The sequence below is a fragment of the Daphnia pulicaria genome, chromosome 10 (genome assembly GCF_021234035.1).
Source record: "Daphnia pulicaria isolate SC F1-1A chromosome 10, SC_F0-13Bv2, whole genome shotgun sequence".
In the NCBI taxonomy this organism is placed as follows: domain Eukaryota; kingdom Metazoa; phylum Arthropoda; class Branchiopoda; order Diplostraca; family Daphniidae; genus Daphnia; species Daphnia pulicaria.
The window spans coordinates 699,568-768,342 of NC_060922.1; the positions used below are offsets into that span (position 1 = coordinate 699,568).

A 68,775-nucleotide genomic window follows, 5' to 3' on the forward strand; every position below is an offset into this window, starting at 1 on the left:
AGGATATTCCCATCCACAAACATCCGCTCCCATGTGCAGCACACAGTATATAAATACACGATTGATATAAATATAAATAAATCCGGCCAAAGTCACTATAAAATGAAGAGAAAATCTGCCGAACTTTTTATGATGGCAGCATCAGAATATACACTGTTAAGAAATGGTCTCGTATTTGGGTACACGATATTAACGAAAAATGTTACTGGGTCTCTAAAATCGGTAGGTTCTCCGTTTCGGTAGTTATAACCTTCGATTTTCAATAGCACGTCTCGACCAAAAATGTACATTCTCAATTTTTGTTTCCTACTTTTTCCCTTCCTTTTGTCTAGTTAAAAAAACAGCCTAAAATATATCAAAAAGGTACTGTAATCTACAACATATAGTAATGGCACAGCGGATCAGCATCCGACTGTGATGCCGGAGACCCGAGTTCAATTCCTACAGAATTCTAATCTTTTATTTGAGAATGGACGATTATTACTCACGATTTACGAGACGGAAAACACGTCTCGATTTTCGTAGATTATAATATACGTTTCCAGGTGCCCGGTTTCCGAGGACTGTATGTCTCGAAAAATGTGAGGTATTATTAACAGTGTAATATAAGACAACCATATTTAGACGTGTGACTATATACACATATACACGCCAGCTGATATTATATCATATTAACACTTCAATATGCGTTCATTTTCTCTTTCGTTCAAATGAAAGAACAGCACCTGCCAATTTTTGGATAGGCCTACTAATTGCTATTAATTATATTCCTACTACTAATAATATCAAACATAGTAGGAAAGGCTTTGTTTGGTTTGAATGAAATATTTAGTCCATCAACTGCGCGTCTTTTGTTTGTTTTTTTCCCGAGGACAACCGAAGGACAACAACCCAACGACCTGCTCAGCTGAAAAAGAGAAAAAATTTAAAATTTCCGAAAAAATAAAATAAAAACAACCGAAAACAATTTGATACTAGAAAAGGTATGTGCAGCGCAGCAATCAGCTGAAAAGTCAAGGTCAAACTCACATCAGCCATATACGAAGACTATCTGCCCTATGCGTAATAGGACGTTCAAATTTATAGGTTTCCCAGCAGAAAACATTCCTTTTTTTAAATCTGCGTGTATAATATAACTGAGCGGTGCATATTATAATAGTCCAAAATGCGCATAGAAAGATATAGGATGAGGGAGCGTGAGTTATAATAAAACTTTGTAAAAAGGACACGCTCACACGAAAAATGCCTTGGGCACGAAATGCGCTTCTACATAGCGCGTACCTGGCGCTTGCATATAGCGCCGCTGTAGAAAGGTTTAAGCTATACGCATCAGAGCAAAAGATATAGGAAATGAGACACAGCAGCAGCACCTGATGTGCTGGCGCCGTATACAGACAAAAGTTTTTGGTGCTGCATGTTGTGACTGGGCGCGCGGGAGAGTAGGCGGTTTTCTCAACAGCTATAAACTATTTAAACAAATAACGAAAATCCAGCGAGAAATAAACTTCCTAAATCAGCAGTGGGCCATAAAATACATAGCGCAGCAGCAGCAGCAACTTTTTTCCAGCAGCTCAGATACCCTCGGGGCCAGTTTGAAATCTTTATAGCTGAAAAAAAGAGCATCATATAAGATTATAATATCTTTAAATATATGAATTATTTACATTTTTGCATCAATGAGAAAAATCAAACAAATTCAAATTATAGTTAAGTCTCCTATATTCCCGCTCTTTTTATTTCTCTTCCGTTCATTTTCCCGCTTTTATTTCAAATGCCAAAAAAAAAACAATAAACCCGGGGATTTTTTAAAACCCTTCAGCCGCTTTTGTCTATTCTAATAAGAAAAAAGAAATGGGTAATAACTATTTAAATATTTCCTTGTACGGAAAGCAACTTAATGTGATGTCCGCTTGCCCAGCACATTTGCATATACCGACTGTGCTGAGCTGAAGCCATCACGTATAATGGTATTCACCTGTTGTTATATGTATACACTGGAAGAAGAGAAAGAGAAGAATATAAACCTTCTGCCAATATGTTCTGTCTGCGCGGACGAACTGTGATGTGCGCAGACTCCCGGTGAATATCAACCAGCAGTGCTGCACAGACGGGCGTGATGAGTCTGGAAGTGGGCGAAAGCAGCCAGTCGAGCGCCAGCAGCCGCGAGACCTTGACATCGCTCTCTCGTGTTCCTCAATTGGTTAAATAATATTCGGGGAAATTCTTTTGGTTCCATCCCGCACGCACCGCTGGCTATTTGATATTATACCGCGTCAATGGAAGTGATTTCGTCATTGCCATTGATTCATCCGAGTCATGGAATTAGTTCACATCATCAGCATCGGATACTACTTGTCTCAACTGATTGTATATATACATTATAACATTTATGAATATTCTAATTGATGTTAAAGTATAATATGCAAATTTGATTCCATTTGAAAAATCAGGAATCTGAGGCGCTGCTGTTAATTGCCTATGGACTTGATGGTTGAACTGAAGAATATTTCCAGCAGGATGACCATGTTGTTGTTGTTGCTGCTGTTGTGTTGTTGTTGCGGTGGTTGTCGGGGTCAGTGGACTCAGCGTAAAACGGCCATTTTGGAGGGCGACATGACGATCGGCTACCTGTTCTCGATGCACGAGCAGCCGGACCAGAAGTCGGCCCACATGCGGACCTGCGGGCGCATCTGGGAGGAGTACGGCATCCAGCGGGCCGAGGCCACTTTCCAGACCATCGAGCGGATCAACAAGGACCCGGCCATCCTGCCGGGCATCCGGCTGGGCGTCGAAATCCGCGACGACTGCTGGTACGCCCCCGTAGCCCTGGAACAGACCCTGGAATTCATCCGAGACGCCGTGGCCGCCTCGCCTGTCGCACCATCTAGCGGCAACAACAAAACCTATCACAACCACACCCCACCGACCATCACAACGCCCACGGCGGCCAACCAAAACAAGCGCCGCAAAGTCCTGGTGGGCGTGATCGGTCCAGGGTCCAGCGCCGTCAGCATCCAGGTCCAGAATCTGCTCCAACTGTTCCACATTCCTCAGATCGGCTACAGCGCCACGTCCAGGGACCTGAGCGACAAGAACCGGTTCGGCTACTTCCTGCGGGTTGTGCCTCCGGACGAGCTGCAGGCCATGGCCATGCTGCAGATCGTCCAGCGCTACAACTGGACCTACGTCTCGGCCGTCAGCACTGAGGGCAGTTACGGCGAGAGCGGCCTGCAGGTCTTCCGGGAGTACGCCGACCGTGAGGGCATCTGCCTGGCCAAGGAGTACTCGATCCTGAGCAACGGTGTCGAGCACGAGTACGACCGACTCCTGACCAGGATCATGGAGGAGCCAAAGGCCAGGGTCATCGTCTGCTTCTGTGAAGGCGAAACCGTCAACGCCATCTTGAAAGCCATTCGCCGATTCAACCAGACCGGCCACTTTCTTCTAGTCGGCAGGTTGAAATTAATAAAATTTTTCAATTCAAAATTAGATGATAAATGAATGAAATTGATTAGTGATGGATGGGCGGATCGATTGGACGTGGTTCAAGGCTACGAAGCCGAGGCGGAGGGTGGCATTTCCATCCGGATCCACTCGCCACCGGTGGCCTCGTTTGACCGCGACTATTTCGCCCTCAAACCGGACGCGCCCACCAGGGCCAGGAACCCTTGGTTCCAGGAATTCTGGGAGCATCGATTCGATTGTCTTTTATCGGCCCCCGCAGAGTCTAGTAACGGGACTTTGACCTCCCGTCGAGGCCCGTCCTCACTGGCCAACGCCATCAGCAGCAGCAGCAGTCCCTTCATTTCTTCTCCCAGCAGCGGCAGCAGCAAGAAACTGTGCACAGGAGAGGAGAGTTTACGTGGCAGGTACAAGCAGGACACGAAAATGGGGTTCGTCATCAAGGCGACCATGGCCATGGCATGGGCCTTGCACCACCTCCAGCAGAGCCTCTGCGGGGCCAACAGCTCAGGCCTGTGTCCTGCCATGTTGCCGATAGATGGCTCTCTCTTACGGGTATATCATTATATCTAATCTGTGATGATGGCGTCATTTGATAGTATAATTATCGATTATGTTTTTATAAGGATCATTTGTTGAATGTGAGTTTCGCCTACGGGACGGAGACGGTCCAGTTCGACTCGAATGGCAACCCGCCCGGCTGGTACGACATCATGAACTACCAGCGCCATCAGCAGCAGCCAAATAATAATAATAATAAGGCCCAGCAACAGCAGTACGGCTACGTCCAGATCGGCAGCTGGAGGAACGGGACGCTGGACATGCCCGACTGGCCGGCTAAAATGGTCACCTCCGTCTGCTCGGAGCCCTGCCAAAGTGGACAGATCAAGGTAATTCTATAAATATAATATCCATCAACTATTTTTATTTATTTATATTATCTATTCTCTAGTTAGAAATTATATATTTAATAATTAAGATAGATGATGAAATAAAACATCTCCCGAATAATATTATGTAAGCAATGAACTCCACGACCGCGGGGCATCATGCGTCACATCCCAGGCGATTATAATTGGTCCCTTTGAACTCTGCGCATCATATAGGCCTCTCTCTAATTCATAAAGAAAACTAAACATTATTAAATATAGAGGAGCAGAATGGGCTATAGCAACAGCATATAGCTGCAAGTCGACTGTTGTATTCATCCAATTGTGCCTCCAGCAGTGATTCAGCGAACAGGATAGCTATCTATATATATCTATCCATAAATTAATTAGACATCCGAGAGGAAGCAGCTTCTCTTTGTTTCAAAGATATATACAGCAGCTAGCATCATAGTGCTGTTATACACACTTTCCAATTTCAACCCTCCTGCTGAACTAAGCTATATAATAATAATAGATAAACAAGACACCGCGACGACGTCAATCCATGGCATATTGACTTTCATCAATTGACGTGGGAGATCAACACATTTCCAACTTGATGAATATTAGCATTATTGCTATATAGAATTATATACAGCTTCTTATAGTTTTGGGGGAGAGAGGAGTGTATTATCAAAGAATGTCCCTGCCCCAGTATTAAATCTACTATATAGGCCTAGTCCATATCTATTACGTAATTGACAGCATAATGATGTTCTTTATTTGGTTTATAGACCTTTATTATATTAATATTTATAAACGTTTCGTATCTATAATATAATAAAAGGCGAGTCGTTAATTGATTTTGTCTCTGTAATCAGACATAGCCAAGCACAAGACGTGTGTATATATAATTGTATATATAAAGACAACAGGAGAAAGGCAGAAAAGTAAAACAAACAAACAGCCAACCGCGCCAACGCCATTTACACTGTTGCAGCCACCCCGTGACACCTGAGGGGATGTAATACAATAAGGGGAAACTTTGGAGGGCTCGTCGTATATAGAGGCGCACCATTAAATATTTGTCACATGACGTCACCTCTCTAACCATTAGCAATTCCCAACAACGGAAATACAGAGAATAACATCTGAAATATCTATACAATAATTGAATATAAGTTGAATAACTTAATTACAATTACAGTATATAGGTCTATATCATATCTCCTATTTTAACAGCACATCGAATTGTTTTTTTTTATTGTGTACAAATTGACATCGAAATGCTGTGCTGTGTACCCGTACAACAGCATCAACGGGCTTCAAAAAGTGGCGCGCCCTTTATCTTCTTCACAGACGATTTCACACATCAAATGTTTGCGATCGCGTATACAGTGCAGTATACATAGGCCTATAGACGTGCTGTTTTGACGTGTCAACTCGTTCTATATATAATATTTTCTTTTCATTCACTCGGATAATATCAACAGCTGCTGCTGTATAAATGTACTCGAGAATTTCACACAAGTGCTGCAGGCCATGTCTATAACAAGATGGCGCATGCTGTGTACAATTCGACCGCGTTTCTACTATTATTACACAGCAGCAGCAATACATTCCCGGAATCGTTTCCAATCAACTTTTATCGAGCCCATAGGGCGCGTCAGCGTCGTATAATACCTACGTTTGAAACGAGAAAGTCTCCAAGTCTCATATATATAATATATAATATAAGACATGTACATATATGCTGTAATATCAAACCTCTCTCGCCCATCATCAATTGCAGATCATTCAAAAGGAGTTGAGCTGTTGCTGGCAATGCGTTCCGTGCGAGCCTCACCAGCGAGTCCTCAACGAAACGGCCTGTCAGGATTGCCAGTGGGGATACTGGCCAGACTTGCACACCAACGGTATAGGCCTATTAATATTATATTATATTAAATATGCTGCTGCCATAAAGCTTTTCTCTAGCTGCTGCTCATTCAACACGCTTATACATGTAGGCTATATTCCATATAATCATATTTCATCGGATTTCCTTTTGCCAAAAAGCCGAGAGGCCATCAGCTAGTCAGTGACGCACATCATGCAACAATAGAGCTCTGTACATAGCGCAGCACAATAAAAGTTTGATGTGCTATTCCTGTAGCCCTACACACGTATATTTTTAAAAAGTTTTAGCTATTTCGCTATGCATAAAATTATCGAGCAAAATGTCATAGCCTCCGGTATATTCAAACTTATGGTGCATCATGCTTGCTTTATAGACAGCACAGCACATAGTCTACTGCCCTGTGGCGGAGATGGAATCAACCTTAACATCTATATAACTAAGAAAGAGAAGAGAATTTCTAATATATAAAAGAGTACGTGTTGAGAATATCGATAAAGATAATGGACTTAATACCTGTCGCGGGGCGTTGCTGCTGATGTGCCTCTTGGTTTGCATTTCATTTTCCAATCAACTGAACATCAGCATTTGATCGAATAGGAAAAGATAATCACGGCACGTCCACACCGAACCCACACACAACAAACAAACGCCCCTCTTACAGATAATCACATGCAAATGAGTCTCGCTCATCTAATATAAAACCCAAACATATAATCAATTCTATCATTTCTTATTTAATTCACGCGGCTATATAATGTAATAGAATGCAAAGAGATTGCGGCCGAGTTTGGCAAGTGGAGCGACGCCCAATCGATCGTGGCCGTGACTCTGTCGGTGGTGGGCCTGCTGGCCACGGTGGCGACGGCCGCCGTCTTCGCCTGGCACAACAACACGCCCGTCGTCAAGGCCTCCACCCGCGAATTGACTTACATCATCCTGGTCGGCATGGCCTTGTGCTACTTGACCACTTTCCCGCTCCTTGCCGTCCCCTCGCGTCTCAGCTGCACCCTGTCGCGCATCCTGCCCGGCTTCAGCTTCTCACTCATCTTCGCCGCCCTGCTGACCAAGACCAACCGGATCGCCCGCATCCTGGCCGGCAGCAAGAAGCGCATCTGCACGCGTAAGTCGCGCTGGCTCTCGCTCACCGCCCAGATCCTCATCACCATGGCCATGATCGGCGTCGAGGTGATGCTGATCGTCTCCATGCTGATCCTGGAGCCGGCCGACGCCGTCAAGTTCTTCCCGTCTCGCTCGCGGGTCCTCATCATCTGCGACACGACGACCAGGGGTCTGATCGCCCCGCTGGGCTTCGACTTCTTCCTGATCGGCATGTGCACCGTGTACGCGGTCAAGACGCGCAATTTGCCGGAGAATTTCAACGAGGCCAAATTCATCGGCTTCGCCATGTACACGACGTGCGTCATCTGGGTGGCCTTCGTGCCCATCTACTTCAGCGGCAACGAGTCCAAGACCATCACCCTGTGCATGTGCGTCTCGTTGAGCGCCGTCGTCACTCTGGTCCTCCTCTTCGGACCCAAATTGTACATCATCATCTTCAAGCCGGAGAAGAACAATCGATCGGCATTCACCACTTCGGCCGACCTGCGCATCCACATCGTCGGCGGAACGGTATTATTATTATTATATAATTGGCTTTATAAGATACAATAACATTATAGGCCATTATATAATTATGATGTGATGTTGATTGATTTAGATGAAGTATAATCCACACCAGTCGAGTGCGTTCAGCAGTTCCAGCAATCACGCCACTCAGTCGACCCATCGGAGCAGCTCAATCATCAATCACGACCAGACAAACTGGTAATATAAATATTAATTAATTATATATATAGGGGAGAGGGGGGCTAGTTGGCAGGGTCACTTTTTGTGAATTTATTTGAATTTTTGACCACACGTTTTGCAAATTCAATGAATGAATCAGATTCAGATTTCAATTCTCTATGAATTGATCGTATTTGTTTACAATGTTCATTTACACGAAGTTGTGAAAATGAGAAAAACTGAAAAAAAAGTCTGCCAACTAGCCCCACCTACGGGGTAAGTTGGCAGCTGACGATTCTCCATTGCTCCAAAATTTCTAGGTCGAATTTTGAAAACTTGCAACTCAGCATCTCGTGAGAAATCTGTATGCCACATGCCCCTCAAAATTTCTGCCAACTAACCCCACAGGGTGCTTTTCGAACAAATAAATTGATAACTAAATAACTTTTTAATGTAGAAATGTGGGGTTTCTTTTAAAAATAAGACAAACATTAATTCTTGTTTGCTTGGGTTTTCTGACACTCTTAGAGTTTTATACTATGAGAAAAATAAAAAGTGCTGAGAGGCCAAAAAAAAAACATTTTGCTGTTTTTTTTTTCTTTTTGCTATAACTCCTGTTGGGAAAGTCGTATACTTTTGAAATTTTGGATGAGCAATCTGGGTGTTGTCTTTCATATTTAGTGTACAAATGTTGATTTGTTTTGGTCTGTAAGGGGTCTAACAAAGCAAAATGCCAACTTACCCCACCTGCCAACTAGCCCCCCTCTCCCCCTACCAGTTGAATTGAAATTTTAACGATGTAAATGCAAATTGTGTATATTACAGGGGAGATGGGCACGGGATCGTCAGTCGGTTGACATCTTCCAATCGATTGCCACAGCAGCAGCCAGAGTAAAAATATACAGAAAAATGTATCTCGAATGTTAGAATTGAATTGATACAACATTTATGTTTCGTAACAATAGGGAGAGTAAAGGGCCCCATCACCAAGGTGGGATGTCGTCCCATCAGTTCAACAACGGCGACAAGAGTCGATCCAACATGACGTTTCTCCGTCGAGCCTTTGGAAGTCAACTCGATCTAGCTGCAGGTTATTTAATATCTATTCAAATTTCATTCATTCATTTTTTTGGAATGATTTGATTATTTCATTTCAGAGGCCAATTCCAATAGTTTGAGGGAGGTCAAGAGCCCCAGAAAAGTGCTGGATTTGAAACGTTCCGTCGAGGTCCAAACGGACGACATTGACCTGTATGTCATCAGCAACAACCATCATTCCAATTTGAGGTATAGACCTATATTAAAACATTTGAAATGAAAAAAACTTTCAATTATCGAATACATTTGAAAAAAAAAATCAATATAATAGGAAGAAATCGAGCGAAAGTAGCGAAAGTGTCGAAGATGATGAGGCCAGTCCTCCTAGTTGGCCTCATCGACGCTGGGCCAGCATCACAGAGAAGCGGGTGGCCGACGAGGAGGACGCGGCCGACATCATCATCAACCTCGGCGGGACCAATATTAACGGCAGCACTACTCTCCTCTCAGCAGCAGCATCGCCGTCGTCTTCACCGTCTGTCGGATTATTGGCCGACGACAGTCCGGCCGTCGGCCTGCGATTGAGTCAATCTGCCACCGCGCCCGGCAGCATCATCCGGCTGAGTAATAACGACGACCAACAGCAGCACGGGGACGACTTGGCTGCTGCTGCTTCTTTGGACAGCGTCAATAACGAAGCTTATTACAAACTCCAGTCACTCGGCATCATCGTCTCCAAGGCTCCCAATTCAGCCGACATCCTCTAGCTACATATATTACATGTGTATTGCAGCGCAGCACAAAATCATCATTTTGTAATATAATCACATATAAATCCAATAATGTCCGTATTATCAAAATAATACCCCAGTCATCATTTCATTACAGACGACACTGTCTATAGGCTATATTTATATATCCCCGCAGGCTCAATCTTAATCAACTTATTATATATATTAATTATATACATCACGCCGTATATTATTGTTCGCCACCTTTTGATACATATTCCATATTTATTTGAATTCCGCCACTGTATTTTGTTTTCAAATAATGTTTGAATTAAATGTTGATTCGAAAAAGAGATCCAATCACCATCGCAGCATTCCACAAATGATTGATGTTATATATTTGCGTCTGTCTGTCTGACCCATAAAATTTCAATCACGTCTATTACGTCATGTCCTTTGTGATCTTTATTCTCGTAATAATTCAAATTATTATTATTACATAGTACTCAATTCATGTTTATGTGCTGTACTGGTCATATTACAGGGAAAGTTTGAACCCCATTTAATGGTATACGTAAATTCTAACGATCCTGGTTGTTATATGTATATAGACGATTAATCACTATGAATATACAAGAGAAATGGTTTTGATGGAATGGGAATAAATCTGAACCAAATGAATGATGTATAATCCAAATCAAGTGTTAACATCACAATAAATTGTTTGACATGATATATTAAAATTCGTAAAGAATGCATTATTGCTATTGAATGTACTATATCTATTTATAGGGGAGAGGGGGGCTAGTTGGCAGGGTCACTTTTTGTGAATTTATTTGAATTTTTTGACCACACGTTTTGCAAATTGAATGAATGAATCAGATTCAGATTTCAATTCTCTATGAATTGATCGAATTTGTTTACAATGCTCATTTATACACGAATTTGTGAAATTGAGAAAAACTGCAAAAAAAGTCTGCCAACTTGCCCCACCTACGGGGTAAGTTGGCAGCTGACGATTCTTCATTGCTCCAAAATTTCTAGGTAGAATTTTGAAAACTTGCAACTCAGCATCTCGTGAGAAATCTGTATGCCAACATGCCCCACCAAATTTCTGCCAACTAACCAAACAGGGTGCTTTTCGAACAAATAAATTGATAACTAAATAACTTTTTTATGTAGAAATGTGGGGTTTCTTTTAAAAATAAGACAAACATTAATTCTTTTTTTCTTGGGTTTTCTGACACTCTTAGAGTTTTATACTATGAGAAAAAGGAAAAGTGCTGAGAGGCCCAAAAAAAAACTTTTTTTCGGTTTTTTCTTTTTGCTATAACTCCTGTTGGGGAAGTCGTATACTTTTTAAATTTTGTGTGAGCAATCTGGGTGTTGTCTTTCATATTTAGTGTAAAAGGCTTGATTTGTTTTGGTCTGTAAGGGGTCTAAATAGCAAAATGCCAACTTACCCCACCTGCCAACTAGCCCCCCTCTCCCCTTATGCTGATATATAATTATATAGGCGAGAGTAGGGCTAGAAGGCCCAGGGGCAAGTCGCTCTTTAATATTTATTTAAAAGTTATCCAAGGTTGAAGATGTAGGTACTTTCATCACTTTTGGTTGACATTTTCTGATTATTCCATGGTCAACCTTGTTCAAATTTCTATTCCTTCATGAATATTTTTATGAATTCATTGATTCAATTGACTTTAAACGGTGTATTTGACATTAAAAGACACATCCTGTAAGAAAAAAAGCCTTGGAATAAGCGAAACAATAAATATACAAATTCAAATTCATTGAAGTGGGGTTTCCCAGCTCGTAGAAGAGTTTCTATGAAACCTTGTTTCTTTTTCATTTCCTTCATGAATATTTTTATGAATTCATTGATTCAACCACCTTGAATATTCTACAATAAAACCACGAGATAATTCTTTATAAGTCATAGGTTGCTTTGGCGTTGTAGAAAAATCAAAAATACTATTAAAAAGTTCAACCTAAAATGTTTCAAATCGTGCTAGATTCCTTTCCTATCATAAAGTAATTGTCACTCAGAATCGGTGTAAAATACTCTATTCTAGAATAAAATCAAAAGATAACTCTTTATAAATCATTGGTTGCATTGGCGTTTAAGTAAAACAAAAATACTGCTCAAAAGTTTATCCTTAAACTTTTTTCAAATCGTGCTGGATACTTTCCTATCATTTATAAAGGTTTTTAATTATAATCCTGAATCGGTGTGGAATACCATATTCTACCACAAAACCACGAGATAATTCTTTAGTCATAGGTTGCTTTGGCGTTGTAGAAAAATCAAAAATACTATTCAAAAGTTTTACCTAAAATGTTTCAAATCGTGCTAGATACCTTTACTATCATTTATAAAAGAAATTTTCAATCTGAATCGGTGTAAAATACTTTATTCTAAAATAAATCATAAGATAAATCTTTATAAATCATAGGTTGCATTGCCGATGAAGTAAAACAAAAAATACTGCTCAAACGTTTACCCTAAAATGTTTAAGTTGTGCTGGATTCCTTTCCTATCATTTATGAAAGTAATTATCACTCTGAATCGGTGAAAAATACTCTATTCTACAATAAAGTTGAATTTTTGTTTGAGTAACGCGGATTTCGACCGTGGCACACTATGAAAATCTTGAAATCGTAACACGAAAATGTCAACAAAAAACAATGAAAGTAGATTTTCAAACATGAATAACTTTTGAAATCCTATAGGGTAATGAAATATTTGCCTCTCTACGTGTTATGAACACTCCTCTGAAGGTTTTAAAGTTGAATTTTCGTTTAGAAAACGCGGATTTCGACCGTGGCACACTATAAAAATCTTGAAATCGTAACACGAAAATATCAACAAAAAATGATGAAAGTATATTTTCAAACATGAATAACTTTTGAAATCCAATGGGGTAATGAAATATTTGCCCCTCTACGTATTATGTACATTCCCTTGAAAATTTTAAAGTTGAATTATCGTTTGGGTAATGCGGATTTCGACCGTGGCACACTATGAAAATCTTGAAATCGTAACTGTCAACAAAAAATGATGAAAGTAGATTTTCAAACATGAATAACTTTTGAAATCCTATAGGGTAATGGAATATTTGCCCCTCTACGAATTATGGACACTCCTCTGAAGGTGTTAAAGTTGAATTTCCGTTTGGGTAACGCGGATTTCGACCGTGGCACACTATGAAAATCTTGAAATCGTAACACGAAAATGTCAACAAAAAACGATGAAAGTAGATTTTCAAACATGAATAACTTTTTAAATCCTATGGGGTAATGGAATATTTGCCCCTCTACGTATAATGGACAATCCCTTGAAGGTTTTAAAGTTGAATTTTCGATTGGGTAACGCGGATTTCGACCGTGGCACACTATGAAAATCTTGAAATCGTAACACGAAAATGTCAACAAAAAATGATGAAAATAGATTTTCAAACAGAAATAACTTTTGAAATCCGTATTACGTAGTCTCCATATTACATAGAGTAGCCAATATTCAATTACCCAATATGATTTCAAAAGGTATTCATATTTGAAAATCTACTTTCATCATTTTTGTTGACGTTTTCGTGTTACGATTTCAAGATTTTCCGAGTGTGCCGAGGTAAAAAATCGCGTTACCCAGACGAAAATTTCACGTTAAAACCTTCAGGGGATAATCAATTGGGTAAAAGGGACATAAAGAACATAAAAATACAAATGAGCTTTGTTACTTCTTCCACCAGCTATCCTTTGAGCCGAAAGATTTGAATAAAGAAGATACCGTTCATGTTTTTTTTTACAAGGAAAAAATCAGAAAATTTTAACCAAAAATGATGAAATTAGATTTTCAAACATGACTAACTTTTGAAATAATTTATGTAATTGAATATTTGCCACTCTATGTATTAAGGGCCATTCCCTGAAGGTTTTAACGTTTAGTTCCTTCAGGGGATGTTCCTTAATATGGGAGAGTAGTACTAGTTGACGTTTTTTTTGTTTTTGAGCCCCCACTTCTTTGTTTTTCAATATTTTTTATCCCCGTCAGGCTTAAAAAGAGAGGAAAAAAATGGCTATAAAAAGCGTATTTTTAATGTATGACAATTTGCTTTATGTAAAACAAAAAGCGCTTTGAAAATGAAGGAGGATGCAGGAAGGTGGGTCGAGTCGAGGGGCAAAATGCTCATGAACGCGGTGTAGGATGGCCCATGTTTCTTACGGGCTAAAAGAATACCTGGCGATGGCGTCATCAACTAAATTTTCAGAAAAATTTACCCTCCCATCTCTAACCAAGCAACACAAGTTGCCCCGAGAAAAGGTGTTTTTGTTATTATTGCGTTTTCAAGCAACAATTTTGTCAATAAAAATAAATAAAAATTGATTTTAGAAACATATTTTTGGTAAATTTTTAGCTATTTAGGGAAGTCCACAAAAGAAAAAAGAAAACGAAATGGACGACACGATTTAAGGACCAAAAAAACTATTTTATTTGTTGTTTCCATACTACATGTACTATTTCCGTATTTTTTTTTAAAGATGCGCATTATTAAAAACTATAACTGGTAATTTTTAAAATGCAATCTCTCGATCGCAAGAGGAAAAAACGGTCGGTGCCATACACTATCTCAATTTCCCCGTTCTCCCCTTCGTGGAGTGGCAAATATCCAATTAACAAAATGGATAAATGGATATATAATTTATATAGGCCTATAGTGAATTTTGAAGTAGGCCTATATTTTGAATTTATTACTTTAGCCAATTTTCCCACTTCTATCTCATCCCGCGGTATTGTCGCTTGTTCTCATTTTTTATTATCGTAGGAGTGGTAAACATGCCCTATTAGAACAAATGCGTTAAGTTATTAATTAAGAATTTAAGAATAAATTACGGGAATAATTAATAAAGAGTAAAAATTATTTTTTCTTTGTATTATATTCAAGATGTCTTGCATATAGAGACGGATAAACAGATCGCAGAAGTTTATATGGTGCTTCTTTATTTTATATTAACATACGTCTATGAAAAACCGTAAGCATTGCCATAAAATACCAAGACGTTGGCCTAATCCACTTGATGTTTGATACTTGATATACGGATGTTCTTCATTTGTTCTTACTCTATATAATTTATATGATAGTAGCCTCATCAGTTGGACGTCAACAGCACATCCGTTGCCTCGTCAGTTGATCTTCGGCCGTGGACCCTCAAAGTGCCTTCCTAAAAGTGCGGGATTATTTAATACCACCAAAGTAAAGTATTTGGACTGTAATAAAACATTTTCTCTATTTCTTGAAATATCCTAATTATATTATTAAGTAGATAGCTCCTGCTTGCGGAAATTTGGCGAAAATAATTAAGATTTTTTTCCAATTTTATTTGATAAAAAATTTCCCCAACGTTCTAGAAGGTCAATAGCAGTTGAGTGCTGCTGTCCTGTCCGGTCAATCATCGCTACAGAAATATTTTAACTGCTGTGTTCTGGTTTTCGGACTAGAGATATCATGTTACCATCTCGCTGCTGCGTTTGGATGCTCATGGTGATAGTGCTGCTGATCTGGGTGCGCCATGGCGATAGTAAGATTAGACTCTCTAAATAAATTAATCCAAATTCATATTCTTAACATTTTAATACAAATAATAAGGCTGGTCGGTGAGCAACATAGACAAGTCGGCCGAAGAGCTTTACAATCAGTTTTCTCGCTTGCGGAGTGAGAACCGAACGGACACCAACGACGCCCTGACGATGGCCTTCCACGTCAAACAGGTGCTGGATGCCCCCCCGACGAGCAGTGGACGTCTCAGCAAGGTGTGGCGGGCCAAGATGGAGCAGGTGCGCGACAAATGGCTGCCAGCCCGCCTCAAAGTCCTCCTCTGGAAGGAAACCGTCATCATCGAAAACGCCAAGAGCCCCAAATATTATCTGTTCGGATCGCCGACGGCCGTCTACTACACGTCATGGATCTACCGCTACTCGTTTCCCTGGACGCTGGAACCCGTCGACGAAGCGAGACGCTTCCGCATAAAAGATGGCCGGACCAATCACTACATGAGCGCCGTGACGGACGAGGAATCTTATTCCTGGCGACGACCCATCGCCATGAGACCGGACCCGTCCGGTTCGGCCGAAGAGTGGAGGATCGAGCCGTACGGGGCCGACGGTTTCACCATTCAAAGCGTCGCCTACGAGGAATACCTTTACGCCTCGAAATTCCTGGGACGCTATAAAGGTTCGCTCTGGGACGTGTACACTTGGCGAGACAAGCGAGATGGAAAATTCACCGAAAGTGTATGGACTTTCAGGTGACAATCGGGCCAGTTATCAGCAGTGGGATACATCAATTGAGCCAGCACTTGATTTTGTTATAACCCCCAAAAAATTTAAAGTAAGTTTCTCTACTGTTTATAGCGGAATGTATCTTTGGAAGTGAGAAAAACATTTTGAGAAAAGTATCAAAGTCAACTGCTGTTGCTGCCAGATTTCCGCTGCGAGGGCCATTTTTTAGTAAATATCCTCTTTGTTGACGATGTTATTATATATATACAGTATATACATAAACTGCTATAGTATCTGTAAAAAGAAGCACCGTGCGAGCTTTCATATTACTATTTACCAAACGCCATAAATCTATCCTTCGTTATTCAAATACAGCAAGGTTATTTCATAACGACTTCTTTTTTCTCTCTCTTGACTTATTTGTTTACATTATACTATTTTTCTGTACATGGAACTGCATATACTGTCTAACTGCGCAATAGCAGCAGTCAAAACGGAAGACGTTCCTCGTGTCGAGTCTCAAATTTCAAAAGAATGCTTTAAATGAACGCGCCGGTTATTGAAGTGATGAAGGATGTGCACATTGAACCAATTTATCTCTAAGTGGGCGACACTAGCTGAGCACGACCTCATCCTACTTATATATGTAGGCTGAGACCAGGCTGAGACTTTATATAGCTGCCGGAACAATTTTTAGTTGTCACTTTCGTGATAATCACTCACACTAACATTCTTATCACTTATGGCTGAGGCCAAAAGCAGTCAGACATCCATTCACTATTTCCCAAGAATGATTCAATGGGATTTTTATTTAAGACATTTCTCAATGTCAAACGGGATGGACCAATAGGCGGCGCGGCTGATACCAAGGATACATATGGTGTAAGACAATATATATACGCATAAAATTACACATAAATTTTCCTCACGTGAACTACAGATCGATTTTGAGAGCGATTGCATAATTTTAAAAGCACAAAATAAATATAAATCCAGAAATCAGAAAGAAAACCCTGAAAAAGAACCTGTTATTCAATCTCTATGTGTATATTTTCTTGTACTGAAGTGAAACCATACACGTTTCCATAGTGTAGTGGTTATCACGTCGGCCTAACACGCTGAAGGTCCTCAGTTCGATCCTGGGTGGAAACATGTTTTTTTTAAATCATCTGATTTCTTAAGTTCTTATAAATTTTATTTAAACTAAATTTTTCTAAAAATGTTTCATAATATTTATTTATGAGCTATTGGTTCACTTTAAGCAACCTCAAATTCTCGATAACGTTCATGTTTGCTTGATTTGTTGGGTATAGGCCTATGTATTATCAATATATTATAGAATAAGTATTCACGGTAAGTAGCACTTTCGTCGGGGGGGATGTCGATGCCGGATGGATACTTCCGACAAACTTAAAAAACCTATTTAAAAATAATTCTAACAGGTTTTAATAATTGATGCGCCTACTACAGCAAGATGTTATTATATTTAAGCCTGCTGAAACATACTGTCAAAATGGGACTGTAAGCGCCATATCATATTAAATGTAGCGTAGGCCTAAGTATTAAATGTGCGTAAGGAAAATGCTCGTTGATGCGCAACTTCATTATTCCTGTTTCCTATTAATATTTGAAAACTCAAGACGGCGCATTTCTTATAAAGAAAGTTATACCTATATTATTAGTTATATGCTTTTAGCCCTATTAGCCTACTAATCGAAACTATGATTCAAGAAAAACATTTACCTTTTACAAATAGCGTCGTGATTAAAGATAAAGCCAAAATGGAGGTAAAAACAACTGAAATATTAATTTGTCAATAAAATCGTTTGATAGCCTAACTTAGTTAATTTTAAATTGTCATTGCGTATATATAAGAACTTTGAAAAATCATAAAACCATTCTAATATCAAGAGGAAGTAAAACAGAAAATCTGGGTGTTTTAAAAAACTGCTGCTTTCTTGAGAGTGTCTGTAAATCCAGGGCAAAAATGAAGACAGTCTAGTGAAGACATATAGGGATATTTCGCGCCTGCACAGTGGGTCGCTGACAGGATTTCAGTAGGACTAATCTGAGTTCCGCCACAAAAGAACTGACCGTCAATCCTCAATAACACCTGTGATTTCAACAATTATAATCAAATGAGCGAACATAATAGGCCTATATAGAGCTGCACACAATTTAGAAAAACTCACGTCACTAGGCCAGGCGAGCAATTCTAAGCAGCTTCTGTTCCACCGACGATTCGTCAATCCTCATCGAAGCGCAACGTTTTGTTGGAAGGACCAATTCCGCAAGTTGTGATTGCCTGTTCGTTATTACACTGGCATCCTTCTCCTTATCTGGTGATTTCAAGTGCTGCAACTGTGGAAAATTTAATGTTAATGGAGTTTCCAGCAATAAACCAGATTTATTTATTCCACTTTCGTCGGGGGAAATGTCGATGCCCGCTGGATACTTCCGACAACCTATTTAAAAATAATTCAAACAGGTTTTAATAATTTATAGGCCCACTACAGCCGGATGTTTCACCAAAATTCGATCATCATCATTTCACAAAAATTGAACTATTATAAACATATCTCCGGATATGGGCCTACTCCTGAAGAAAAAGTGCATACAACAGTCGGACTGAAAAACAAAAATGTTTTCCAAGGCTTTCCATTGTTATTACAACGTCATTTTTTATATACACACCATCTTGAGGTGTGGAATAAATGAAATACGTAACCAGCATCCCTATACTGGTTAATACGAGAGCTCTGAAAGTCCCTCCAGACAGGTAATAGGTAATAGGCCTATTAGATTTTCACGTTCGTTTTTTCACGAAACTTGTTCGGTGCGCTACCTGTCGATCTGCATCACCCGGCCAGATAAAAACCGGTTCAGAAGAATGTTTTAAAATAAATTGTTAAAATACCCATTCATTTGTAGGCTATACCATTGATGCTAAACTTGCAACTAGCCTATAGTCAATATATATGTATGGTGCAGTCACATTACAACACACTTCCAGCAGCCGACTTTCACTTTCGCGCATCCATTCCAACTTTCCGAGCGCTATATAATTTCAAGTTTCTTCTTTTTTAAAATAATCGTGAAAAGCAACGGAATAAAACTAAAGTGATTATTGGAATTATACTTATACTATAACTAAATTGTTTCAATGAAGAAAAGTATTCCATAAAATTGATATTCCAATTGCTTTTATTAATAGATCCTATAGGCCTACAACAAATCGTTAAACGGAGTAGTCAAGCATTTTCATAACGGAGCTACAGACGTTGGTAATGGCGCGGCCACCTCTGTGATGTTGGACAACTTCCACTCAGCCACAGATTTTGATTGACGGCTCGTGGAAAATGGGTCGATTTTGCGCCGGACCGCATGTTTGTTGATCAAAACCGACGGGCTCGATCCTGCTGTGTGCGTGCTGATGAGAAATATTTTGACGGGCACTGTGACGGCCAGCCCGCGAGAAAGCGGAACAGATTTTCCGTCTCGGTCATGCGGCCGATAGACGCTAACGTTATAGTTTTGACGTTCATCGGTTCGGAAGACTCGAAACTTACTGACGCCTGCTTCAGTGCATTTTTCTACCGAGCTGTGTGACCCTGCGCATGTCGGTAAGTACGGGTAAGTATAGGTCGTCAACGACGACGAGCCTCTGTGTCCTTATTATCGCTTCCTTTCTTCTCCCACCATCACAAACAACCGCTCCTCTCACTTTCCCGGGCTCTTCGGAATGGCCCTATATCAGACGTGCCATCTATATATAAAAAGAGATACAGGACGATAGAGACTTAGAGAGAGTTTGATTTGATATGGTAGAAAGCATAGATGTTTCCTAGACGTTATAGTCGTGATTGAACACTTACACATTCAAAAGGTAGCCTAATATAAAGCAAAACGCAAAAATATAATTTTATGTGTATAGGTCTATTGTAATAATATGAATAAAAAATAAGTTCACGTGTGGTTTATAAGCGCATTCTGTGCGTCAATTCTCTAGAGTCAAATCAACCGATTCAAATGATCGATTCTATTTTAAAAAGTTAAAAAAGAAACAATTTTATGTGATTTTGAGTGTTCCATCTAGTTGACTTTCTTCATAGGCTACTGCGTGCCTTAAAATAGGATGTAATATGACGTCTACGTCTACTTCTAGCGGTTTCTGAATTCAAAGGCTGACACCTTATTCATCTGGTAATACAGAAATATGAATTTGAAGACTCCCAAATGTGCATTGCTACGAAGGTTCCAAGGCGTCTCTAGAATTATTGATTGGATTAATTTATCACTGCTGAGGTGGCGCGTGCAGCCTTATTAGCGTAATGTTTAGAGCACACACTGTACCCCACTAAAGTGTCGTTTGTGTTCGTTTTCAATATCAATCCAATAATGAAATTAAAGCTCAGTAGGTCTTCAGCAACAGCGTAATGCAGTACGGACGAGTATTTAGTTGACACTCCCTAAACATTATAATTTTTCAATAAAATAAAATAGGGTATTAATGATTTTTTATACAGTTTTCTCTTTTTGCATTTTGCAATAATTACAGTCCGTCCAAGAAAGAACAAAATAAAGATGCGGAAAACTATAGAATTGTTTGACGGATCGTCAAGAACCACAAAATAATGCTGCCATTAGATGAATTAACTAAATGTCGCACAATATTTTCGTGAACATTTTGAAATTATATAAATTAACGAGTTTATAACCTAAAGAATACCTTTTCGTCCTTTGAGCGTCTTTGGGCCCTAAAGAATTCAGAAATAGACCTTTTTTACATCGACAACTCCGTATTGAAAATTATTCATTATTTCGCGTTATTTGGCGATGTCGGGGCCGTTAAACTTCCACGAATAAGTAAAGATATGACATCTGGTGTTAACTGTAGGGGAGAGTGGGGCGACTGGCTCACTTTTTTTTCTCTTAGCTTCCATTCCATTATTTTCTAACGGATTTAGATCCATCAAATCTTAAAAGGATGAGAATTCTTCCTGCTCTTAATGGTGATTTTTTCAATCCCATCTAAATAAATTAAGACTAGGTTATTGCCGATTTAAAAAAAAAAAAAAAAAAGAGAGCAAACCCGCCCCAGATACGGGGTCAGTTTCTCACACCGCCAGGGTGTCTCGGCTCTTGTATTTCTTACGCAAAAACCGTTGGCTGACAGTAGAAACTTAAAATTTAAAAAAATAACCCAATAATGCAACCCACCGACTGAATATCAATGAAAAAGCTTAAATAAGTATGGTAGTTGACTAAAAACACGAAAAAAGTCGAACACAAATAATTTTACTGCTATCATATGCAATTTTATGTAAGCCAAAAAGCCCTGACACTGTGTGGCCGATGCGCCCCCAACAAAGGGGTCTTAGTATATTATTGAATATCTCTTATTTAAACTACTGTAAATATAAAACAAACTGAACAGGCTTAAAGAGGAGATAACGTAGAGTATTTTCCATATTTTTTATAAAGCCCCTTGGGCGCTTTCGGAATTTAGAGTTAGTTAAATTTTAGATGTAAGTTTGTAATTTAAGATGTGGGTGGGATTGACCTAACGTTAAAAAAGGCCACTCTATTTTAACCGATTCTTATTATTACTATGGCTTTTTGAGGAGTTTGATATTTACTTAATGTAGCGCCATCTGTTATCAGATCTGGGAAAATCACAGCCGTCAAAAAGTAAATGGCCGCTACTTCACTTTTTAAATGCATCGAAAAGGTTAAAAGAATCACATAGTTTCTTTTTTTTAAGGCTCTGGAACGTCTAATAAGCTCTATACCTAACTTTGTCATGGGTTTTAAATAAAAACTTTACCTTAAAAATACCCTAAATCGTGTTTTTCGGATTTCCTCGATCCTGATTGGTCGAGAAAATTCCCAATAAAGACTTTCGGGGTGCGGTGCCTCTCTCAGCAGACTACTGTAACTTGTGCTGCATTAAAGGCCCCTAAACCTTCGTTAATTTAGTAAACTAAATTCCTCAGGGATAATTTTAAAGTAATCGGGAAAGCTGATACTTGATTCGAAAGTCAAAGTAGGACGACCCAATTTTAAGACGAAAAATTTATTTTACTTTTCATTCCTCAACCGTTCGTCGTACTACCATGAAATTTGGTTTTAAGATGCGCATTACTAACATCTACATCTCCTAATTTTTTCAATATTTTATTGCAATTCTAACCGATCAAGAAATCAATTGAGCCTACCGACCCGAAGGCCAGATCGCCCCACTCTCCCCTACTTTCTTGTTCCCCTGTTGTTTACATAGTCTACTAACGTGAAATTTACTTATGCATTTGTTAGTTGTTACTTGGATTCTTAATTTGGAGCTGAGAAGTAAAATATATTTAATGGGGGGCGGGAAAAAGGAGACCCTCTGTTGAGGTCCCTACTTATTACATTAGAACTTAGTTGATCGCTGTTGGGATTCAGTAATTCATTAGGGTAGAGCGGGTCAAGTAAGGTAGTGTGTAAGTTGGCATCCACCGTTTTTCGTCCTCTTGTATGTATGTATGTATGTATGTATCAATTTATATAGCGCACTATCGCTGGGAACTTAATCCCGATCTAATGACGCTGTTTCGTTTCCAATTTGGAAGATGTGTTTTAAACACATCACCGTATGTTTAACGTCATATCCTTGAAAGCAATCAAGGATCCCTGTGTTATGCGTGCTGCCTTTCTCCACGGCGCGACTGCTACAGGTTTTTGACGGGTTCAGCTGGGTTTCGAAACCAGAGCCTCATTGCCTTTTTCCAAAGCGTTGACGCTCTAATCCATTACACCACCACATCCCCCGAGGGGTGACCGAGGGATTGCATTTTAAAAATTACCTGTTATGGTATTTACTATAATGCGCATCTAAAAAAAACTGAAATATTCCATGTATTATGGGAACAACAAATAAATTAGTTTTTTAACCCTTAAATCATGTCGTCCATTCCGTTTTCTTTTTTGGAATTCCCTAAATAACATAATATTTAGAAAAAAAGTTCCTAAAAGGAAATTCTTTCCTCTTTCAGAAAACAATTTTTATTTATTTTTATTTACCAAATTATTGCTTGAAAACACAATAATAACAAAGACACCTTTCTTCAGGCCAATTGTCTTGCCGGGTTAGATATAGGAGGAAAAAAGTTTCAGAAAATTTCGTTGATGACGCCGTTGCTAGGTGTTCTTTTAGCCCAATAAAAATAACTTGGGCCATTCTACACCGCTTACAAGAGAAATTCGCCCCCCCTACTAAGACGCGCTATCCAAGCGATATCCCAGGTATGTACAACGGGATGGTGGCGTCCCTCATCCCATGTGGGATGTTCAGGGTACGCTACCAGTATGTACATAAATGGATAAAAAATAAAGAAATTCTTTGATCCCAACAGTATATGAAAAACATATACAATGGACATACATCAAGTACATTCACTGAATGTACTGGAAGTATGTTTGGTGTACGTACAGTTCTCATCCAAAAATATTTAAGCTTGTGTATTAATATCTATCTAATGCTGCGTCTACAATTTACTTATTCCTAAGTTTATTTATTAGTAAACACGCTACGCACTTCTGTACGTAAATAAAAAAAAATGTTAAGTAAAAATCAAGTCTAAATGTTAAATAGGAGAGCAAAGAATAGAAAGAATAATAGTTGGTATAACCCTAAATTATTTATTTCAATTGGAATGATCATCCTAATTACAGAAAATTGTTGACGTACTTTGGATATACTCCACAGTACGTCGAGGGGAAGATAATTAGGATATTCCCCGTACATCCATTGTATGTAAAATGGGATGTACCAGATCCCAAAATTTACATCCCATGGATATACCATGGACGTCCATGTCTTAGTAGGGCCGCGACTCAACCAACCCCCCCTTTATTTTCAAAGCAATTTTTGTTTTAAACATAGAAATTTGTCATAAAATAAAAATACACTTTTGATAACTAATTTTTCTATGTTTTTTAAACCTAGCGGGGATAAAAAAATATTGAGAAATAAAGAATTAGGGGCTCAAATACTAAAAAAGCGTCAACTATGCCGACTCTCTTACAACTTTTTTTAAATACATTAAAATTAAGTAAGATAAGTTCAGTTTGACATTGCAATGTCACAGGGTGTGTTGTAGGGCTCTTCTACACCTTTTTTAAACTTTGTAAACTTAAATGATGAAACCCAGCAGCCCAAGTCACTTTTTGTCCGCAACCAGCCATTGGAACCATTACGGTTCTTTAAGTCTTGGGGAATCAACGAAGTCGGACCAAGCGAGCTTCAATGCTTGTGGCCCTCTTAACAGACGAAAATGGATTCGGGCTGTAGCAGCTTCGCGATTTAAACACCCCGTATATTAGGCTATTTGTTTCCTATTTTGATGCATAAGAATAACACCCCGTAAAAATTCAAATTCAAAAATTTTTTCGACATAGGGAAAATTCCACTCACCATTATTTGATTTGTAAAAATGTTTACATTTTTGCACTGCTTATTTCCAATTATTATACAACGAAGAATTAAAGAAAATTCACAGCATTAGATGTTTTATTCTTTAAAAACTTCTTCGAAAAACTTGCCTTGTTTTACTGGATTGCAACACAAGTCAGAGTTAATTTATAACTGAAAACAAGATTCCTTCGGTAATGTCCTTCGGGAATTTTTAAAACGTTTAAGAGACAGAAAATCAAGGTTAAATAGTAGATTAATACATAATATAATGTTTTGAAAATTCTGTTTCTCTTTATTCTCTTTAATTAATTGATTCTTATGAACTAATTGACTAATAATCTGTTAATATTATGAGTGGTGCGACTTAGGGGTGGTGGAGGCTTCGCCCCGCCACCCCACGTCGCACTTCATGTTTAGATTAAGTTAAAGTAACACTTATTACTATAGTAACAATATAATTATATCATGCGGTCACATGTTGCATTACACGAGTCTTGGCTAATAGATAGCGAGCTACCATCATACCCATTTTTTACCTTCCAATAATATCATTATTATTAATAATGATGGTCTAATGATCATCAACCCGGGCTGCCACTCGTACGGTTTGAAGTTCGAATCTCGATCAAATAGGAAAGGTTTGTAATTTAGCATAATTACTCTTAAAAAGCTTTCGGAGTTAAATGGAAGTGGAAGATCGGTGGTAACTCTTCACGACCGCAAGAAGATCTTATTGACCGAAGAGAGGACAGGGGAAGGAGGGAGAGATGACCCAGAGCTTCAAAATGAGTATAATCTAAACATTTTTAAATGTTCCTCAACTTCTTGGTTCATGACTTACTGTTAAAAAAGGAGGCATAGAAATTTTACTTGGACAACCAAATTTATTAAAATCAAGATAAAAAACAGTAAACAAAAAGAGGTATTAATAAAACAAAAGAGTTAAAAAAGTAATAGTGGGAAAATACATAGTAAAAAGAAGAAAAGAGACGAAATCGAACAAGAACATAAAAACCAAATCAAATAGAATGAGAAATATTCTCCACTCCCATAGCAGAAAACTGGTCTTGCTAGGGAAGATCCAAACTTTTTTTTCTTTTTGTTTACACTGCTGAGCACTCACTGCACTGACAGTTGGAAGGTTACGCAAAAAAGTTAATTCACTGCCTTGGATTCGGCAACCAGCTAAGTAACAAGTACGCAAATTCATTTTTTAAAACAGTAATAAAAACAAATGAAAACCCCACTACATGGTGTATCAAATTTTGACAGAATTATGTACAAAATTTGATGACGATCGGTCACTCAGGGAAGAAACGTATAAGGAAAAACATAATGGACATTAAACCCTCTGAATTCCACTATTATCTACTACTACCGTACCCCCTATACCCCACACCCTAATATTGTTAAGGACCTTCGAATATAAATATACCTCAGGGATAGTTATTGGTCCTTTATGAACCCTTACAGTAACTCGTTTGTGATTTTCACCTCCTATTTTTTCGAAGCTTTTTGCTTTAAAATATACTGTTGGTACAGTTTATAAAGAATTGGTAGTTCTATGATTTCTTTTTGTATATGTTGATTTTGCCTTTGTACCAATTTTATCTCAGCTTGCTTTTCAAAATTAACTGGTTGTTTCTGTGGTTGGAGGAGAGGCCGTATAATTATTTTTTCATTAAGATTTGGTTGGTCGTCTTTTCGTAAATCATTTTCCTGGTGTTGGAAAATAAGTTGGCCAATTGTTGGCTTATTTTTGTTTGTTTTCTTTTCTACAGTATTTGTTAATGTCAGTTTAGGAAACATCGTAGTTTTCATTTTCACTGAAAAAAAGGTAGAAGAAATGGTAGGTTGTTTAGTTGAAATAGTTGATTTTTTTGTTGTTTTCGGTGTGATTCTTGTGACTCCTGATTTTTTGGAAGTTATTGTGTTTGTCTTTTTGGTTGACAAAACCTTAGAAGTCGTAGGTTGCTTAGCTAAAATAGTGGATGATTTTGTAGTTTTTGGTTTGCTTGTTGTAAAACCTGTTTTTTTGGAAGATATCGTGGTTGCCTTTTTGGTTGACGAAACCTTAGTAGCAGTCGTCGGTTTTTTAACTGAAATAGTTGATATTTTTGTGGTTTTTGGTTTGCTTGTTGTAAAACCTGGTTTTTTGGAAGATATTGTGGTTGCCTTTTTGGTTGACGAAACCTTAGTAGGAGTCGTAGGTTTTTTAACTAAAATAGTTGATATTTTTGTGGATTTTGGTTTGCTTGTTGTAAAACCTGGTTTTTTGGAAGATATCGTGGTTGCCTTTTTGGTTGACGAAACCTTAGTAGGAGTTGTAGGTTTTTTAACTAAAATAGTTGATATTTTTGTGGTTTTTGGTTTGCTTGTTGTAAAACCTGTTTTTTTGGAAGATATCGTGGTTGCCTTTTTGGTTGACGAAACCTTAGTAGGAGTCGTAGGTTTTTTAACTAAAATAGTTGATATTTTTGTGGTTTTTGGTTTACTTGTTGTAAAACCTGGTTTTTTGGAAGATATTGTGGTTGCCTTTTTGGTTGACAAAACTTTAGTAGGAGTCGTAGGTTTTTTAACTGAAATAGTTGATATTTTTGTGGTTTTTGGTTTGCTTGTTGTAAAACCTGGTTTTTTGGAAGATATCGTGGTTGCCTTTTTGGTTGACGAAACCTTAGTGGGAGTCGTAGGTTTTTTAACTGAAATAGTTGATATTTTTGTGGTTTTTGGTTTGCTTGTTGTAAAAACTGGTTTTCTGGAAGATATCGTGGTTGTCTTTTTGGTTGTCAAAACCTTAGTAGAAGTTATAGGTTTTTTAGTTGTAATAGTTGATATTTTTGTTGTTCTTGGTGTGCTTGTTGAAAAAACTGGTTTTCTGGAAGATATCGTGGTTGTCTTTTTGGTTGTCGAAATCTTAGCAGAAATTGGAGGTTTTTTAGTTGATACAGTTGGTTTTTTTGTGGATATTGGTTTGCTTGTTGTAGAAACTGGTTTTCTGGAAGATATCGTGGTTATCTTTTTGGTTGTCGAAACCTTAGTAGAAGTTGTTGGTTTTTTAGTTGTAATAGTTGATATTTTTGTGGTTCTTGGTGTGCTTGTTGTAAAAACTGGTTTTCTGGAAGATATCGTGGTTGTCTTTTTGGTTGTCGAAATCTTAGTAGAAGTTGTAGGTTTTTTAGTTGTAATAGTTGATATTTTTGTGGTTCTTGGTGTGCTTGTTGAAAAAACTGGTTTTCTGGAAGATATCGTGGTTGTCTTTTTGGTTGTCGAAATCTTAGCAGAAATTGTAGGTTTTTTAGTTGATACAGTTGATATTTTTGTGGATATTGGTTTGCTTGTTGTAGAAACTGGTTTTCTGGAAGATATCGTGGTTATCTTTTTGGTTGTCGAAACCTTAGTAGAAGTTGTTGGTTTTTTAGTTGTAATAGTTGATATTTTTGGGGTTCTTGGTGTGCTTGTTGTAAAAACTGGTTTTCTGGAAGATATCGTGGTTGTCTTTTTGGTTGTCGAAATCTTAGTAGAAGTTGTAGGTTTTTTAGTTGTAATAGTTGATATTTTTGTGGTTCTTGGTGTGCTTGTTGAAAAAACTGGTTTTCTGGAAGATATCGTGGTTGCCTTTTTGGTTGTCGAAACCTTTGTAGAAGTTGTAGGTTTTTTAGTTGTAATAGTTGATATTTTTGTTGTTCTTGGTGTGCTTGTTGTAAAAACTGGTTTTCTGGAAGACATCGTGGTTGTCTTTTTGGTTGTCGAAACCTTAGTAGAAGTTGTTGGTTTTTTAGTTGTAATAGTTGATATTTTTGTGGTTCTTGGTGTGCTTGTTGAAAAAACTGGTTTTCTGGAAGACATCGTGGTTGTCTTTTTGGTTGTCGAAACCTTAGTAGAAGTTGTAGGTTTTTTAGTTGTAATAGTTGATATTTTTGTTGTTCTTGGTGTGCTTGTTGAAAAAACTGGTTTTCTGGAAGATATCGTGGTTGTCTTTTTGGTTGTCGAAACCTTAGTAGAAGTTGTAGGTTTTTTAGTTGTAATAGTTGATATTTTTGTGGTTCTTGGTGTGCTTGTTGAAAAAACTGGTTTTCTGGAAGATATGGTGGTTGTCTTTTTGGTTGTCGAAACCTTAGTAGAAGTTGTTGGTTTTTTAGTTGTAATAGTTGATATTTTTGTGGTTCTTGGTGTGCTTGTTGTAAAAACTGGTTTTCTGGAAGATATCGTGGTTGTCTTTTTGGTTGTCGAAACCTTAGTAGAAGTTGTAGGTTTTTTAGTTGTAATAGTTGATATTTTTGTGGTTCTTGGTGTGCTTGTTGAAAAAACTGGTTTTCTGGAAGATATCGTGGTTGTCTTTTTGGTTGTCGAAACCTTAGTAGAAGTTGTTGGTTTTTTAGTTGTAATAGTTGATATTTTTGTGGTTCTTGGTGTGCTTGTTGAAAAAACTGGTTTTCTGGAAGATATCGTGGTTGTCTTTTTGGTTGTCGAAAGCTTAGTAGAAGTCGTAGGTTTTTTAGTTGTTGTAGTTGATATTTTTGTGGTTATGGGTTTGGTTGTTGTCATAACTGGTTTTTTGGACGTAGTTTGTGGTTTTGTGGTCATTTTTTTTGTAGTAGTGTCTGAGAATGTTGAAGAAGTCGAGGTTGGTCCTTCAGTGCTTGAAGTTGACTCAGTCATTGTAGAAGTTTCCTCTGACGTTGTGGATGCTTCTGTACTTGAAGTTGGCTCAGCAGTGGTCGAAGTTTCCTCTAAAGTTGTAGATGTAGGCTCAACAGTCGATGTAGTTGGTTCAAAAGTGGTTGAAGAGGGTTCAGCCGTCGTCGACGTGCTCTCTGAAGTCGAGGTTGGTTCTTCAGTACTTGAAGTTGACTCAGTCATTGTAGAAGTTTCCTCTGACGTTGTGGATGCTTCTGTACTTGAACTTGGCTCAGCAGTGGTCGAAGTTTCATCTAAAGTTGTAGATGTTGGCTCAACAGTAGATGTAGTTGGTTCCAAAGTGGTTGAAGAGGGTTCAGCCGTCGTCGACGCGCTCTCTGAAGTCGAGGTTGGTTCTTCAGTACTTGAAGTTGACTCAGTCATTGTAGAAGTTTCCTCTGACGTTGTGGATGCTTCTGTACTTGAAGTTGGCTCAGCAGTGGTCGAAGTTTCCTCTAAAGTTGTAGATGTTGGCTCAACAGTAGATGTAGTTGGTTCCAAAGTGGTTGAAGAGGATTCAGCCGTCGTCAACGTGCTCTCTGAAGTCGAGGTTGGTCCTTCAGTGCTTGAAGTTGACTCAGTCATTGTAGAAGTTTCCTCTGACGTTGTGGATGCTTCTGTACTTGAAGTTGGCTCAGCAGTGGTCGAAGTTTCCTCTAAAGTTGTAGATGTTGGCTCAACAGTCGATGTAGTTGGTTCAAAAGTGGTTGAAGAGGGTTCAGCCGTCGTCGACGTGCTCTCTGAAGTCGAGGTTGGTTCTTCAGTACTTGAAGTTGACTTAGTCATTGTAGAAGTTTCCTCTGACGTTGTGGATGCTTCTGTACTTGAAGTTGGCTCAGCAGTGGTCGAAGTTTCCTCTAAAGTTGTAGATGTTGGCTCAACAGTAGATGTAGTTGGTTCCAAAGTGGTTGAAGAGGATTCAGCCGTCGTCAACGTGCTCTCTGAAGTCGAGGTTGGTTCTTCAGTACTTGAAGTTGACTCAGTCATTGTAGAAGTTTCCTCTGACGTTGTGGATGCTTCTGTACTTGAAGTTGGCTCAGCAGTGGTCGAAGTTTCATCTAAAGTTGTAGATGTTGGCTCAACAGTAGATGTAGTTGGTTCCAAAGTGGTTGAAGAGGATTCAGCCGTCGTCAACGTGCTCTCTGAAGTCGAGGTTGGTCCTTCAGTGCTTGAAGTTGACTCAGTCATTGTAGAAGTTTCCTCTGACGTTGTGGATGCTTCTGTACTTGAAGTTGGCTCAGCAGTGGTCGAAGTTTCCTCTAAAGTTGTAGATGTTGGCTCAACAGTCAATGTAGTTGGTTCAAAAGTGGTTGAAGAGGGTTCAGCCGTCGTCGACGTGCTCTCTGAAGTCGAGGTTGGTTCTTCAGTACTTGAAGTTGACTCAGTCATTGTAGAAGTTTCCTCTGACGTTGTGGATGCTTCTGTACTTGAACTTGGCTCAGCAGTGGTCGAAGTTTCATATAAAGTTGTAGATGTTGGCTCAACAGTAGATGTAGTTGGTTCCAAAGTGGTTGAAGAGGGTTCAGCCGTCGTCGACGCGCTCTCTGAAGTCGTGGTTGGTTCTTCAGTACTTGAAGTTGACTCAGTCATTGTAGAAGTTTCCTCTGACGTTGTGGATGCTTCTGTACTTGAAGTTGGCTCAGCAGTGGTCGAAGTTTCCTCTAAAGTTGTAGATGTTGGCTCAACAGTAGATGTAGTTGGTTCCAAAATGGTTGAAGAGGATTCAGCCGTCGTCAACGTGCTCTCTGAAGTCGAGGTTGGTCCTTCAGTGCTTGAAGTTGACTCAGTCATTGTAGAAGTTTCCTCTGACGTTGTGGATGCTTCTGTACTTGAAGTTGGCTCAGCAGTGGTCGAAGTTTCCTCTAAAGTTGTAGATGTTGGCTCATCAGTCGATGTAGTTGGTTCAAAAGTGGTTGAAGAGGGTTCAGCCGTCGTCGACGTGCTCTCTGAAGTCGAGGTTGGTTCTTCAGTACTTGAAGTTGACTTAGTCATTGTAGAAGTTTCCTCTGACGTTGTGGATGCTTCTGTACTTGAAGTTGGCTCAGCAGTGGTCGAAGTTTCCTCTAAAGTTGTAGATGTAGGCTCAACAGTCGATGTAGTTGGTTCAAAAGTGGTTGAAGAGGGTTCAGCCGTCGTCGACGTGCTGTCTGAAGTCGAGGTTGGTTCTTCAGTACTTGAAGTTGACTCAGTCATTGTAGAAGTTTCCTCTGACGTTGTGGATGCTTCTGTACTTGAACTTGGTTCAGCAGTGGTCGAAGTTTCATCTAAAGTTGTAGATGTTGGCTCAACAGTCGATGTAGTTGGTTCAAAAGTGGTTGAAGAGGGTTCAGCCGTCGTCGACGTGCTCTCTGAAGTCGAGGTTGGTTCTTCAGTACTTGAAGTTGACTTAGTCATTGTAGAAGTTTCCTCTGACGTTGTGGATGCTTCTGTACTTGAAGTTGGCTCAGCAGTGGTCGAAGTTTCCTCTAAAGTTGTAGATGTTGGCTCAACAGTAGATGTAGTTGGTTCCAAAGTGGTTGAAGAGGATTCAGCCGTCGTCAACGTGCTCTCTGAAGTCGAGGTTGGTTCTTCAGTACTTGAAGTTGACTCAGTCATTGTAGAAGTTTCCTCTGACGTTGTGGATGCTTCTGTACTTGAAGTTGGCTCAGCAGTGGTCGAAGTTTCATCTAAAGTTGTAGATGTTGGCTCAACAGTAGATGTAGTTGGTTCCAAAGTGGTTGAAGAGGATTCAGCCGTCGTCAACGTGCTCTGAAGTCGAGGTTGGTCCTTCAGTGCTTGAAGTTGACTCAGTCATTGTAGAAGTTTCCTCTGACGTTGTGGATGCTTCTGTACTTGAAGTTGGCTCAGCAGTGGTCGAAGTTTCCTCTAAAGTTGTAGATGTTGGCTCAACAGTCAATGTAGTTGGTTCAAAAGTGGTTGAAGAGGGTTCAGCCGTCGTCGACGTGCTCTCTGAAGTCGAGGTTGGTTCTTCAGTACTTGAAGTTGACTCAGTCATTGTAGAAGTTTCCTCTGACGTTGTGGATGCTTCTGTACTTGAACTTGGCTCAGCAGTGGTCGAAGTTTCCTCTAAAGTTGTAGATGTTGGCTCAACAGTAGATGTAGTTGGTTCCAAAGTGGTTGAAGAGGGTTCAGCCGTCGTCGACGCGCTCTCTGAAGTCGTGGTTGGTTCTTCAGTACTTGAAGTTGACTCAGTCATTGTAGAAGTTTCCTCTGACGTTGTGGATGCTTCTGTACTTGAAGTTGGCTCAGCAGTGGTCGAAGTTTCCTCTAAAGTTGTAGATGTTGGCTCAACAGTAGATGTAGTTGGTTCCAAAATGGTTGAAGAGGATTCAGCCGTCGTCAACGTGCTCTCTGAAGTCGAGGTTGGTCCATCAGTGCTTGAAGTTGACTCAGTCATTGTAGAAGTTTCCTCTGACGTTGTGGATGCTTCTGTACTTGAAGTTGGCTCAGCAGTGGTCGAAGTTTCCTCTAAAGTTGTAGATGTTGGCTCAACAGTCGATGTAGTTGGTTCAAAAGTGGTTGAAGAGGGTTCAGCCGTCGTCGACGTGCTCTCTGAAGTCGAGGTTGGTTCTTCAGTACTTGAAGTTGACTTAGTCATTGTAGAAGTTTCCTCTGACGTTGTGGATGCTTCTGTACTTGAAGTTGGCTCAGCAGTGGTCGAAGTTTCCTCTAAAGTTGTAGATGTTGGCTCAACAGTAGATGTAGTTGGTTCCAAAGTGGTTGAAGAGGGTTCAGCCGTCGTCGATGCGCTCTCTGAAGTCGAGGTTGGTTCTTCAGTACTTGAAGTTGACTCAGTCATTGTAGAAGTTTCCTCTGACGTTGTGGATGCTTCTGTACTTGAAGTTGGCTCAGCAGTGGTCGAAGTTTCCTCTAAAGTTGTAGATGTTGGCTCAACAGTAGATGTAGTTGGTTCCAAAGTGGTTGAAGAGGATTCAGCCGTCGTCAACGTGCTCTCTGAAGTCGAGGTTGGTCCTTCAGTGCTTGAAGTTGACTCAGTCATTGTAGAAGTTTTCTCTGACGTTGTGGATGCTTCTGTACTTGAAGTTGGCTCAGCAGTGGTCGAAGTTTCCTCTAAAGTTGTAGATGTAGGCTCAACAGTCGATGTAGTTTGTTCAAAAGTGGTTGAAGAGGGTTCAGCCGTCGTCGACGTGCTGTCTGAAGTCGAGGTTGGTTCTTCAGTACTTGAAGTTGACTCAGTCATTGTAGAAGTTTCCTCTGACGTTGTGGATGCTTCTGTACTTGAACTTGGCTCAGCAGTGGTCGAAGTTTCATCTAAAGTTGTAGATGTTGGCTCAACAGTAGATGTAGTTGGTTCCAAAGTGGTTGAAGAGGGTTCAGCCGTCGTCGACGCGCTCTCTGAAGTCGAGGTTGGTTCTTCAGTACTTGAAGTTGACTCAGTCATTGTAGAAGTTTCCTCTGACGTTGTGGATGCTTCTGTACTTGAAGTTGGCTCAGCAGTGGTCGAAGTTTCCTCTAAAGTTGTAGATGTTGGCTCAACAGTAGATGTAGTTGGTTCCAAAGTGGTTGAAGAGGATTCAGCCGTCGTCAACGTGCTCTCTGAAGTCGAGGTTGGTCCTTCAGTGCTTGAAGTTGACTCGGTCATTATAGAAGTTTCCTCTAACGTTGTGGATGCTTCTGTACTTGAAGTTGGCTCAGCAGTGGTCGAAGTTTCCTCTAAAGTTGTAGATGTTGGCTCAACAGTCGATGTAGTTGGTTCCAAAGTGGTTGAAGAGGATTCAGCCGTCGTCAACGTGCTCTCTGAAATCGAGGTTGGTCCTTCAGTACTTGAAGTTGACTCAGTGATTGTAGAAGTTTCCTCTGACGTTGTGGATGCTTCTGTACTTGAAGTTGGCTCAGCAGTGGTCGAAGTTTCCTCTAAAGTTGTAGATGTTGGCTCAACAGTAGATGTAGTTGGTTCCAAAGTGGTTGAAGAGGGTTCAGCCGTCGTCGACGCGCTCTCTGAAGTCGAGGTTGGTTCTCCAGTACTTGAAGTTGACTCAGTCATTGTAGAAGTTTCCTCTGACGTTGTGGATGCTTCTGTACTTGAAGTTGGCTCAGCAGTGGTCGAAGTTTCCTCTAAAGTTGTAGATGTTGGCTCAACAGTAGATGTAGTTGGTTCCAAAGTGGTTGAAGAGGATTCAGCCGTCGTCAACGTGCTCTCTGAAGTCGAGGTTGGTCCTTCAGTACTTGAAGTTGACTCAGTCATTGTAGAAGTTTCCTCTGACGTTGTGGATGCTTCTGTACTTGAAGTTGGCTCAGCAGTGGTCGAAGTTTCCTCTAAAGTTGTAGATGTTGGCTCAACAGTCGATGTAGTTGGTTCAAAAGTGGTTGAAGAGGGTTCAGCCGTCGTCGACGTGCTCTCTGAAGTCGAGGTTGGTTCTTCAGTACTTGAAGTTGACTCAGTCATTGTAGAAGTTTCCTCTGACGTTGTGGATGCTTCTGTACTTGAAGTTGGCTCAGCAGTGGTCGAAGTTTCCTCTAAAGTTGTAGATGTTGGCTCAACAGTAGATGTAGTTGGTTCCAAAGTGGTTGAAGAGGGTTCAGCCGTCGTCGACGCGCTCTCTGAAGTCGAGGTTGGTTCTTCAGTACTTGAAGTTGACTCAGTCATTGTAGAAGTTTCCTCTGACGTTGTGGATGCTTCTGTACTTGAAGTTGGCTCAGCAGTGGTCGAAGTTTCCTCTAAAGTTGTAGATGTTGGCTCAACAGTAGATGTAGTTGGTTCCAAAGTGGTTGAAGAGGATTCAGCCGTCGTCAACGTGCTCTCTGAAGTCGAGGTTGGTCCTTCAGTGCTTGAAGTTGACTCAGTCATTGTAGAAGTTTCCTCTGACGTTGTGGATGCTTCTGTACTTGAAGTTGGCTCAGCAGTGGTCGAAGTTTCCTCTAAAGTTGTAGATGTTGGCTCAACAGTCGATGTAGTTGGTTCAAAAGTGGTTGAAGAGGGTTCAGCCGTCGTCGACGTGCTCTCTGAAGTCGAGGTTGGTTCTTCAGTACTTGAAGTTGACTTAGTCATTGTAGAAGTTTCCTCTGACGTTGTGGATGCTTCTGTACTTGAAGTTGGCTCAGCAGTGGTCGAAGTTTCCTCTAAAGTTGTAGATGTTGGCTCAACAGTAGATGTAGTTGGTTCCAAAGTGGTTGAAGAGGATTCAGCCGTCGTCAACGTGCTCTCTGAAGTCGAGGTTGGTCCTTCAGTGCTTGAAGTTGACTCAGTCATTGTAGAAGTTTCCTCTGACGTTGTGGATGCTTCTGTACTTGAACTTGGCTCAGCAGTAGTCGAAGTTTCATCTAAAGTTGTAGATGTTGGCTCAACAGTCGATGTAGTTGGTTCCAAAGTGGTTGAAGAGGATTCAGCCGTCGTCAACGTGCTCTCTGAAATCGAGGTTGGTCCTTCAGTACTTGAAGTTGACTCAGTGATTGTAGAAGTTTCCTCTGACGTTGTGGATGCTTCTGTACTTGAAGTTGGCTCAGCAGTGGTCGAAGTTTCCTCTAAAGTTGTAGATGTTGGCTCAACAGTAGATGTAGTTGGTTCCAAAGTGGTTGAAGAGGGTTCAGCCGTCGTCGACGCGCTCTCTGAAGTCGAGGTTGGTTCTTCAGTACTTGAAGTTGACTCAGTCATTGTAGAAGTTTCCTCTGACGTTGTGGATGCTTCTGTACTTGAAGTTGGCTCAGCAGTGGTCGAAGTTTCCTCTAAAGTTGTAGATGTTGGCTCAACAGTAGATGTAGTTGGTTCCAAAGTGGTTGAAGAGGATTCAGCCGTCGTCAACGCGCTCTCTGAAGTCGAGGTTGGTTCTTCAGTACTTGAAGTTGACTCAGTCATTGTAGAAGTTTCCTCTGACGTTGTGGATGCTTCTGTACTTGAAGTTGGCTCAGCAGTGGTCGAAGTTTCCTCTAAAGTTGTAGATGTTGGCTCAACAGTAGATGTAGTTGGTTCCAAAGTGGTTGAAGAGGATTCAGCCGTCGTCAACGTGCTCTCTGAAGTCGAGGTTGGTCCTTCAGTGCTTGAAGTTGACTCGGTCATTGTAGAAGTTTCCTCTAACGTTGTGGATGCTTCTGTACTTGAAGTTGGCTCAGCAGTGGTCGAAGTTTCCTCTAAAGTTGTAGATGTTGGCTCAACAGTCGATGTAGTTGGTTCCAAAGTGGTTGAAGAGGATTCAGCCGTCGTCAACGTGCTCTCTGAAATCGAGGTTGGTCCTTCAGTACTTGAAGTTGACTCAGTGATTGTAGAAGTTTCCTCTGACGTTGTGGATGCTTCTGTACTTGAAGTTGGCTCAGCAGTGGTCGAAGTTTCCTCTAAAGTTGTAGATGTTGGCTCAACAGTAGATGTAGTTGGTTCCAAAGTGGTTGAAGAGGGTTCAGCCGTCGTCGACGTGCTCTCTGAAGTCGAGGTTGGTTCTTCAGTACTTGAAGTTGACTCAGTCATTGTAGAAGTTTCCTCTGACGTTGTGGATGCTTCTGTACTTGAAGTTGGCTCAGCAGTGGTCGAAGTTTCCTCTAAAGTTGTAGATGTTGGCTCAACAGTAGATGTAGTTGGTTCCAAAGTGGTTGAAGAGGATTCAGCCGTCGTCAACGTGCTCTCTGAAGTCGAGGTTGGTCCTTCAGTGCTTGAAGTTGACTCAGTCATTGTAGAAGTTTCCTCTGACGTTGTGGATGCTTCTGTACTTGAAGTTGGCTCAGCAGTGGTCGAAGTTTCCTCTAAAGTTGTAGATGTTGGCTCAACAGTCGATGTAGTTGGTTCAAAAGTGGTTGAAGAGGGTTCAGCCGTCGTCGACGTGCTCTCTGAAGTCGAGGTTGGTTCTTCAGTACTTGAAGTTGACTCAGTCATAGTAGAAGTTTCCTCTGACGTTGTGGATGCTTCTGTACTTGAACTTGGCTCAGCAGTGGTCGAAGTTTCATATAAAGTTGTAGATGTTGGCTCAACAGTAGATGTAGTTGGTTCCAAAGTGGTTGAAGAGGGTTCAGCCGTCGTCGACGCGCTCTCTGAAGTCGTGGTTGGTTCTTCAGTACTTGAAGTTGACTCAGTCATTGTAGAAGTTTCCTCTGACGTTGTGGATGCTTCTGTACTTGAAGTTGGCTCAGCAGTGGTCGAAGTTTCCTCTAAAGTTGTAGATGTTGGTTCAACAGTAGATGTAGTTGGTTCCAAAATGGTTGAAGAGGATTCAGCCGTCGTCAACGTGCTCTCTGAAGTCGAGGTTGGTCCTTCAGTGCTTGAAGTTGACTCAGTCATTGTAGAAGTTTCCTCTGACGTTGTGGATGCTTCTGTACTTGAAGTTGGCTCAGCAGTGGTCGAAGTTTCCTCTAAAGTTGTAGATGTTGGCTCAACAGTCGATGTAGTAGGTTCAAAAGTGGTTGAAGAGGGTTCAGCCGTCGTCGACGTGCTCTCTGAAGTCGAGGTTGGTTCTTCAGTACTTGAAGTTGACTTAGTCATTGTAGAAGTTTCCTCTGACGTTGTGGATGCTTCTGTACTTGAAGTTGGCTCAGCAGTGGTCGAAGTTTCCTCTAAAGTTGTAGATGTTGGCTCAACAGTAGATGTAGTTGGTTCCAAAGTGGTTGAAGAGGGTTCAGCCGTCGTCGATGCGCTCGCTGAAGTCGAGGTTGGTTCTTCAGTACTTGAAGTTGAATCAGTCATTGTAGAAGTTTCCTCTGACGTTGTGGATGCTTCTGTACTTGAAGTTGGCTCAGCAGTGGTCGAAGTTTCCTCTAAAGTTGTAGATGTTGGCTCAACAGTAGATGTAGTTGGTTCCAAAGTGGTTGAAAAGGATTCAGCCGTCGTCAACGTGCTCTGTGAAGTCGAGGTTGGTCCTTCAGTGCTTGAAGTTGACTCAGTCATTGTAGAAGTTTCCTCTGACGTTGTGGATGCTTCTGTACTTGAAGTTGGCTCAGCAGTGGTCGAAGTTTCCTCTAAAGTTGTAGATGTAGGCTCAACAGTCGATGTAGTTGGTTCAAAAGTGGTTGAAGAGGGTTCAGCCGTCGTCGACGTGCTGTCTGAAGTCGAGGTTGGTTCTTCAGTACTTGAAGTTGACTCAGTCATTGTAGAAGTTTCCTCTGACGTTGTGGATGCTTCTGTACTTGAACTTGGCTCAGCAGTGGTCGAAGTTTCATCTAAAGTTGTAGATGTTGGCTCAACAGTAGATGTAGTTGGTTCCAAAGTGGTTGAAGAGGGTTCAGCCGTCGTCGACGCGCTCTCTGAAGTCGAGGTTGGTTCTTCAGTACTTGAAGTTGACTCAGTCATTGTAGAAGTTTCCTCTGACGTTGTGGATGCTTCTGTACTTGAAGTTGGCTCAGCAGTGGTCGAAGTTTCCTCTAAAGTTGTAGATGTTGGCTCAACAGTAGATGTAGTTGGTTCCAAAGTGGTTGAAGAGGATTCAGCCGTCGTCAACGTGCTCTCTGAAGTCGAGGTTGGTCCTTCAGTGCTTGAAGTTGACTCGGTCATTGTAGAAGTTTCCTGTAACGTTGTGGATGCTTCTGTACTTGAAGTTGGCTCAGCAGTGGTCGAAGTTTCCTCTAAAGTTGTAGATGTTGGCTCAACAGTCGATGTAGTTGGTTCCAAAGTGGTTGAAGAGGATTCAGCCGTCGTCAACGTGCTCTCTGAAATCGAGGTTGGTCCTTCAGTACTTGAAGTTGACTCAGTGATTGTAGAAGTTTCCTCTGACGTTGTGGATGCTTCTGTATTTGAAGTTGGCTCAGCAGTGGTCGAAGTTTCCTCTAAAGTTGTAGATGTTGGCTCAACAGTAGATGTAGTTGGTTCCAAAGTGGTTGAAGAGGGTTCAGCCGTCGTCGACGTGCTCTCTGAAGTCGAGGTTGGTTCTTCAGTACTTGAAGTTGACTCAGTCATTGTAGAAGTTTCCTCTGACGTTGTGGATGCTTCTGTGCTTGAAGTTGGCTCAGCAGTGGTCGAAGTTTCCTCTAAAGTTGTAGATGTTGGCTCAACAGTCGATGTAGTTGGTTCAAAAGTGGTTGAAGAGGGTTCAGCCGTCGTCGACGTGCTCTCTGAAGTCGAGGTTGGTTCTTCAGTACTTGAAGTTGACTCAGTCATTGTAGAAGTTTCCTCTGACGTTGTGGATGCTTCTGTACTTGAAGTTGGCTCAGCAGTGGTCGAAGTTTCCTCTAAAGTTGTAGATGTTGGCTCAACAGTAGATGTAGTTGGTTCCAAAGTGGTTGAAGAGGGTTCTGCCGTCGTCGACGTGCTCTCTGAAGTCGAGGTTGGTTCTTCAGTACTTGAAGTTGACTCAGTCATTGTAGAAGTTTCCTCTGACGTTGTGGATGCTTCTGTACTTGAACTTGGCTCAGCAGTGGTCGAAGTTTCCTCTAAAGTTGTAGATGTTGGCTCAACAGTCGATGTAGTTGGTTCAAAAGTGGTTGAAGAGGGTTCAGCCGTCGTCGACGTGCTCTCTGAAGTCGAGGTTGGTTCTTCAGTACTTGAAGTTGACTCAGTCATTGTAGAAGTTTCCTCTGACGTTGTGGATGCTTCTGTACTTGAAGTTGGCTCAGCAGTGGTCGAAGTTTCATCTAAAGTTGTAGATGTTGGCTCAACAGTAGATGTAGTTGGTTCCAAAGTGGTTGAAGAGGGTTCAGCCGTCGTCGACGTGCTCTCTGAAGTCGAGGTTGGTTCTTCAGTACTTGAAGTTGACTCAGTCATTGTAGAAGTTTCCTCTGACGATGTGGATGCTTCTGTACTTGAAGTTGACTCAGCAGTGGTCGACTTTTCCTCTAAAGTTGTAGATGTTGGCTCAAAAATAGATGTAGTTGGTTCCAAAGTGGTTGAAGAGGGTTCATCCGTCGTCGACGTGCTCTCTGAAGTCGTGGTTGGTTCTTCAGTACTTGAAGTTGACTCAGTCATTGTAGAAGTTTCCTCTGACGTTGTGGATGCTTCTGTACTTGAACTTGGCTCAGCAGTGGTCGAAGTTTCCTCTAAAGTTGTAGATGTCGGCTCAACAGTAGATGTAGTTGGTTCCAAAGTGGTTGAAGAGGGTTCAGCCGTCGTCGACGTGCTCTCTGAAGTCGAGGTTGGTTCTTCAGTACTTGAAGTTGACTCTGTCATTGTAGAAGTTTCCTCTGACGTTGTGGATGCTTCTGTACTTGAAGTTGGCTCAGCAGTGGTCGAAGTTTCCTCTAAAGTTGTAGATGTTGGTTCAACAGTAGATGTAGTTGGTTCCAAAGTGGTTGAAGAGGATTCAGCCGTCGTCAACGTGCTCTCTGAAGTCGAGGTTGGTCCTTCAGTGCTTGAAGTTGACTCAGTGATTGTAGAAGTTTCCTCTGACGTTGTGGATGCTTCTGTACTTGAAGTTGGCTCAACAGTGGTCGAAGTTTCCTCTAAAAGTGTAGATGTTGGCTCAACAGTCGATGTAGTTGGTTCAAAAGTGGTTGAAGAGGGTTCAGCCGTCGTCGACGTGCTCTCTGAAGTCGAGGTTGGTTCTTCAGTACTTGAAGTTGACTCAGTCATTGTAGAAGTTTCCTCTGACGTTGTGGATGCTTCTGTACTTGAACTTGGCTCAGCAGTGGTCGAAGTTTCATCTAAAGTTGTAGATGTTGGCTCAACAGTAGATGTAGTTGGTTCCAAAGTGGTTGAAGAGGATTCAGCCGTCGTCGACGTGCTCTCTGAAGTCGAGGTTGGTTCTTCAGTACTTGAAGTTGACTCAGTCATTGTAGAAGTTTCCTCTGACGCTGTGGATGCTTCTGTACTTGAAGTTGGCTCAGCATTGGTCGAAGTTTCCTCTAAAGTTGTAGATGTTGGCTCAACAGTCGATGTAGTTGGTTCCAAAGTGGTTGAAGAGGGTTCAGCCGTCGTCGACGTGCTCTCTGAAGTCGAGGTTGGTTCTTCAGTACTTGAAGTTGACTCAGTCATTGTAGAAGTTTCCTCTGACGATGTGGATGCTTCTGTACTTGAAGTTGACTCAGCAGTGGTCGACGTTTCCTCTAAAGTTGTAGATGTTGGCTCAACAGTAGATGTAGTTGGTTCCAAAGTGGTTGAAGAGGGTTCATCCGTCGTCGACGTGCTCTCTGAAGTCGTGCTTGGTTCTTCAGTACTTGAAGTTGACTCAGTCATTGTAGAAGTTTCCTCTGACGTTCTGGATGCTTCTGTACTTGAAGTTGGCTCAGCAGTGGTCGAAGTTTCCTCTAAAGTTGTAGATGTCGGCTCAACAGTAGATGTAGTTGGTTCCAAAGTGGTTGAAGAGGGTTCAGCCGTCGTCGACGTGCTCTCTGAAGTCGAGGTTGGTTCTTCAGTACTTGAAGTTGACTCAGTCATTGTAGAAGTTTCCTCTGACGCTGTGGATGCTTCTGTACTTGTAGTTGGCTCAGCAGTGGTCGAAGTTTCCTCTAAAGTTGTAGATGTTGGCTCAACAGTCGATGTAGTTGGTTCAAAAGTGGTTGAAGAGGGTTCAGCCGTCGTCGACGTGCTCTCTGAAGTAGAGGTTGGTTCTTCAGTACTTGAAGTTGACTCAGTCATTGTAGAAGTTTCCTCTGACGTTGTGGATGCTTCTGTACTTGAAGTTGGCTCAGCAGTGGTCGACGTTTCCTCTAAAGTTGTAGATGTTGGCTCAACAGTAGATGTAGTTGGTTCCAAAGTGGTTGAAGAGGGTTCAGCCGTCGTCGACGTGCTCTCTGAAGTCGAGGTTGGTTCTTCAGTACTTGAAGTTGACTCAGTCATTGTAGAAGTTTCCTCTGACGATGTGGATGCTTCTGTACTTGAAGTTAACTCAGCAGTGGTCGACGTTTCCTATAAAGTTGTAGATGTTGGCTCAAAAGTAGATGTAGTTGGTTCCAAAGTGGTTGAAGAGGGTTCATCCGTCGTCGACATGCTCTCTGAAGTCGTGGTTGGTTCTTCAGTACTTGAAGTTGACTCAGTCATTGTAGAAGTTTCCTCTGACGTTGTGGATGCTTCTGTACTTGAAGTTGGCTCAGCAGTGGTCGAAGTTTCCTCTAAAGTTGTAGATGTCGGCTCAACAGTAGATGTAGTTGGTTCCAAAGTGGTTGAAGAGGGTTCAGCCGTCGTCGACGTGCTCTCTGAAGTCGAGGTTGGTTCTTCAGTACTTGAAGTTGACTCAGTCATTGTAGAAGTTTCCTCTGACGTTGTGGATGCTTCTGTACTTGAAGTTGGCTCAGCAGTGGTCGAAGTTTCCTCTAAAGTTGTAGATGTTGGTTCAACAGTAGATGTAGTTGGTTCCAAAGTGGTTGAAGAGGATTCAGCCGTCGTCGACGTGCTCTCTGAAGTCGAGGTTGGTTCTTCAGTACTTGAAGTTGACTCAGTCATTGTAGAAGTTTCCTCTGACGCTGTGGATGCTTCTGTACTTGAAGTTGGCTCAGCATTGGTCGAAGTTTCCTCTAAAGTTGTAGATGTTGGCTCAACAGTCGATGTAGTTGGTTCCAAAGTGGTTGAAGAGGGTTCAGCCGTCGTCGACGTGCTCTCTGAAGTCGAGGTTGGTTCTTCAGTACTTGAAGTTGACTCAGTCATTGTAGAAGTTTCCTCTGACGATGTGGATGCTTCTGTACTTGAAGTTGACTCAGCAGTGGTCGACGTTTCCTCTAAAGTTGTAGATGTTGGCTCAACAGTAGATGTAGTTGGTTCCAAAGTGGTTGAAGAGGGTTCATCCGTCGTCGACGTGCTCTCTGAAGTCGTGCTTGGTTCTTCAGTACTTGAAGTTGACTCAGTCATTGTAGAAGTTTCCTCTGACGTTGTGGATGCTTCTGTACTTGAAGTTGGCTCAGCAGTGGTCGAAGTTTCCTCTAAAGTTGTAGATGTCGGCTCAACAGTAGATGTAGTTGGTTCCAAAGTGGTTGAAGAGGGTTCAGCCGTCGTCGACGTGCTCTCTGAAGTCGAGGTTGGTTCTTCAGTACTTGAAGTTGACTCAGTCATTGTAGAAGTTTCCTCTGACGCTGTGGATGCTTCTGTACTTGTAGTTGGCTCAGCAGTGGTCGAAGTTTCCTCTAAAGTTGTAGATGTTGGCTCAACAGTCGATGTAGTTGGTTCAAAAATGGTTGAAGAGGGTTCAGCCGTCGTCGACGTGCTCTCTGAAGTCGAGGTTGGTTCTTCAGTACTTGAAGTTGACTCAGTCATTGTAGAAGTTTCCTCTGACGTTGTGGATGCTTCTGTACTTGAAGTTGGCTCAGCAGTGGTCGAAGTTTCCTCTAAAGTTGTAGATGTTGGCTCAACAGTAGATGTAGTTGGTTCCAAAGTGGTTGAAGAGGGTTCAGCCGTCGTCGACGTGCTCTCTGAAGTCGAGGTTGGTTCTTCAGTACTTGAAGTTGACTCAGTCATTGTAGAAGTTTCCTCTGACGATGTGGATGCTTCTGTACTTGAAGTTGACTCAGCAGTGGTCGACGTTTCCTCTAAAGTTGTAGATGTTGGCTCAACAGTAGATGTAGTTGGTTCCAAAGTGGTTGAAGAGGGTTCAGCCGTCGTCGACGTGCTCTCTGAAGTCGTGCTTGGTTCTTCAGTACTTGAAGTTGACTCAGTCATTGTAGAAGTTTCCTCTGACGTTGTGGATGCTTCTGTACTTGAAGTTGGCTCAGTAGTGGTCGAAGTTTCCTCTAAAGTTGTAGATGTCGGCTCAACAGTAGATGTAGTTGGTTCCAAAGTGGTTGAAGAGGGTTCAGCCGTCGTCGACGTGCTCTCTGAAGTCGAGGTTGGTTCTTCAGTACTTGAAGTTGACTCAGTCATTTTTGAAGTTTCCTCTGACGCTGTGGATGCTTCTGTACTTGTAGTTGGCTCAGCAGTGGTCGAAGTTTCCTCTAAAGTTGTAGATGTTGGCTCAACAGTCGATGTAGTTGGTTCAAAATTGGTTGAAGAGGGTTCAGCCGTCGTCGACGTGCTCTCTGAAGTAGAGGTTGGTTCTTCAGTACTTGAAGTTGACTCAGTCATTGTAGAAGTTTCCTCTGACGCTGTGGATGCTTCTGTACTTGTAGTTGGCTCAGCAGTGGTCGAAGTTTCCTCTAAAGTTGTAGATGTTGGCTCAACAGTCGATGTAGTTGGTTCAAAAGTGGTTGAAGAGGGTTCAGCCGTCGTCGACGTGCTCTCTGAAGTCGAGGTTGGTTCTTCAGTACTTGAAGTTGACTCAGTCATTGTAGAAGTTTCCTCTGACGATGTGGATGCTTCTGTACTTGAAGTTGACTCAGCAGTGGTCGACGTTTCCTCTAAAGTTGTAGATGTTGGCTCAACAGTAGATGTAGTTGGTTCCAAAGTGGTTGAAGAGGGTTCAGCCGTCGTCGACGTGCTCTCTGAAGTCGTGCTTGGTTCTTCAGTACTTGAAGTTGACTCAGTCATTGTAGAAGTTTCCTCTGACGCTGTGGATGCTTCTGTACTTGTAGTTGGCTCAGCAGTGGTCGAAGTTTCCTCTAAAGTTGTAGATGTTGGCTCAACAGTAGATGTAGTTGGTTCCAAAGTGGTTGAAGAGGGTTCAGCCGTCGTCGACGTGCTCTCTGAAGTAGAGGTTGGTTCTTCAGTACTTGAAGTTGACTCAGTCATTGTAGAAGTTTCCTCTGACGTTGTGGATGCTTCTGTACTTGAAGTTGGCTCAGCAGTGGTCGAAGTTTCCTCTAAAGTTGTAGATGTTGGCTCAACAGTAGATGTAGTTGGTTCCAAAGTGGTTGAAGAGGGTTCAGCCGTCGTCGACGTGCTCTCTGAAGTCGAGGTTGGTTCTTCAGTACTTGAAGTTGACTCAGTCATTGTAGAAGTTTCCTCTGACGCTGTGGATGCTTCTGTACTTGTAGTTGGCTCAGCAGTGGTCGAAGTTTCCTCTAAAGTTGTAGATGTTGGCTCAACAGTCGATGTAGTTGGTTCAAAAGTGGTTGAAGAGGGTTCAGCCGTCGTCGACGTGCTCTCTGAAGTCGAGGTTGGTTCTTCAGTACTTGAAGTTGACTCAGTCATTGTAGAAGTTTCCTCTGACGTTGTGGATGCTTCTGTACTTGAAGTTGGCTCAGCAGTGGTCGAAGTTTCCTCTAAAGTTGTAGATGTTGGTTCAACAGTAGATGTAGTTGGTTCCAAAGTGGTTGAAGAGGATTCAGTCGTCGTCAACGTGCTCTCTGAAGTCGAGGTTGGTCCTTCAGTGCTTGAAGTTGACTCAGTGATTGTAGAAGTTTCCTCTGACGTTGTGGATGCTTCTGTACTTGAAGTTGGCTCAACAGTGGTCGAAGTTTCCTCTAAAAGTGTAGATGTTGGCTCAACAGTCGATGTAGTTGGTTCAAAAGTGGTTGAAGAGGATTCAGCCGTCGTCGACGTGCTCTCTGAAGTCGAGGTTGGTTCTTCAGTACTTGAAGTTGACTCAGTCATTGTAGAAGTTTCCTCTGACGCTGTGGATGCTTCTGTACTTGAAGTTGGCTCAGCATTGGTCGACGTTTCCTCTAAAGTTGTAGATGTTGGCTCAACAGTCGATGTAGTTGGTTCAAAAGTGGTTGAAGAGGGTTCAGCCGTCGTCGACGTGCTCTCTGAAGTCGAGGTTGGTTCTTCAGTACTTGAAGTTGACTCAGTCATTGTAGAAGTTTCCTCTGACGTTGTGGATGCTTCTGTACTTGAAGTTGGCTCAGCAGTGGTCGAAGTTTCTTCTAAAGTTGTAGATGTTGGCTCAACAGTAGATGTAGTTGGTTCCAAAGTGGTTGAAGAGGATTCATCCGTCGTCGACGTGCTCTCTGAAGTCGAGGTTGGTCCTTCAGTGCTTGAAGTTGACTCAGTCATTGTAGAAGTTTCCTCTGACGTTGTGGATGCTTCTGTACTTGAACTTGGCTCAGCAGTGGTCGAAGTTTCATCTAAAGTTGTAGATGTTGGCTCAACAGTAGATGTAGTTGGTTCCAAAGTGGTTGAAGAGGGTTCATCCGTCGTCGACGTGCTCTCTGAAGTCGAAGTTGGTTCTTTAGTACTTGAAGTTGACTCAGTCATTGTAGAAGTTTCCTCTGACGTTGTGGATGCTTCTGTACTTGAAGTTGGCTCAGCAGTGGTCGAAGTTTCCTCTAAAGTTGTAGATGTTGGCTCAACAGTCGATGTAGTTGGTTCAAAAGTGGTTGAAGAGGGTTCAGCCGTCGTCGACGTGCTCTCTGAAGTCGAGGTTGGTTCTTCAGTACTTGAAGTTGACTCAGTCATTGTAGAAGTTTCCTCTGACGTTGTGGATGCTTCTGTACTTGAACTTGGCTCAGCAGTGGTCGAAGTTTCATCTAAAGTTGTAGATGTTGGCTTAACAGTAGATGTAGTTGGTTCCAAAGTGGTTGAAGAGGATTCAGCCGTCGTCGACGTGCTCTCTGAAGTCGAGGTTGGTTCTTCAGTACTTGAAGTTGACTCAGTCATTGTAGAAGTTTCCTCTGACGATGTGGATGCTTCTGTACTTGAACTTGGCTCAGCAGTGGTCTTAGTTTCCTCTAAAGTTGTAGATGTTGGCTCAACAGTCGATGTAGTTGGTTCAAAAGTTGTTGAAGAGGGTTCAGCCGTCGTCGACGTGCTCTCGGAAGTCGAGGTTGGTTCTTCAGTACTTGAAGTTGACTCAGTCATTGTAGAAGTTTCCTCTGACGTTGTGGATGCTTCTGTACTTGAAGTTGGCTCAGCAGTGGTCGAAGTTTCCTCTAAAGTTGTAGATGTCGGCTCAACAGTAGATGTAGTTGGTTCCAAAGTGGTTGAAGAGGGTTCAGCCGTCGTCGACGTGCTCTCTGAAGTCGATGTTGGTTCTTCAGTACTTGAAGTTGACTCAGTCATTGTAGAAGTTTCCTCTGACGCTGTGGATGCTTCTGTACTTGTAGTTGGCTCAGCAGTGGTCGAAGTTTCCTCTAAAGTTGTAGATGTTGGCTCAACAGTCGATGTAGTTGGTTCAAAAGTGGTTGAAGAGGGTTCAGCCGTCGTCGACGTGCTCTCTGAAGTAGAGGTTGGTTCTTCAGTACTTGAAGTTGACTCAGTCATTGTAGAAGTTTCCTCTGACGTTGTGGATGCTTCTGTACTTGAAGTTGGCTCAACAGTGGTCGAAGTTTCCTCTAAAGTTGTAGATGTTGGCTCAACAGTCGATGTAGTTGGTTCAAAAGTGGTTAAAGAGGGTTCAGCCGTCGTCGACGTGCTCTCTGAAGTCGAGGTTGGTCCTTCAGTGCTTGAAGTTGACTCAGTCATTGTAGAAGTTTCCTCTGACGTTGTGGATGCTTCTGTACTTGAAGTTGGCTCAGCAGTGGTCGAAGTTTCCTCTAAAGTTGTAGATGTTGGCTCAACAGTAGATGTAGTTGTTTCCAAAGTGGTTGAAGAGGATTCATCCGTCGTCGACGTGTTCTCTGAAGTAGAGGTTGGTCCTTCAGTGCTTGAAGTTGACTCAGTCATTGTAGAAGTTTCCTCTGACGTTGTGGATGCTTCTGTACTTGAAGTTGGCTCAGCAGTGGTCGAAGTTTCCTCTAAAGTTGTAGATGTTGGCTCAACAGTAGATGTAGTTGGTTCCAAAGTGGTTGAAGAGGATTCATCCGTCGTCGACGTGCTCTCTGAAGTCGAGGTTGGTCCTTCAGTGCTTGAAGTTGACTCAGTCATTGTAGAAGTTTCCTCTGACGTTGTGGATGCTTCTGTACTTGAAGTTGGCTCAACAGTGGTCTTAGTTTCCTCTAAAGTTGTAGATGTTGGCTCAACAGTCGATGTAGTTGGTTCAAAAGTTGTTGAAGAGGGTTCAGCCGTCGTCGACGTGCTCTCGGAAGTCGAGGTTGGTTCTTCAGTACTTGAAGTTGACTCAGTCATTGTAGAAGTTTCCTCTGACGTTGTGGATGCTTCTGTACTTGAAGTTGGCTCAGCAGTGGTCGAAGTTTCCTCTAAAGTTGTAGATGTTGGTTCAACAGTAGATGTAGTTGGTTCCAAAGTGGTTGAAGAGGATTCAGCCGTCGGCAACGTGCTCTCTGAAGTCGAGGTTGGTCCTTCAGTGCTTGAAGTTGACTCAGTCATTGTAGAAGTTTCCTCTGACGTTGTGGATGCTTCTGTACTTGAAGTTTGCTCAACAGTGGTCGAAGTTTCCTCTAAAGTTGTAGATGTTGGCTCAACAGTCGATGTAGTTGGTTCAAAAGTGGTTGAAGAGGGTTCAGCCGTCGTCGACGTGCTCTCTGAAGTCGAAGTTGGTTCTTCAGTACTTGATGTTGACTCAGTCATTGTAGAAGTTTCCTCTGACGTTGTGGATGCTTCTGTACTTGAACTTGGCTCAGCAGTGGTCGAAGTTTCATCTAAAGTTGTAGATGTTGGCTCAACAGTAGATGTAGTTGGTTCCAAAGTGGTTGAAGAGGATTCAGCCGTCGTCGACGTGCTCTCTGAAGTCGAGGTTGGTTCTTCAGGACTTGAAGTTGACTCAGTCATTGTAGAAGTTTCCTTTGACGCTGTGGATGCTTCTGTACTTGAAGTTGGCTCAGCATTGGTCGAAGTTTCCTCTAATGTTGTAGATGTTGGCTCAACAGTAGATGTAGTTGGTTCCAAAGTGGTTGAAGAGGGTTCAGCCGTCGTCGACGTGCTCTCTGAAGTCGAGGTTGGTTCTTCAGTACTTGAAGTTGACTCAGTCATTGTAGAAGTTTCCTGTGACGATGTGGATGCTTCTGTACTTGAAGTTGACTCAGCAGTGGTAGACGTTTCCTCTAAAGTTGTAGATGTTGGCTCAACAGTAGATGTAGTTGGTTCCAAAGTGGTTGAAGAGGGTTCATCCGTCGTTGACGTGCTCTCTGAAGTCGTGGTTGGTTCTTCAGTACTTGAAGTTGACTCAGTCATTGTAGAAGTTTCCTCTGACGTTGTGGATGCTTCTGTACTTGAAGTTGGCTCAGCAGTGGTCGAAGTTTCCTCTAAAGTTGTAGATGTCGGCTCAACAGTAGATGTAGTTGGTTCCAAAGTGGTTGAAGAGGGTTCAGCCGTCGTCGACGTGCTCTCTGAAGTCGAGGTTGGTTCTTCAGTACTTGAAGTTGACTCAGTCATTGTAGAAGTTTCCTCTGACGTTGTGGATGCTTCTGTACTTGAAGTTGGCTCAGCAGTGGTCGAAGTTTCCTCTAAAGTTGTAGATGTTGGTTCAACAGTAGATGTAGTTGGTTCCAAAGTGGTTGAAGAGGGTTCAGCCGTCGTCGACGTGCTCTCTGAAGTCGATGTTGGTTCTTCAGTACTTGAAGTTGACTCAGTCATTGTAGAAGTTTCCTCTGACGCTGTGGATGCTTCTGTACTTGTAGTTGGCTCAGCAGTGGTCGAAGTTTCCTCTAAAGTTGTAGATGTTGGCTCAACAGTCGATGTAGTTGGCTCAAAAGTGGTTGAAGAGGATTCAGCCGTCGTCGACGTGCTCTCTGAAGTAGAGGTTGGTTCTTCAGTACTTGAAGTTGACTCAGTCATTGTAGAAGTTTCCTCTGACGTTGTGGATGCTTCTGTACTTGAAGTTGGCTCAGCAGTGGTCGAAGTTTCCTCTAAAGTTGTAGATGTTGGCTCAACAGTAGATGTAGTTGGTTCCAAAGTGGTTGAAGAGGGTTCAGCCGTCGTCGACGTGCTTTCTGAAGTCGAGGTTGGTTCTTCAGTACTTGAAGTTAACTCAGTCATTGTAGAAGTTTCCTCTGACGTTGTGGATGCTTCTGTACTTGAAGTTGGCTCAGCAGTGGTCGAAGTTTCCTCTAAAGTTGTAGATGTTGGCTCAACAAAAGTTGTAGTTGGTTCCAAAGTGGTTGAAGAGGATTCAGCCGTCGTCAACGTGCTCTCTGATGTCGAGGTTGGTCCTTCAGTGCTTGAAGTTGACTCAGTCATTGTAGAAGTTTCCTCTGACGTTGTGGATGCTTCTGTACTTGAAGTTGGCTCAGCAGTGGTCGAAGTTTCCTCTAAAGTTGTAGATGTAGGCTCAACAGTAGATGTAGTTGGTTCCAAAGTGGTTGAAGAGGGTTCAGCCGTCGTCGACGTGCTCTCTGAAGTCGATGTTGGTTCTTCAGTACTTGAAGTTGACTCAGTCATTGTAGAAGTTTCCTCTGACGCTGTGGATGCTTCTGTACTTGTAGTTGGCTCAGCAGTGGTCGAAGTTTCCTCTAAAGTTGTAGATGTTGGCTCAACAGTCGATGTAGTTGGCTCAAAAGTGGTTGAAGAGGGTTCAGCCGTCGTCGACGTGCTCTCTGAAGTAGAGGTTGGTTCTTCAGTACTTGAAGTTGACTCAGTCATTGTAGAAGTTTCCTCTGACGTTGTGGATGCTTCTGTACTTGAAGTTGGCTCAGCAGTGGTCGAAGTTTCCTCTAAAGTTGTAGATGTTGGCTCAACAGTAGATGTAGTTGGTTCCAAAGTGGTTGAAGAGGATTCATCCGTCGTCGACGTGCTCTCTGAAGTCGAGGTTGGTCCTTCAGTGCTTGAAGTTGACTCAGTCATTGTAGAAGTTTCCTCTGACGTTGTGGATACTTCTTTACTTGAAGTTGGCTCAACAGTGGTCGAAGTTTCCTCTAAAGTTGTAGATGTTGGCTCAACAGTCGATGTAGTTGGTTCAAAAGTGGTTGAAGAGGGTTCAGCCGTCGTCGACGTGCTCTCGGAAGTCGAGGTTGGTTCTTCAGTACTTGAAGTTGACTCAGTCATTGTAGAAGTTTCCTCTGACGTTGTGGATTCTTCTGTACTTGAAGTTGGCTCAGCAGTGGTCGAAGTTTCCTCTAAAGTTGTAGATGTCGGCTCAACAGTAGATGTAGTTGGTTCCAAAGTGGTTGAAGAGGGTTCAGCCGTCGTCGACGTGCTCTCTGAAGTCGATGTTGGTTCTTCAGTACTTGAAGTTGACTCAGTCATTGTAGAAGTTTCCTCTGACGTTGTGGATGCTTCTGTACTTGAAGTTGGCTCAACAGTGGTCGAAGTTTCCTCTAAAGTTGTAGATGTTGGCTCAACAGTCGATGTAGTTGGTTCAAAAGTGGTTAAAGAGGGTTCAGCCGTCGTCGACGTGCTCTCTGAAGTCGAGGTTGGTCCTTCAGTGCTTGAAGTTGACTCAGTCATTGTAGAAGTTTCCTCTGACGTTGTGGATGCTTCTGTACTTGAAGTTGGCTCAGCAGTGGTCGAAGTTTCCTCTAAAGTTGTAGATGTTGGCTCAACAGTAGATTTAGTTGTTTCCAAAGTGGTTGAAGAGGATTCATCCGTCGTCGACGTGCTCTCTGAAGTCGAGGTTGGTCCTTCAGTGCTTGAAGTTGACTCAGTCATTGTAGAAGTTTCCTCTGACGTTGTGGATGCTTCTGTACTTGAAGTTGGCTCAGCAGTGGTCGAAGTTTCCTCTAAAGTTGTAGATGTTGGCTCAACAGTAGATGTAGTTGTTTCCAAAGTGGTTGAAGAGGATTCATCCGTCGTCGACGTGCTCTCTGAAGTCGAGGTTGGTCCTTCAGTGCTTGAAGTTGACTCAGTCATTGTAGAAGTTTCCTCTGACGTTGTGGATGCTTCTGTACTTGAAGTTGGCTCAACAGTGGTCTTAGTTTCCTCTAAAGTTGTAGATGTTGGCTCAACAGTCGATGTAGTTGGTTCAAAAGTTGTTGAAGAGGGTTCAGCCGTCGTCGACGTGCTCTCGGAAGTCGAGGTTGGTTCTTCAGTACTTGAAGTTGACTCAGTCATTGTAGAAGTTTCCTCTGACGTTGTGGATGCTTCTGTACTTGAAGTTGGCTCAGCAGTGGTCGAAGTTTCCTCTAAAGTTGTAGATGTCGGCTCAACAGTAGATGTAGTTGGTTCCAAAGTGGTTGAAGAGGGTTCAGCCGTCGTCGACGTGCTCTCTGAAGTCGATGTTGGTTCTTCAGTACTTGAAGTTGACTCAGTCATTGTAGAAGTTTCCTCTGACGCTGTGGATGCTTCTGTACTTGAAGTTGGCTCAACAGTGGTCTTAGTTTCCTCTAAAGTTGTAGATGTTGGCTCAACAGTCGATGAAGTTGGTTCAAAAGTTGTTGAAGAGGGTTCAGCCGTCGTCGACGTGCTCTCGGAAGTCGAGGTTGGTTCTTCAGTACTTGAAGTTGACTCAGTCATTGTAGAAGTTTCCTCTGACGTTGTGGATGCTTCTGTACTTGAAGTTGGCTCAGCAGTGGTCGAAGTTTCCTCTAAAGTTGTAGATGTTGGTTCAACAGTAGATGTAGTTGGTTCCAAAGTGGTTGAAGAGGATTCAGCCGTCGGCAACGTGCTCTCTGAAGTCGAGGTTGGTCCTTCAGTGCTTGAAGTTGACTCAGTCATTGTAGAAGTTTCCTCTGACGTTGTGGATGCTTCTGTACTTGAAGTTTGCTCAACAGTGGTCGAAGTTTCCTCTAAAGTTGTAGATGTTGGCTCAACAGTCGATGTAGTTGGTTCAAAAGTGGTTGAAGAGGGTTCAGCCGTCGTCGACGTGCTCTCTGAAGTCGAGGTTGGTTCTTCAGTACTTGATGTTGACTCAGTCATTGTAGAAGTTTCCTCTGACGTTGTGGATGCTTCTGTACTTGAAGTTGGCTCAGCAGTGGTCGAAGTTTTTTCTAAAGTTGTAGATGTTGGCTCAACAGTAGATGTAGTTGGTTCCAAAGTGGTTGAAGAGGGTTCAACCGTCGTTGACGTGCTGTCTGAAGTCGAGGTTGGTTCTTCAGTACTTGAAGTTGACTCAGTCATTGTAGAAGTTTCCTCTGACGTTGTGGATGCTTCTGTACTTGAAGTTGGCTCAGCAGTGGTCGAAGTTTCCTCTAAAGTTGTAGATGTTGGTTCAACAGTAGATGTAGTTGGTTCCAAAGTGGTTGAAGAGGATTCAGCCGTCGTCGACGTGCTCTCTGAAGTCGAGGTTGGTCCTTCAGTGCTTGAAGTTGACTCAGTCATTGTAGAAGTTTCCTCTGACGTTGTGGATGCATCTGTACTTGAAGTTGGCTCAACAGTGGTCGAAGTTTCCTCTAAAGTTGTAGATGTTGGCTCAACAGTCGATGTAGTTGGTTCAAAAGTGGTTGAAGAGGGTTCAGCCGTCGTCGACGTGCTCTCGGAAGTCGAGGTTGGTTCTTCAGTACTTGAAGTTGACTCAGTCATTGTAGAAGTTTCCTCTGACGTTGTGGATGCTTCTGTACTTGAAGTTGGCTCAGCAGTGGTCGAAGTTTCCTCTAAAGTTGTAGATGTTGGTTCAACAGTAGATGTAGTTGGTTCCAAAGTGGTTGAAGAGGATTCAGCCGTCGGCAACGTGCTCTCTGAAGTCGAGGTTGGTCCTTCAGTGCTTGAAGTTGACTCAGTCATTGTAGAAGTTTCCTCTGACGTTGTGGATGCTTCTGTACTTGAAGTTTGCTCAACAGTGGTCGAAGTTTCCTCTAAAGTTGTAGATGTTGGCTCAACAGTCGATGTAGTTGGTTCAAAAGTGGTTGAAGAGGGTTCAGCCGTCGTCGACGTGCTCTCTGAAGTCGAGGTTGGTTCTTCAGTACTTGAAGTTGACTCAGTCATTGTAGAAGTTTCCTCTGACGTTGTGGTTGCTTCTGTACTTGAACTTGGCTCAGCAGTGGTCGAAGTTTCATCTAAAGTTGTAGATGTTGGCTCAACAGTAGATGTAGTTGGTTCCAAAGTGGTTGAAGAGGGTTCAGCCGTCTTCGACGTGCTCTCTGAAGTCGAGGTTGGTTCTTCAGTACTTGAAGTTGACTCAGTCATTGTAGAAGTTTCCTCTGACGTTGTGGATGCTTCTGTACTTGAAGTTGGCTCAGCAGTGGTCGAAGTTTTTTCTAAAGTTGTAGATGTTGGCTCAACAGTAGATGTAGTTGGTTCCAAAGTGGTTGAAGAGGGTTCAACCGTCGTTGACGTGCTGTCTGAAGTCGAGGTTGGTTCTTCAGTACTTGAAGTTGACTCAGTCATTGTAGAAGTTTCCTCTGACGTTGTGGATGCTTCTGTACTTGAAGTTGGCTCAGCAGTGGTCGAAGTTTCCTCTAAAGTTGTAGATGTTGGTTCAACAGTAGATGTAGTTGGTTCCAAAGTGGTTGAAGAGGATTCAGCCGTCGTCGACGTGCTCTCTGAAGTCGAGGTTGGTCCTTCAGTGCTTGAAGTTGACTCAGTCATTGTAGAAGTTTCCTCTGACGTTGTGGATGCATCTGTACTTGAAGTTGGCTCAACAGTGGTCGAAGTTTCCTCTAAAGTTGTAGATGTTGGCTCAACAGTCGATGTAGTTGGTTCAAAAGTGGTTGAAGAGGGTTCAGCCGTCGTCGACGTGCTCTCGGAAGTCGAGGTTGGTTCTTCAGTACTTGAAGTTGACTCAGTCATTGTAGAAGTTTCCTCTGACGTTGTGGATGCTTCTGTACTTGAAGTTGGCTCAGCAGTGGTCGAAGTTTCCTCTAAAGTTGTAGATGTTGGTTCAACAGTAGATGTAGTTGGTTCCAAAGTGGTTGAAGAGGATTCAGCCGTCGGCAACGTGCTCTCTGAAGTCGAGGTTGGTCCTTCAGTGCTTGAAGTTGACTCAGTCATTGTAGAAGTTTCCTCTGACGTTGTGGATGCTTCTGTACTTGAAGTTTGCTCAACAGTGGTCGAAGTTTCCTCTAAAGTTGTAGATGTTGGCTCAACAGTCGATGTAGTTGGTTCAAAAGTGGTTGAAGAGGGTTCAGCCGTCGTCGACGTGCTCTCTGAAGTCGAGGTTGGTTCTTCAGTACTTGAAGTTGACTCAGTCATTGTAGAAGTTTCCTCTGACGTTGTGGTTGCTTCTGTACTTGAACTTGGCTCAGCAGTGGTCGAAGTTTCATCTAAAGTTGTAGATGTTGGCTCAACAGTAGATGTAGTTGGTTCCAAAGTGGTTGAAGAGGGTTCAGCCGTCTTCGACGTGCTCTCTGAAGTCGAGGTTGGTTCTTCAGTACTTGAAGTTGACTCAGTCATTGTAGAAGTTTCCTCTGACGTTGTGGATGCTTCTGTACTTGAAGTTGGCTCAGCAGTGGTCGAAGTTTTTTCTAAAGTTGTAGATGTTGGCTCAACAGTAGATGTAGTTGGTTCCAAAGTGGTTGAAGAGGGTTCAACCGTCGTTGACGTGCTGTCTGAAGTCGAGGTTGGTTCTTCAGTACTTGAAGTTGACTCAGTCATTGTAGAAGTTTCCTCTGACGTTGTGGATGCATCTGTATTTGAAGTTGGCGCAACAGTGGTCGAAGTTTCCTCTAAAGTTGTAGATGTTGGCTCAACAGTAGATGTAGTTGGTTCCAAAGTGGTTGAAGAGGGTTCAGCCGTCGTTGACGTGCTGTCTGAAGTCGAGGTTGGTTCTTCAGTACTTGAAGTTGACTCAGTCATTGTAGAAGTTTCCTCTGACGTTGTGGATGCTTCTGTACTTGAAGTTGGCTCAGCAGTGGTCGAAGTTTCCTCTAAAGTTGTAGATGTTGGCTCAACAAAAGTTGTAGTTGGTTCCAAAGTGGTTGAAGAGGATTCAGCCGTCGTCAACGTGCTCTCTGATGTCGAGGTTGGTCCTTCAGTGCTTGAAGTTGACTCAGTCATTGTAGAAGTTTCCTCTGACGTTGTGGATGCTTCTGTACTTGAAGTTGGCTCAGCAGTGGTCGAAGTTTCCTCTAAAGTTGTAGATGTAGGCTCAACAGTAGATGTAGTTGGTTCCAAAGTGGTTGAAGAGGGTTCAGCCGTCGTCGACGTGCTCTCTGAAGTCGATGTTGGTTCTTCAGTACTTGAAGTTGACTCAGTCATTGCAGAAGTTTCCTCTGACGCTGTGGATGCTTCTGTACTTGTAGTTGGCTCAGCAGTGGTCGAAGTTTCCTCTAAAGTTGTAGATGTTGGCTCAACAGTCGATGTAGTTGGCTCAAAAGTGGTTGAAGAGGGTTCAGCCGTCGTCGACGTGCTCTCTGAAGTAGAGGTTGGTTCTTCAGTACTTGAAGTTGACTCAGTCATTGTAGAAGTTTCCTCTGACGTTGTGGATGCTTCTGTACTTGAAGTTGGCTCAGCAGTGGTCGAAGTTTCCTCTAAAGTTGTAGATGTTGGCTCAACAGTAGATGTAGTTGGTTCCAAAGTGGTTGAAGAGGATTCATCCGTCGTCGACGTGCTCTCTGAAGTCGAGGTTGGTCCTTCAGTGCTTGAAGTTGACTCAGTCATTGTAGAAGTTTCCTCTGACGTTGTGGATGCTTCTGTACTTGAAGTTGGCTCAACAGTGGTCGAAGTTTCCTCTAAAGTTGTAGATGTTGGCTCAACAGTCGATGTAGTTGGTTCAAAAGTGGTTGAAGAGGGTTCAGCCGTCGTCGACGTGCTCTCGGAAGTCGAGGTTGGTTCTTCAGTACTTGAAGTTGACTCAGTCATTGTAGAAGTTTCCTCTGACGTTGTGGATGCTTCTGTACTTGAAGTTGGCTCAGCAGTGGTCGAAGTTTTCTCTAAAGTTGTAGATGTTGGCTCAACAGTAGATGTAGTTGGTTCCAAAGTGGTTGAAGAGGGTTCAACCGTCGTTGACGTGCTGTCTGAAGTCGAGGTTGGTTCTTCAGTACTTGAAGTTGACTCAGTCATTGTAGAAGTTTCCTCTGACGTTGTGGATGCATCTGTATTTGAAGTTGGCGCAACAGTGGTCGAAGTTTCCTCTAAAGTTGTAGATGTTGGCTCAACAGTAGATGTAGTTGGTTCCAAAGTGGTTGAAGAGGGTTCAGCCGTCGTTGACGTGCTGTCTGAAGTCGAGGTTGGTTCTTCAGTACTTGAAGTTGACTCAGTCATTGTAGAAGTTTCCTCTGACGTTGTGGATGCTTCTGTACTTGAAGTTGGCTCAGCAGTGGTCGAAGTTTCCTCTAAAGTTGTAGATGTTGGCTCAACAGTAGATGTAGTTGGTTCCAAAGTGGTTGAAGAGGGTTCAGCCGTCGTCGACGTGCTTTCTGAAGTCGAGGTTGGTTCTTCAGTACTTGAAGTTGACTCAGTCATTGTAGAAGTTTCCTCTGACGTTGTGGATGCTTCTGTACTTGAAGTTGGCTCAGCAGTGGTCGAAGTTTCCTCTAAAGTTGTAGATGTTGGCTCAACAAAAGTTGTAGTTGGTTCCAAAGTGGTTGAAGAGGATTCAGCCGTCGTCAACGTGCTCTCTGATGTCGAGGTTGGTCCTTCAGTGCTTGAAGTTGACTCAGTCATTGTAGAAGTTTCCTCTGACGTTGTGGATGCTTCTGTACTTGAAGTTGGCTCAGCAGTGGTCGAAGTTTCCTCTAAAGTTGTAGATGTAGGCTCAACAGTAGATGTAGTTGGTTCCAAAGTGGTTGAAGAGGGTTCAGCCGTCGTCGACGTGCTCTCTGAAGTCGATGTTGGTTCTTCAGTACTTGAAGTTGACTCAGTCATTGTAGAAGTTTCCTCTGACGCTGTGGATGCTTCTGTACTTGTAGTTGGCTCAGCAGTGGTCGAAGTTTCCTCTAAAGTTGTAGATGTTGGCTCAACAGTCGATGTAGTTGGCTCAAAAGTGGTTGAAGAGGGTTCAGCCGTCGTCGACGTGCTCTCTGAAGTAGAGGTTGGTTCTTCAGTACTTGAAGTTGACTCAGTCATTGTAGAAGTTTCCTCTGACGTTGTGGATGCTTCTGTACTTGAAGTTGGCTCAGCAGTGGTCGAAGTTTCCTCTAAAGTTGTAGATGTTGGCTCAACAGTAGATGTAGTTGGTTCCAAAGTGGTTGAAGAGGATTCATCCGTCGTCGACGTGCTCTCTGAAGTCGAGGTTGGTCCTTCAGTGCTTGAAGTTGACTCAGTCATTGTAGAAGTTTCCTCTGACGTTGTGGATGCTTCTGTACTTGAAGTTGGCTCAACAGTGGTCGAAGTTTCCTCTAAAGTTGTAGATGTTGGCTCAACAGTCGATGTAGTTGGTTCAAAAGTGGTTGAAGAGGGTTCAGCCGTCGTCGACGTGCTCTCGGAAGTCGAGGTTGGTTCTTCAGTACTTGAAGTTGACTCAGTCATTGTAGAAGTTTCCTCTGACGTTGTGGATGCTTCTGTACTTGAAGTTGGCTCAGCAGTGGTCGAAGTTTCCTCTAAAGTTGTAGATGTCGGCTCAACAGTAGATGTAGTTGGTTCCAAAGTGGTTGAAGAGGGTTCAGCCGTCGTCGACGTGCTCTCTGAAGTCGATGTTGGTTCTTCAGTACTTGAAGTTGACTCAGTCATTGTAGAAGTTTCCTCTGACGCTGTGGATGCTTCTGTACTTGTAGTTGGCTCAGCAGTGGTCGAAGTTTCCTCTAAAGTTGTAGATGTTGGCTCAACAGTCGATGTAGTTGGTTCAAAAGTGGTTGAAGAGGGTTCAGCCGTCGTCGACGTGCTCTCTGAAGTAGAGGTTGGTTCTTCAGTACTTGAAGTTGACTCAGTCATTGTAGAAGTTTCCTCTGACGTTGTGGATGCTTCTGTACTTGAACTTGGCTCAGCAGTGGTCGAAGTTTCATCTAAAGTTGTAGATGTTGGCTCAACAGTAGATGTAGTTGGTTCAAAAGTGGTTGAAGAGGGTTCACCCGTCGTCGACGTGCTATCGGAAGTCGAGGTTGGTTCTTCAGTACTTGAAGTTGACTCAGTCATTGTAGAAGTTTCCTCTGAAGTTTTGGATACTTCTGTACTTGAAGTTGGCTCAGCAGTGGTCGAAGTTTCCTCTAAAGTTGTAGATGTTGGCTCAACAGTAGATGTAGTTGTTTCCAAAGTGGTTGAAGAGGATTCATCCGTCGTCGACGTGCTCTCTGAAGTCGAGGTTGGTCCTTCAGTGCTTGAAGTTGACTCAGTCATTGTAGAAGTTTCCTCTGACGTTGTGGATGCTTCTGTACTTGAAGTTGGCTCAGCAGTGGTCGAAGTTTCCTCTAAAGTTGTAGATGTTGGCTCAACAGTAGATGTAGTTGGTTCCAAAGTGGTTGAAGAGGATTCATCCGTCGTCGACGTGCTCTCTGAAGTCGAGGTTGGTCCTTCAGTGCTTGAAGTTGACTCAGTCATTGTAGAAGTTTCCTCTGACGTTGTGGATGCTTCTGTACTTGAAGTTGGCTCAACAGTGGTCTTAGTTTCCTCTAAAGTTGTAGATGTTGGCTCAACAGTCGATGTAGTTGGTTCAAAAGTTGTTGAAGAGGGTTCAGCCGTCGTCGACGTGCTCTCGGAAGTCGAGGTTGGTTCTTCAGTACTTGAAGTTGACTCAGTCATTGTAGAAGTTTCCTCTGACGTTGTGGATGCTTCGGTACTTGAAGTTGGCTCAGCAGTGGTCGAAGTTTCCTCTAAAGTTGTAGATGTTGGTTCAACAGTAGATGTAGTTGGTTCCAAAGTGGTTGAAGAGGATTCAGCCGTCGTCAACGTGCTCTCTGAAGTCGAGGTTGGTCCTTCAGTGCTTGAAGTTGACTCAGTCATTGTAGAAGTTTCCTCTGACGTTGTGGATGCTTCTGTACTTGAAGTTTGCTCAACAGTGGTCGATGTTTCCTCTAAAGTTGTAGATGTTGGCTCAACAGTCGATGTAGTTGGTTCAAAAGTGGTTGAAGAGGGTTCAGCCGTCGTCGACGTGCTCTCTGAAGTCGAGGTTGGTTCTTCAGTACTTGATGTTGACTCAGTCATTGTAGAAGTTTCCTCTGACGTTGTGGATGCTTCTGTACTTGAACTTGGCTCAGCAGTGGTCGAAGTTTCATCTAAAGTTGTAGATGTTGGCTCAACAGTAGATGTAGTTGGTTCCAAAGTGGTTTTAGAGGGTTCCGCCGTCGTCGACGTGCTCTCGGAAGTCGAGGTTGGTTCTTCAGTACTTGAAGTTGACTCAGTCATTGTAGAAGTTTCCTCTGACGTTGTGGATGCTTCTGTACTTGAAGTTGGCTCAGCAGTGGTCGAAGTTTCCTCTAAAGTTGTAGATGTTGGTTCAACAGTAGATGTAGTTGGTTCCAAAGTGGTTGAAGAGGATTCAGCCGTCGTCGACGTGCTCTCTGAAGTCGAGGTTGGTCCTTCAGTGCTTGAAGTTGACTCAGTCATTGTAGAAGTTTCCTCTGACGTTGTGGTTGCTTCTGTACTTGAACTTGGCTCAGCAGTGGTCGAAGTTTCATCTAAAGTTGTAGATGTTGGCTCAACAGTAGATGTAGTTGGTTCCAAAGTGGTTGAAGAGGGTTCATCCGTCGTCGACGTGCTCTCTGAAGTCGAGGTTGGTTCTTTAGTACTTGAAGTTGACTCAGTCATTATAGAAGTTTCCTCTGACGTTGTGGATGCATCTGTATTTGAAGTTGGCTCAACAGTGGTCGAAGTTTCCTCTAAAGTTGTAGATGTTGGCTCAACAGTAGATGTAGTTGGTTCCAAAGTGGTTGAAGAGGGTTCAGCCGTCTTCGACGTGCTCTCTGAAGTCGAGGTTGGTTCTTCAGTACTTGAAGTTGACTCAGTCATTGTAGAAGTTTCCTCTGACGTTGTGGATGCTTCTGTACTTGAAGTTGGCTCAGCAGTGGTCGAAGTTTTCTCTAAAGTTGTAGATGTTGGCTCAACAGTAGATGTAGTTGGTTCCAAAGTGGTTGAAGAGGGTTCAACCGTCGTTGACGTGCTGTCTGAAGTCGAGGTTGGTTCTTCAGTACTTGAAGTTGACTCAGTCATTGTAGAAGTTTCCTCTGACGTTGTGGATGCATCTGTATTTGAAGTTGGCTCAACAGTGGTCGAAGTTTCCTCTAAAGTTGTAGATGTTGGCTCAACAGTAGATGTAGTTGGTTCCAAAGTGGTTGAAGAGGGTTCAGCCGTCTTCGACGTGCTCTCTGAAGTCGAGGTTGGTTCTTCAGTACTTGAAGTTGACTCAGTCATTGTAGAAGTTTCCTCTGACGTTGTGGATGCTCCTGTACTTGAAGTTGGCTCAGCAGTGGTCGAAGTTTTCTCTAAAGTTGTAGATGTTGGCTCAACAGTAGATGTAGTTGGTTCCAAAGTGGTTGAAGAGGGTTCAGCCGTCGTTGACGTGCTGTCTGAAGTCGAGGTTGGTTCTTCAGTACTTGAAGTTGACTCAGTCATTGTAGAAGTTTCCTCTGACGCTGTGGATGCTTCTGTACTTGAAGTTGGCTCAGCAGTGGTCGAAGTTTCCTCTAAATATGTAGATGTTGGCTCAACAGTAGATGTAGTTGGTTCCAAAGTGGTTGAAGAGGGTTCAGCCGTCGTCGACGTTCTTTCTGAAGTCGAGGTTGGTTCTTCAGTACTTGAAGTTGACTCAGTCATTGTAGAAGTTTCCTCTGACGTTGTGGATGCTTCTGTACTTGAAGTTGGCTCAGCAGTGGTCGAAGTTTCCTCTAAAGTTGTAGATGTTGGCTCAACAAAAGTTGTAGTTGGTTCCAAAGTGGTTGAAGAGGATTCAGCCGTCGTCAACGTGCTCTCTGATGTCGAGGTTGGTCCTTCAGTGCTTGAAGTTGACTCAGTCATTGTAGAAGTTTCCTCTGACGTTGTGGATGCTTCTGTACTTGAAGTTGGCTCAGCAGTGGTCGAAGTTTCCTCTAAAGTTGTAGATGTAGGCTCAACAGTAGATGTAGTTGGTTCCAAAGTGGTTGAAGAGGGTTCAGCCGTCGTCGACGTGCTCTCTGAAGTCGATGTTGGTTCTTCAGTACTTGAAGTTGACTCAGTCATTGTAGAAGTTTCCTCTGACGCTGTGGATGCTTCTGTACTTGTAGTTGGCTCAGCAGTGGTCGAAGTTTCCTCTAAAGTTGTAGATGTTGGCTCAACAGTCGATGTAGTTGGCTCAAAAGTGGTTGAAGAGGGTTCAGCCGTCGTCGACGTGCTCTCTGAAGTAGAGGTTGGTTCTTCAGTACTTGAAGTTGACTCAGTCATTGTAGAAGTTTCCTCTGACGTTGTGGATGCTTCTGTACTTGAAGTTGGCTCAGCAGTGGTCGAAGTTTCCTCTAAAGTTGTAGATGTTGGCTCAACAGTAGATGTAGTTGGTTCCAAAGTGGTTGAAGAGGATTCATCCGTCGTCGACGTGCTCTCTGAAGTCGAGGTTGGTCCTTCAGTGCTTGAAGTTGACTCAGTCATTGTAGAAGTTTCCTCTGACGTTGTGGATGCTTCCGTACTTGAAGTTGGCTCAACAGTGGTCGAAGTTTCCTCTAAAGTTGTAGATGTTGGCTCAACAGTCGATGTAGTTGGTTCAAAAGTGGTTGAAGAGGGTTCAGCCGTCGTCGACGTGCTCTCGGAAGTCGAGGTTGGTTCTTCAGTACTTGAAGTTGACTCAGTCATTGTAGAAGTCTCCTCTGACGTTGTGGATGCTTCTGTACTTGAAGTTGGCTCAGCAGTGGTCGAAGTTTCCTCTAAAGTTGTAGATGTCGGCTCAACCGTAGATGTAGTTGGTTCCAAAGTGGTTGAAGAGGGTTCAGCCGTCGTCGACGTGCTCTCTGAAGTCGATGTTGGTTCTTCAGTACTTGAAGTTGACTCAGTCATTGTAGAAGTTTCCTCTGACGCTGTGGATGCTTCTGTACTTGTAGTTGGCTCAGCAGTGGTCGAAGTTTCCTCTAAAGTTGTAGATGTTGGCTCAACAGTCGATGTAGTTGGTTCAAAAGTGGTTGAAGAGGGTTCAGCCGTCGTCGACGTGCTCTCTGAAGTAGAGGTTGGTTCTTCAGTACTTGAAGTTGACTCAGTCATTGTAGAAGTTTCCTCTGACGTTGTGGATGCTTCTGTACTTGAAGTTGGCTCAGCAGTGGTCGAAGTTTCCTCTAAAGTTGTAGATGTTGGCTCAACAAAAGTTGTAGTTGGTTCCAAAGTGGTTGAAGAGGGTTCAGCCGTCGTCGACGTGCTTTCTGAAGTCGAGGTTGGTTCTTCAGTACTTGAAGTTGACTCAGTCATTGTAGAAGTTTCCTCTGACGTTGTGGATGCTTCTGTACTTGAAGTTGGCTCAGCAGTGGTCGAAGTTTCCTCTAAAGTTGTAGATGTTGGCTCAGCAAAAGTTGTAGTTGGTTCCAAAGTGGTTGAAGAGGATTCAGCCGTCGTCAACGTGCTCTCTGATGTCGAGGTTGGTCCTTCAGTGCTTGAAGTTGACTCAGTCATTGTAGAAGTTTCCTCTGACGTTGTGGATGCTTCTGTACTTGAAGTTGGCTCAGCAGTGGTCGAAGTTTCCTCTAAAGTTGTAGATGTAGGCTCAACAGTAGATGTAGTTGGTTCCAAAGTGGTTGAAGAGGGTTCAGCCGTCGTCGACGTGCTCTCTGAAGTCGATGTTGGTTCTTCAGTACTTGAAGTTGACTCAGTCATTGTAGAAGTTTCCTCTGACGCTGTGGATGCTTCTGTACTTGTAGTTGGCTCAGCAGTGGTCGAAGTTTCCTCTAAAGTTGTAGATGTTGGCTCAACAGTCGATGTAGTTGGCTCAAAAGTGGTTGAAGAGGGTTCAGCCGTCGTCGACGTGCTCTCTGAAGTCGAGGTTGGTTCTTCAGTACTTGAAGTTGACTCAGTCATTGTAGAAGTTTCCTCTGACGTTGTGGATGCTTCTGTACTTGAAGTTGGCTCAGCAGTGGTCGAAGTTTCCTCTAAAGTTGTAGATGTTGGCTCAACAGTAGATGTAGTTGGTTCCAAAGTGGTTGAAGAGGATTCATCCGTCGTCGACGTGCTCTCTGAAGTCGAGGTTGGTCCTTCAGTGCTTGAAGTTGACTCAGTCATTGTAGAAGTTTCCTCTGACGTTGTGGATGCTTCTGTACTTGAAGTTGGCTCAACAGTGGTCGAAGTTTCCTCTAAAGTTGTAGATGTTGGCTCAACAGTCGATGTAGTTGGTTCAAAAGTGGTTGAAGAGGGTTCAGCCGTCGTCGACGTGCTCTCGGAAGTCGAGGTTGGTTCTTCAGTACTTGAAGTTGACTCAGTCATTGTAGAAGTTTCCTCTGACGTTGTGGATGCTTCTGTACTTGAAGTTGGCTCAGCAGTGGTCGAAGTTTCCTCTAAAGTTGTAGATGTCGGCTCAACAGTAGATGTAGTTGGTTCCAAAGTGGTTGAAGAGGGTTCAGCCGTCGTCGACGTGCTCTCTGAAGTCGATGTTGGTTCTTCAGTACTTGAAGTTGACTCAGTCATTGTAGAAGTTTCCTCTGACGCTGTGGATGCTTCTGTACTTGTAGTTGGCTCAGCAGTGGTCGAAGTTTCCTCTAAAGTTGTAGATGTTGGCTCAACAGTCGATGTAGTTGGTTCAAAAGTGGTTGAAGAGGGTTCAGCCGTCGTCGACGTGCTCTCTGAAGTAGAGGTTGGTTCTTCAGTACTTGAAGTTGACTCAGTCATTGTAGAAGTTTCCTCTGACGTTGTGGATGCTTCTGTACTTGAAGTTGGCTCAACAGTGGTCGAAGTTTCCTCTAAAGTTGTAGATGTTGGCTCAACAGTCGATGTAGTTGGTTCAAAAGTGGTTAAAGAGGGTTCAGCCGTCGTCGACGTGCTCTCTGAGGTCGAGGTTGGTTCTTCAGTACTTGAAGTTGACTCAGTCATTGTAGAAGTTTCCTCTGACGTTGTGGATGCTTCTGTACTTGAACTTGGCTCAGCAGTGGTCGAAGTTTCATCTAAAGTTGTAGATGTTGGCTCAACAGTAGATGTAGTTGGTTCAAAAGTGGTTGAAGAGGGTTCACCCGTCGTCGACGTGCTATCGGAAGTCGAGGTTGGTTCTTCAGTACTTGAAGTTGACTCAGTCATTGTAGAAGTTTCCTCTGAAGTTTTGGATACTTCTGTACTTGAAGTTGGCTCAGCAGTGGTCGAAGTTTCCTCTAAAGTTGTAGATGTTGGCTCAACAGTAGATGTAGTTGTTTCCAAAGTGGTTGAAGAGGATTCATCCGTCGTCGACGTGCTCTCTGAAGTCGAGGTTGGTCCTTCAGTGCTTGAAGTTGACTCAGTCATTGTAGAAGTTTCCTCTGTCGTTGTGGATGCTTCTGTACTTGAAGTTGGCTCAGCAGTGGTCGAAGTTTCCTCTAAAGTTGTAGATGTTGGCTCAACAGTAGATGTAGTTGGTTCCAAAGTGGTTGAAGAGGATTCATCCGTCGTCGACGTGCTCTCTGAAGTCGAGGTTGGTCCTTCAGTGCTTGAAGTTGACTCAGTCATTGTAGAAGTTTCCTCTGACGTTGTGGATGCTTCTGTACTTGAAGTTGGCTCAACAGTGGTCTTAGTTTCCTCTAAAGTTGTAGATGTTGGCTCAACAGTCGATGTAGTTGGTTCAAAAGTTGTTGAAGAGGGTTCAGCCGTCGTCGACGTGCTCTCGGAAGTCGAGGTTGGTTCTTCAGTACTTGAAGTTGACTCAGTCATTGTAGAAGTTTCCTCTGACGTTGTGGATGCTTCGGTACTTGAAGTTGGCTCAGCAGTGGTCGAAGTTTCCTCTAAAGTTGTAGATGTTGGTTCAACAGTAGATGTAGTTGGTTCCAAAGTGGTTGAAGAGGATTCAGCCGTCGTCAACGTGCTCTCTGAAGTCGAGGTTGGTCCTTCAGTGCTTGAAGTTGACTCAGTCATTGTAGAAGTTTCCTCTGACGTTGTGGATGCTTCTGTACTTGAAGTTGGCTCAACAGTGGTCTTAGTTTCCTCTAAAGTTGTAGATGTTGGCTCAACAGTCGATGTAGTTGGTTCAAAAGTGGTTGAAGAGGGTTCAGCCGTCGTCGACGTGCTCTCTGAAGTCGAGGTTGGTTCTTCAGTACTTGATGTTGACTCAGTCATTGTAGAAGTTTCCTCTGACGTTGTGGATGCTTCTGTACTTGAACTTGGCTCAGCAGTGGTCGAAGTTTCATCTAAAGTTGTAGATGTTGGCTCAACAGTAGATGTAGTTGGTTCCAAAGTGGTTTTAGAGGGTTCCGCCGTCGTCGACGTGCTCTCGGAAGTCGAGGTTGGTTCTTCAGTACTTGAAGTTGACTCAGTCATTGTAGAAGTTTCCTCTGACGTTGTGGATGCTTCTGTACTTGAAGTTGCCTCAGCAGTGGTCGAAGTTTCCTCTAAAGTTGTAGATGTTGGTTCAACAGTAGATGTAGTTGGTTCCAAAGTGGTTGAAGAGGATTCAGCCGTCGTCGACGTGCTCTATGAAGTCGAGGTTGGTCCTTCAGTGCTTGAAGTTGACTCAGTCATTGTAGAAGTTTCCTCTGACGTTGTGGTTGCTTCTGTACTTGAACTTGGCTCAGCAGTGGTCGAAGTTTCATCTAAAGTTGTAGATGTTGGCTCAACAGTAGATGTAGTTGGTTCCAAAGTGGTTGAAGAGGGTTCATCCGTCGTCGACGTGCTCTCTGAAGTCAAGGTTGGTTCTTTAGTACTTGAAGTTGACTCAGTCATTGTAGAAGTTTCCTCTGACGTTGTGGATGCATCTGTATTTGAAGTTGGCTCAACAGTGGTCGAAGTTTCCTCTAAAGTTGTAGATGTTGGCTCAACAGTAGATGTAGTTGGTTCCAAAGTGGTTGAAGAGGGTTCAGCCGTCTTCGACGTGCTCTCTGAAGTCGAGGTTGGTTCTTCAGTACTTGAAGTTGACTCAGTCATTGTAGAAGTTTCCTCTGACGTTGTGGATGCTTCTGTACTTGAAGTTGGCTCAGCAGTGGTCGAAGTTTTTTCTAAAGTTGTAGATGTTGGCTCAACAGTAGATGTAGTTGGTTCCAAAGTGGTTGAAGAGGGTTCAACCGTCGTTGACGTGCTGTCTGAAGTCGAGGTTGGTTCTTCAGTACTTGAAGTTGACTCAGTCATTGTAGAAGTTTCCTCTGACGTTGTGGATGCATCTGTATTTGAAGTTGGCTCAACAGTGGTCGAAGTTTCCTCTAAAGTTGTAGATGTTGGCTCAACAGTAGATGTAGTTGGTTCCAAAGTGGTTGAAGAGGGTTCAGCCGTCTTCGACGTGCTCTCTGAAGTCGAGGTTGGTTCTTCAGTACTTGAAGTTGACTCAGTCATTGTAGAAGTTTCCTCTGACGTTGTGGATGCTCCTGTACTTGAAGTTGGCTCAGCAGTGGTCGAAGTTTTCTCTAAAGTTGTAGATGTTGGCTCAACAGTAGATGTAGTTGGTTCCAAAGTGGTTGAAGAGGGTTCAGCCGTCGTTGACGTGCTGTCTGAAGTCGAGGTTGGTTCTTCAGTACTTGAAGTTGACTCAGTCATTGTAGAAGTTTCCTCTGACGCTGTGGATGCTTCTGTACTTGAAGTTGGCTCAGCAGTGGTCGAAGTTTCCTCTAAATATGTAGATGTTGGCTCAACAGTAGATGTAGTTGGTTCCAAAGTGGTTGAAGAGGGTTCAGCCGTCGTCGACGTTCTTTCTGAAGTCGAGGTTGGTTCTTCAGTACTTGAAGTTGACTCAGTCATTGTAGAAGTTTCCTCTGACGTTGTGGATGCTTCTGTACTTGTAGTTGGCTCAGCAGTGGTCGAAGTTTCCTCTAAAGTTGTAGATGTTGGCTCAACAAAAGTTGTAGTTGGTTCCAAAGTGGTTGAAGAGGATTCAGCCGTCGTCAACGTGCTCTCTGATGTCGAGGTTGGTCCTTCAGTGCTTGAAGTTGACTCAGTCATTGTAGAAGTTTCCTCTGACGTTGTGGATGCTTCTGTACTTGAAGTTGGCTCAGCAGTGGTCGAAGTTTCCTCTAAAGTTGTAGATGTAGGCTCAACAGTAGATGTAGTTGGTTCCAAAGTGGTTGAAGAGGGTTCAGCCGTCGTCGACGTGCTCTCTGAAGTCGATGTTGGTTCTTCAGTACTTGAAGTTGACTCAGTCATTGTAGAAGTTTCCTCTGACGCTGTGGATGCTTCTGTACTTGTAGTTGGCTCAGCAGTGGTCGAAGTTTCCTCTAAAGTTGTAGATGTTGGCTCAACAGTCGATGTAGTTGGCTCAAAAGTGGTTGAAGAGGGTTCAGCCGTCGTCGACGTGCTCTCTGAAGTAGAGGTTGGTTCTTCAGTACTTGAAGTTGACTCAGTCATTGTAGAAGTTTCCTCTGACGTTGTGGATGCTTCTGTACTTGAAGTTGGCTCAGCAGTGGTCGAAGTTTCCTCTAAAGTTGTAGATGTTGGCTCAACAGTAGATGTAGTTGGTTCCAAAGTGGTTGAAGAGGATTCATCCGTCGTCGACGTGCTCTCTGAAGTCGAGGTTGGTCCTTCAGTGCTTGAAGTTGACTCAGTCATTGTAGAAGTTTCCTCTGACGTTGTGGATGCTTCCGTACTTGAAGTTGGCTCAACAGTGGTCGAAGTTTCCTCTAAAGTTGTAGATGTTGGCTCAACAGTCGATGTAGTTGGTTCAAAAGTGGTTGAAGAGGGTTCAGCCGTCGTCGACGTGCTCTCGGAAGTCGAGGTTGGTTCTTCAGTACTTGAAGTTGACTCAGTCATTGTAGAAGTTTCCTCTGACGTTGTGGATGCTTCTGTACTTGAAGTTGGCTCAGCAGTGGTCGAAGTTTCCTCTAAAGTTGTAGATGTCGGCTCAACCGTAGATGTAGTTGGTTCCAAAGTGGTTGAAGAGGGTTCAGCCGTCGTCGACGTGCTCTCTGAAGTCGATGTTGGTTCTTCAGTACTTGAAGTTGACTCAGTCATTGTAGAAGTTTCCTCTGACGCTGTGGATGCTTCTGTACTTGTAGTTGGCTCAGCAGTGGTCGAAGTTTCCTCTAAAGTTGTAGATGTTGGCTCAACAGTCGATGTAGTTGGTTCAAAAGTGGTTGAAGAGGGTTCAGCCGTCGTCGACGTGCTCTCTGAAGTAGAGGTTGGTTCTTCAGTACTTGAAGTTGACTCAGTCATTGTAGAAGTTTCCTCTGACGTTGTGGATGCTTCTGTACTTGAAGTTGGCTCAGCAGTGGTCGAAGTTTCCTCTAAAGTTGTAGATGTTGGCTCAACAAAAGTTGTAGTTGGTTCCAAAGTTGTTGAAGAGGATTCAGCCGTCGTCAACGTGCTCTCTGATGTCGAGGTTGGTCCTTCAGTGCTTGAAGTTGACTCAGTCATTGTA

At 42.7% G+C, this 68,775-nt stretch overlaps 3 protein-coding genes, 1 long non-coding RNA gene and 1 other non-coding gene across 8 annotated transcripts; 3 read left to right on the forward strand and 2 right to left on the reverse strand.

The window, feature by feature from the left end:
* Positions 1–1,145: 1,145 nt before the first annotated feature.
* Positions 1,146–2,049, reverse strand: LOC124313869. The gene is made up of 3 exons (XR_006911033.1): positions 1,976–2,049; positions 1,665–1,834; positions 1,146–1,607 (listed from the first exon to the last, which is right to left on the reverse strand). It is a non-coding gene; the product is annotated as an uncharacterized LOC124313869 (long non-coding RNA).
* Positions 2,050–2,144: 95 nt separating this feature from the next.
* LOC124313868 (metabotropic glutamate receptor 1-like) lies at positions 2,145–10,431 on the forward strand. The gene is made up of 11 exons (XM_046778695.1): positions 2,145–2,367; positions 2,451–3,455; positions 3,516–4,017; positions 4,089–4,352; positions 6,124–6,247; positions 6,995–7,860; positions 7,949–8,055; positions 8,842–8,907; positions 8,982–9,106; positions 9,174–9,303; positions 9,386–10,431. Exons 2-11 carry the CDS (start codon positions 2,479–2,481, stop codon positions 9,819–9,821), a joined length of 3,597 nt encoding a protein of 1,198 aa, XP_046634651.1. The 5' UTR covers positions 2,145–2,367; positions 2,451–2,478; the 3' UTR covers positions 9,822–10,431.
* A 4,512-nt stretch (positions 10,432–14,943) lies between these two features.
* On the forward strand, positions 14,944–16,453 carry LOC124314998. Of its 4 annotated transcripts, none has more exons than XM_046780335.1 (3): positions 14,944–15,037; positions 15,196–15,362; positions 15,431–16,453. In XM_046780335.1, the coding sequence occupies exons 2-3, from the start codon at positions 15,290–15,292 to the stop codon at positions 16,090–16,092; spliced, it is 735 nt and encodes a 244-aa protein (XP_046636291.1). In that variant the 5' UTR covers positions 14,944–15,037; positions 15,196–15,289; the 3' UTR covers positions 16,093–16,453. The 4 variants fall into 4 exon arrangements, with proteins under 4 accessions (XP_046636291.1, XP_046636290.1, XP_046636287.1 ...); XM_046780334.1 differs by having other exon boundaries at positions 14,950–15,037; positions 15,193–15,362; XM_046780331.1 differs by having other exon boundaries at positions 14,963–15,037; positions 15,108–15,362.
* A 688-nt stretch (positions 16,454–17,141) lies between these two features.
* On the forward strand, positions 17,142–17,214 carry Trnav-aac. The gene has a single exon. It is a non-coding gene; the product is annotated as a tRNA-Val (tRNA).
* Positions 17,215–25,822: 8,608 nt separating this feature from the next.
* On the reverse strand, positions 25,823–29,151 carry LOC124313911 (mucin-5AC-like). The gene has a single exon (XM_046778755.1). The coding sequence runs from the start codon at positions 29,099–29,101 to the stop codon at positions 26,015–26,017; it is 3,087 nt and encodes a 1,028-aa protein (XP_046634711.1). The 5' UTR covers positions 29,102–29,151; the 3' UTR covers positions 25,823–26,014.
* Positions 29,152–68,775: the final 39,624 nt, after the last annotated feature.

What these genes read in the sequence shown, in the direction of transcription:
- LOC124313868 (XM_046778695.1), top strand. Translation starts at nt 2,479, where the DNA reads ATGGACTTGATGGTTGAACTGAAGAATATTTCCAGCAGGATGACCATG. An exon ending in CACTTTCTTCTAGTCGGCAG is followed by an intron (nt 3,456 to 3,515) that starts GTTGAAATTAAT and finishes GAAATTGATTAG; the next exon opens with TGATGGATGGGCGGATCGAT. An exon ending in AATCACGACCAGACAAACTG is followed by an intron (nt 8,056 to 8,841) that starts GTAATATAAATA and finishes TGTATATTACAG; the next exon opens with GGGAGATGGGCACGGGATCG.
- LOC124314998 (XM_046780335.1), top strand. Translation starts at nt 15,290, where the DNA reads ATGTTACCATCTCGCTGCTGCGTTTGGATGCTCATGGTGATAGTGCTG. An exon ending in CTGGGTGCGCCATGGCGATA is followed by an intron (nt 15,363 to 15,430) that starts GTAAGATTAGAC and finishes ACAAATAATAAG; the next exon opens with GCTGGTCGGTGAGCAACATA.
- LOC124313911 (XM_046778755.1), bottom strand. Translation starts at nt 29,101, where the DNA reads ATGACCACAAAACCACAAACTACGTCCAAAAAACCAGTTATGACAACA.